This window comes from Camellia sinensis, chromosome 6 (assembly GCF_055761805.1).
Source record: "Camellia sinensis isolate YWXY chromosome 6, ASM5576180v1, whole genome shotgun sequence".
NCBI lineage: Eukaryota > Viridiplantae > Streptophyta > Magnoliopsida > Ericales > Theaceae > Camellia > Camellia sinensis.
This window is the reverse complement of record NC_138966.1, coordinates 167,062,376-167,132,705: the sequence shown is the minus strand read 5'-3', so window position 1 is coordinate 167,132,705 and position 70,330 is coordinate 167,062,376. Positions and strand designations below refer to the sequence as shown.

Genomic DNA, 70,330 nt, shown 5'->3' with positions numbered 1-70,330 from the left:
TTATCATTAGATTTCTTTTTGTTTTTTTTAAGTCTTTTGTTATTAGCTGAAGTAATAATAAAATTTTAGCTCGATTTTTTTAAACTTGTGTAAAACGATTGACCAGTCCCTTGGTGATGTTTCTGATTGAGACATGACAAATAACTTAGACTTATTATATAGTAGAGTTAAATTATACTTGCATATAATAAAGTTGAACTAAGTTGGCGATGTTTCTGATTGAAACATAACGAATAACTTAGACTTATTATATGACAGAGTTGAATTATACTTGCATATAATAGAGTTGAACTAAGTTGGCGATGTTTTTGATTGAAACATCACGAATAACTTAGACTCATCATATGACAGAGTTGAATTATACTTGCATATAATAGAGTTGAACTAAGTTGAATTAACCTGGACTTGCCATATCAACAGAGTCAAACACAGATTGAAACTAAGTACATTTGGGTAAGATTAACAGAGAAACCAAGGCTGAAAACCTTGGCTAGTCTCTGTTTAATATAAACTTTGGCGACGAGGTCATAGCCACATGCTTAATGCGAACCCAAGTGGAACTTAAGTTCACATTAGGGGGCAGAGAGCTAGAGAATAATGCTTGGGAGTTGGAATTTACAAGCTAAAGTTGGGTTAACACTTGTTAAAAATTTAAGAAAAATTTACAAGTTGAAGTTAAGCTGATGTTATGTTGAAAAAAGGTTGGTTTAACACTTGTTGAAATGTTTTAAGGAAAATTTACAAGTTGAAGTTAAGTCAAGGTTATGTTGAAAGAAGTATTTATGTACTTGCCGAGATTACCATGTTCCCAAGACTTGGAAGATAATGGAAGACAGAAGTCTTGATAAGTAAAAGTAAAGTGACAAGTTTTTAATAACACTTGTGAAAATATTTTTTACAATGTTTTCAAGTGTTAAGCCAAGGCCGAGATGAACAAGATTAGATGTTGTGTCCGAGGTATATTAATTTGAGGAGACTACACGGCTAAAGGCATCAACTGAAGACATGCAAAATATTCTAAATATGAAAGCAGTAGAGCTTACAAACATACAAAACACTTGAAAGAAGGAATTATGGAATGCATTCAGATAAGGAAGTTCAAGTATAAAAAGGCACTTCGGCCTGATATTGAAGATTACTTGTTCAGAATACAAAAAGGCACATCGGCCAAATAAAAGCTAAACATTGTTCAAAAGAAAATAAAGCACAAGGTACAAGAAATAAGGAAAAGCTTCAAAACTAGACTATTTGGCGGCTGGATGGGTTAGGGGCTCAGAAGATATCTGGGAACTCTTCTCGGCAGCCTTCTCAGTCGCGAGCTCAGTATCGATCTCTTCAAGAGTCTGGTCGAGGCTCTTTTCAGCGATAGGTGCCTCGGATGGTGTTTTCGGGGGGAGGCATCTTTTGAGACCTCGTCCCCCTCATCCCGAGTCAAGTCCAAGACTTGTTCATTCAGAGTTGGGGACTTGGCCCCAGCAGCTTTGGCCTTCTCAGACTTGTCAGCCTTGGAATCTTCCTTAGACTCAGCCTCGTCCTCGGATTGGCTTGGAGTGGGGGGGAATGGCAGGACGAGGAGGTTGTTATCTCGGAGAGTTGAGTCCTCGGAGATAGCCAACTCCTTTAAGGCAGCCATCCAGCCAAGGGTGTAACCCTTGTTGCATGCCTTTTTCACTTGTTTCTTGTAGTCCTCGCGGACGTCGACTGCTCCCTCGGCATATGCCTTCTCGTCTGCCGCTTTGATCTCGGCGTCCTTTGTGGCCAAGGCAGCGAGGAGCTCGGCTTGGGCTTCGTTAGTTTTTGTTTCGGCCTCTTTCTTCTCGGCCTTGAGGACCTCAGCAATAGCCTCTACAGCCTCTACAGCCTCGACCTTTTCTTCGGCCTCGTCTTGAGCTTGCTTGGCTGCCTTAGCCTGGTTTATTAGCCCTCTCATCTTGGCCTCGGCGTTGTTCAGCGATTTGAGCGAGCTAGCAGCTTTCTTGGTCTTACGGGCCAACTTCTTCTTAATGTCGAAGGCTTGCATTGCGAAGAAGTGGGCGTGCTGGATCGCCTAGAAGAAATGAAAAAAAACAAAAGAAATGAAAAAAACTTCATCAGATTTCAGGGACCCCGAGGTTGTAGTAGACTCTAACCTCGGCTTTTTTGACCGGGTGGATTCAGAGGGAGCAGCCTCTATGGGTCTCTTTTCGGCGGCGGAGGCACTTTTTTTCTGCCCCAGCTATTTTTGAGATCGGCAAGGTGTCCTCAGAGTCAATCTGAGTCACCGTTGCCTTGGCTTGGGTTTTTTTCAGTCTCTTTGGCTTCGGTTTAGGTTGAGATTGGAAAGGTGAGGATTGAACCGTGACAACGTTGGGGATGTTGACCAAGAGGTCTTCGGCAACAGCCTTCTTGCATCCCATCTCATCGGAAGTCACGGCAACTGTGACTCTTGTGTCGAAGTGAATTGTTGGTAGGGCAATGAGAGGATTGGCTGGATCGTAAGAGGACGCCTCGGCGCTTCGGCGTCTTCGCTATGAGTCCTTCCTGCTGGTGCGAGCAGTGGAGCTTGTCATCGGCGTTGGCATTGAGAAGGTGGAATCAGTTGTGGAGCAGAGGTTGATGGCTGTTCTGCTAGGTCAGAGGTTGATCCTTGGTCTGGCCTTGATGATGACTCGGCTTGAGGAGTTGTTGCTGAGGGTGGAGACTTGCTCTTTTTCGGGATATCGGGTAAAGTGGATTTGTATGTAGGAATGTAATTAAGTAGCAGAGGGGCTTTCTGTTTGTCAACTGGCAAACCCAACAATTTCTTGAAATCCTTGCTGGGGTAGAATGTCTTGTGAAAGTCCTTGGGTGGTTGAGGAAGGGCTGCAAAGTAAACAACAACCATTAGAACATATAAGAGGAATAACAGTAATAAAGATTTGAAAGCGAGAAAAGTGACACTTGGCTCTTATCATCTCCCCCTCTGAACACTGTTCGGCTTAAAGGGTAGAGGTGAAGGTCATCTTCTGGAGGGAACTCCCAGTTGCCCGAGACGATGAAATAATCGTCTCCAGCACCCTTGTTGGAGTTTGGGAGGTCGGTGACGAGTTTGTATTCTGTGGATCTCAGCTTAAGGTAATATTTATGTAGCCCTTTTCTGACTTCAGACCACACATGGTATATCAGTATTGGATGTCGGCTAAAGTTACCCTAGCGTTTTCTCGGCTAGCTAGGGCAATTATACTGTTGATAACTCGGCAAGAGTTAATGGTAAGCTGCATTGGGTTCAACTTGTAATAGTGAAGGACTTCACGGAAGAGGATGTCAATGGGGAACCTAAGCCCATACTCAATAAAGGCTACTATTGGGAAATGCATGGAGTCCCCATCAGGCATGATGGAGTCTTCCTCCCCTACCAACCTAAGGTGGACATCGGCAGGAATGACAAACTCTTGCCTGAAGTATTCTAGCTTAGTTGGGGTGTCTACCCTCCACCTGAACATACCTATAACGTCGGCTAAGTGGGGAAGGTGTTGAATTTCAGAAGGAAGTGGTTTGTTAAGGTTTAAAGGACCTCGGCTTAAACTCAAATCAGAAGCTGAGGCAAGGGTTTTCAGGATCTAGGAGGAGTATGTTTCAATTTTTCCTAAGGAAAAGAGTTCTAGAACAAAATCCAAGCCTAATCTATATAGAAGTAGAGAATAAAAGGCAAAAATTTGGAAAACACAACAAGAAAACAGGGAAAAAAGCATGATTCAGACTCAAGAAGGTAGCAGAAAATCAAGAACAATGATAAGCTATCAAGAACATCAAGTGTATGAACAATATGTGTGTGTGCGTGTATACCCAGAAACAGATTATACAAAAGCGGAATCATGAAACGGATGATGAATGATGGAATTCAACACCCAAGTAACTATTCAAGAGCATGAATAGGTTTGTAATGGCAGTATGCAAGCATAGCAAAGTTTGAAGTAAAACAAAAAATTGAAACGAAGGGAAACAACGGCTTACCAGGAAGAGTGATGTCGGTGTAATAAATGCCAAAGTTAAACGATGGTAGAACGAGTAGCAGGACGATGAATGCCTCGCTGTAGGGGGAGAATGAAAGCAGTTGTAAAAAGCTTCAAGAGAATGAAAATGGAGAATTTGGGAGATGAGTGTTAGAGAGAGAACGTTTGGAGAAAACGAAGATATAAAAGTGAAACGGCAAAGAGAGAGGGAAGTGTTTTTGATCAAAACACGAAAAAGTGGCAAAATCGTAATTAGTGTGCCTAGGATGATGTGTCTGTCAGGCGGCGCACGCAAATGCGACACGACCTGATGGCGTGTGTCAGGTACGGTTCAATAGGGGAGAGACGCGTGGCAGAAACGGTTGAGTTACTGTACGTGACAGCTCATACGCATATAGAAACTCTTGGAGTTCTTGATTTAATGAAGCAAAGATCTCGGCTATGGGTATGATCTCGGCTAAAGAACTTGAAAAAACTTGGTTTTTGGTTCTAAGGTATTGACAAAACAGACTACAGGTCTTAGTCATATGGAGCTGACGGATGATGAGCTCGGTAATGAAGGATAGAGTAAGCTTCGCCGATGTGCTATATAGTTGAATGATATAGGTTCCATCACCTCAGTATACCGAGGTAATAGAACCTAGGGGACAGTTGTGGGGGCATATTTTTTTAATAACAACATGTGGCCAAAGTGGCACTGAAGTGCCAGTCGAAGTGTCATGTGTCTTGGTCTTGACGCCGAGATGATCTCGGCTAAGCCGAGGTTATCTGCGAAGATACCGGAATTCGGAATAGACGGATAAGCTATAAGAGTCCTAGAATGGAGGAGGACCTTAGCCTGGATAAGAATAAAACTCTTAAGGAGTTTATCTTTATCTATTGGAGAGTCCAGGGTGAGCATTGGGCTAGAATCCAAGAGAAGCTAGGCTTCTACAGGGATCAGGATAGTGCTGACTGTAAAAGTAAGGCACCCTCGTGGGTTTAAGGTACGCTTTTTGTATTCTGACTTGTGAGTTAAGCACAATTGGTTATCTTTGAGAGATATTGATTACTGACTTGATCGTCGGAGTGTCCCCCAGGTGGACGAACCACCGCCGACGTCTCATCTTTCTGTGATAGGTCGTTCGGGCACAATCTATTTTGCCGATGTTCTCTAGCTGAGTACCTATTTGGCAATGTGGTCAGAAAACAACACACACACTAAGAATAGTAAAACCAGACATAGAGTGAAGGGAGTCGGATCCGTATTGCACCAATATCGAATATCGATACTCTTTGGATGCTCACAAAAATGTGTTTGACATCCGTCATGTATATTAGAGTATAATTGTTAAAATTAAAAAAAAAAAATCTTATTTTTTTTACCAAAAAATAAAATAGCGACATTAAAGCAGTACACTACTTTTTCAATTTTTATCAAATTAACGTAGTCACTAAAAAAAAGTGAACTGACTGTTGACTCTTAAACTAATATCGAATTCTTAAAGAATTGTTTCTTACTATTTTTTGAGCTTATGTATAATATAACATTAAAAATTTTATTTCAATCTGCATCTAATTTTCTTTTATAGATTTTGTTGTACATATTATCATATTGCATTTGTATCCCACATCGGTATCCAAGCTTTATGGCATACATTATACAAAAAACACAAAACATAAGAGAGAAAGATTGGGGGAGACCTTGATTCAGGTAAAGTTAGCCATTGCCAGTGCTGTGGACCATTTTTCCAAGCAATATTGAGCTCCCGGGCCGGTAGTGTGAAGCATTTCTTGCCAGTCTCCTTGTCAAGTGCAAAGCTCTCGAAAGGAATGAAGATTTTTATTAGCAAAAGAGGTACACTAGGGGTGAAAGAATAATCGGAAGGACCGACCAAACCGATCGAACCGAACGGTTTTCGGTCGGTGTTTTAAGTTTTCAATCATTCGGTTCGGTTTGGTTTTTTTTCTGTACATTCGGTTCGGTTTATGGTTTTTGGTTTTTTGAACCGAACCGCACCGGACCGAACCGACTTATATAATATGAATAGTCTTAAAAACCTAGCCAAAATGTGAGGCCCCAAACTTATGCAAGAATTACATGGCTTGAGGCCCAAATTTTATGTAAATGGATAAGAATATAGGCTCAAAATGTGAGGCCCCAAACATATGCAGGAATAACATGGCCTGAGGCCCAAATTTTATGCAAAATGAATAGAAATATAGGCCCAAAATGTGAGGCCCAACCAACAAAAAAAAAAAAAAAAAAGAGCCGAAAAACCGAAAAAACCGCACCGCACTGTAATAAACCGAACCGCATCGGTTTATGTCATTTTTCTGTGCAGTTCTGTTCACAAATATGCAAAACTGAAATTACCGGTTCAGTGCAAAACTAGTGAAAAAATCGACCGAACTGAACCGATTTTACTCCAAAAGTACACACACAGTACTAAATTAAAATAAAATAAAACAACAATTGTCTGTGATTAAAGTTCAGTTATAAAATTGATCTAAAAACTTCATGTCCTATATTTTTTAAAAATTCCAGTCTCAACCCAATTCAAATAGTGCAATTATAAAATTCATCTAATTAAAAGGATAAGGATCTAATTGATAAATAAAATTTTCTCAAATTATTGTATGCATGACCTTTCGTTATTGTGAGGCCAATACCAAAGTTATTAGCTTTCGAATTTGAGGTTCAAATCCCATTGATAATTGGCTCAAGATCCAAGTCTCAACACTTTCTATATTGATGGAAAGAAAAAAGCATATACATATTCTCCATAAATGATTCACAATTTGACTTACAATTAATAAAATCGATTCTGTTGCTATAGAAGCTTTTTTTTTTTATGTGGCTGATGATTTTAACAAATTTAATGATCGTGTCACGCAATTCCTATTGCTCCAATGTTAAAAACTGCTAATCATGAAGAGTTAAAAGTTTCCTTCCTCATCTTTTATGATAATTTTTTTTTTCAACTTATTTTGCACCAAATTATTTGACACATACTCCAAAATTAAAATTAAAATAAGTTATAATTAATTTTTTAAGCTATTGTTATTGATGCTGATTTTATATTCCGATTTAAAAACTTACTTCTTAATCATTATAATTATTTTTTAAAAAAAATTGTAAGAGGATGGCTAACACGTTGTCAAGCCTTAGATATGGTACAACAAGAATTTTTTAGACTGTGTTTGATTGCAAGATTTGACCGGAAAAATAGAAAATGAAAAGAAAAGAAAAAAGAATTAATAAGATTCGAATTTCAAATTATATTTGATTGAGTTTGGAAGTAAAAAAAGAAAAGTGCTAAAGGTGTATTTGATTTATGAATTTGAGAATAAATTTAGAAAAGAAAAAAAAATGTGTTAAATATATGTGAAATATAATTATGTTTTACACATATCACACATTTTTTTTTTCCTTTCCGTTTCCAAAACAATTTTCAAATCTATAAACTAAACAAAGTGAACTGAAAAGATAAAAAAAATTGCCTTTCTCTCTCACTCTCTCACTTTTTTTTTCATTTTTTCTTTTTCATTTATCTCATCAAATTCACCAATCCAACCGAACACAACCTCAAAGTCAATAGCCAAGGAAACATTTTAAGTGCAGAGAATTTGATTATAGTTAGATAATCCTCTAATATGCGAGAGCATTGGGTTGGGTCTGATTTTGTGATTAGATTAGAAAAATTGATAGTGTACGGGGAGGAAATAATTCTCCTCGTATAATCCTGTTGACCAAGTCCACGCTCCTCCGTACGACGTCGCTTTGTCACCTGAAAACACAAACGTGAGCTAGCCGGCGGGTGTGTGCCGGAAACCTCTCCGATGCCTAAGTCAGAAAACTTGACAAATAGACAAAGCTCTAAGTTCTCAGAAAGATTGTGTTCAATTACCTCCTCCAAGGCGATGCTTGTGAGCTTTTATAAGTTTCATATGGCACAATCCTAGTAGGACTTGTATTTCTCCATACAGAGTCCTCCTAGGATTCAATCTCCTAAGGATAATGCTTATCCTTTTACACCCTCCCCCACTGCTCAAACCAAGTGGGATGGTTTTCTTTACGGCCGAACTTCCTTTTGACCGAAGTAAACTTGGCTATACCGAGCCACAGAAGGCCGAACTATCCTTAGCTCGGTCTTCTCCTCCAACTCTTTACTTCGGCTGCCCTGTTCGACCTTGATACGCTTAGATCAAACTTCCAGGTAACAAGTTCGGACCGACCTAACCAATGTAAGTCACGACCGGACTAATTCCGACACCGGTCTTCTCAGAACATACTGCGACCGGACTAACTCTGAGACCGGCCTAACTGCGAATTGCCTCCAGACCGGAGTAATTTTACTCTTCCTTGGGCTGAAGTAACGATCTCTTCTTGAGCCGGAGTAATTTTGCCTCCTTAGGCCGAAGTAGCTTTGTCTTCCCAAGGCCGGAGTAACTTTGCCCTTCTGGGCCGGAGTATTCTGTACGGCCTTTTTACCTAGTCCACTGCGTTTTGGGCCTCAAAACCAAACTCGAAGTTCGGCCCAATTTTCGCAAAAATTACCCTCTCAATTGCCCCTTAATTCCATCTGTGCAACATGATTGGGATTACCAGCCTTCTGGCCGAGCTAGAGTCTGTCATGCTTTTTCAGCCGAGCTAAAAACCCTTTAGCCTTTCCAGCCGAGCTAAGTTTACCTCGGGTACAACTATGTCCGGTCAAAACGTCTCTTCAATCACAGCGACTGTATCGCTTCCCATTCCCGTGACACGTGGCAAACTCTGATAGGCTGTGGCCAACTGTCACGCCGTCCTTCAGAATTTTCGTACTGTTCCCGCCTCTTTTTGCCGCCTTTTTTCTCTCTCCCTTTTCACAAAACAGCCTTTCTCCTTCTTGAATCACTCACCTTCGATTCTTCACTTTCTCTTCTCCCCTGGTTCCTGAGTTTTTGAGTTCGCTGTGTTCGTGCCTCCATTGCTGCCATTGCCTCCATTTCTAGCTTCTCTCTTATACAGGTAAGCAAGCCTATCCTTCTTGCTTTCTTTGTTTTCGTACTTTGCTTTCCATGCTCTGTATGTTTTTTGCAAACAGTTTGTCCATTTCTGATTCGCTTTTGTACTTTTATGGAGAAACCATTAGAACTCTATGTATATGTCATATACCCTAGAGAAAAAATTTCGATTTTGATCCAGAATCACGTCCCGACCGAACTTGGATGCTGTTTGTGTCATGTATGTGAATAGATTCAGAACATAACCGGACTAGAACTTGTAGGAATATCAGTAGTTTCTTTTGACCCACTCTAGCCAAGATAGGATCACCGAACAAGCTTGCTCATACCGAACTAGGTACTTCGGTCTATAACCGAGCTAAGATTTTGGGGCCAAGCCGGCTTTCTTAGTTCTTAAACCGAACTTAGAAAGCCGCCCCTAAGAGCTCAGCCGAAGTAATTTTCCTCATACTGTAACCGTTTTAGGCCTTGGGACTAGACCAGTTTTCTTAGTTTTTTAGACCGAACTCAGAAAGCTGCCCCTAGACGTTAAACCGGTCTAATGTGCTCAAAACCGTGCTAACAAACATTCTGAAGGGCCGAGGTAGAACCAGCCCACTAAGCCGAAGTAGGATTTGTATATCTTGCTTATAATTTGTAGCGCAGTCCAATCGATCTGTGCTTAACCCCTTTGTTTTCTACCTTGCAGACTTAGGTTGCCCAGACACTCCTGCGTGTGCTCAACCGAGCTACTGAGCCAAATTTTTGTACCGAAATAATTTATTCGTAATTTATACAACAAATGGGTAAGTATAGATATTTAGTCGAAACCCCTGGTGGCATGGCCGAATTTAGGCAGGACTACCAGATTCCTGATGATGTCCAACTGGTATTGGCCAAGAAAGATGCTACTCCCTGGGACAATGAAGGCTTCGTCCCTTTTACCCTTCAATCCATAATAGAAACCGGACTACGGTTTCCTGTTCAACCGCTAATCTGCGAATTTCTTAGACAGACTAGGTTGTGCCCCACCCAACTGTCTACCAATACATATCGTATCATAATGGGAATAGCCGTATTAAATCATCAAACCGGACTAAATCTCGGCCTAGCCGAGATATTCCATCAGTATTCCATCGGTTCAAAGAATGCTGGGTGGGTATATTACCTTAGAATTCGCCGCCGCCGAGAGAAGATAATTAAGCACACTCCGGACAAAGATCTTAACGATGATGATTTCTTTTGGGTCTCTGGGAACTTTGAGGATTTTTAGGCTCAAATTCCTGGCCGACCTATAAATTGGAAAATGGGAGAGCCTGGTAATTTTACTTCGGTCTTCTGCTTTGTAAGTTATCTCGGTTGTTTAGTCTATTAGCCGAACTAACACTTCTCTCTTTTTTGCAGATTTTGCCCATCTCCATTCCCTGTATAGCTATCCTAACCTCGGAGTCTTGCGAGCCGCTTTTCGGGTTAAAGAAAGGGATTGGGCCAAGCTTCTAAATTTCGAACCGACCTACCGTTACAGCAGTCGACGGAAAGCAAAGGTGACTGACTTCCTTCTTGAAGAGGCACCGGAACCGGACCCAACTTTGCCCGAGATAAGACTTGTCCCTTTAACCGCAGAAGAAGAGATGGCGAAAAGGAGCAGGGTCAGGGCCCTTCTAACCGAAACAGCTAGGCCCGAAGTGGCGCCTCCCAGCCAACCGCAACCTGCTGTTGTCGCCCTTCCTTCCCAACAGCCATCCTCTTCCCGCCGAACCAAACGTGCCCGAACTTCCGAACCCGAACGAGTTCTGATTGATGAAGAAACTCCTATTCAGCCGAGCTTACCACCGAGCCCCCAACCGGAGTCTTCTGACCGAACTATCGGCTGCTGGGCACCGAAACTAACTTTCAACGACCGAGTCATTCTAGACACAGACTCGGTCGTTGCTGAGAAAGACCACCTGTTGGCCATCAACCTGGCCAAGAGCGTGTGTCTGCCCAAAGACATGGAACACCACCAGAAACAGTTAACCACCGAGCTGAAGTCCATCCGGTCAACCACTAAATCAATGATTCTGGTAAGTAACTTCGGTCGCATTTCTGTTTTTCTACTCAACTTTTTCTTCGGCTAAATTGAGGTTGTTGCTTTGTCAGGCCATCCAGAAAAACCAAATCACCCACAGGAAAGTACTGGAGCTGAGGAAAGTGACTAGGCAAGCAGCGGCCGAGGCAGAGGCGAAATCGGCCGAACTAGAAGAAGCTCGCAAGGAACTGGCCGAACTCCGGGGTGAGGTCGGCCGACTGACCGGAATGGTTAGTTCGGCCGAAGCTGAAAAACAAAAGACTGCCATAATTCTGAAGGACAAGTACTTGCGCGAGTTGCTAAAACTTGAACGAAAGAAGGATGCCGAAATAAAGGAGAAGGTAAAAGAGGCTGACAAGCAGGGTTTCAAGAGGGCAGAGGATGCTTACGCCCTACAATGCAATGCTTCCAAGGATCTCTTCTTTAAGTGCGGCTGGAGGGGAGCCGTTGAGAAGCTCGGTCATGATCCTCAGACCGAGGTTTTCAACCCTCCAGCCTACTTCATACCGAACTCCCTGATGGAATATGCCACGGCCATGCAACAGCAGTTCCTTGAGGGCTCAGATGATGAAGATTCTGATGAAGACTCTGCCCATGGAGATACTTCGATTGTGAATGTGGATCAGATAGATCGGCCCGAGTCCAGAGTGGAAGATCTGACTATTGAACAGCCAAGTGAAACTGCGGCTCCGGTCGATACTACTGTTGTGACTGAAGGGGTCCTGCCGCCAGAGACCGGTCTTCCAGCTGACACTGATGCGGTTCTCGACGCTGAAATTGATGAACTTTTCTCTTGATTTTTTACTTTTTCTCCTTTGTAACCGAATTAAGCTTCCTTGTAATGACTTCTCTTTGAATGAAAAATTTTACTTCTTTTATTCCGGTTATTGTGTGTATGCTTGCATTTTGTAATGTCTTCTATTACTCCAAGTGTTATTTCGGTTTTTGGTTGGTTAAACTATACTTACCAGCCAACCACTCCTTAGCCGACATAATTACTTCGGCTGAGGAGTATTAAGTGTTGGTTTAATCCAGCCAACCACTCTTCAGCCTTACACTTACTTCGGCTGAAGAGAAACAAGAGTTGGTTTATTCCAGCCAACCACTCTTCAGCCTTACACTTACTTCGGCTGAAGAGTAACAAGTGTTGGTTTATTCCAGCCAACCACTCTTCAGCACTTACTTCGGCTGAAGAGTAACAAGAGTTGGTTTATTCTAGTCAACCACCCTTCAGCCTTACACTTACTTCGGCTGAAGAGTAACAAGTGTTGGTTTATTCCAGCCAACCACTCTTCAGCCATACACTTACTTCGGCTGAAGAGTAACAAGTGTTGGTTTATTCCAGCCAACCACTCTTCAGCCATACACTTACTTCGGCTGAAGAGTAACAAGTGTTGGTTTATTCCAGCCAACCACTCTTCAGCCATACACTTACTTCGGCTGAAGAGTAACAAGAGTTGGTTTATTCCAGCCAACCACCCTTCAGCCTTACACTTACTTCGGCTGAAGAGTAACAAGTGTTGGTTTATTCCAGCCAACCACTCTTCAGCCATACACTTACTTCGGCTGAAGAGTAACAAGTGTTGGTTTATTCCAGCCAACCACTCTTCAGCCATACACTTACTTCGGCTGAAGAGTAACAAGAGTTGGTTTATTCCAGCCAACCACTCTTCAGCCTCACACTTACTTCGGCTGAAGAGTAACAAGTGTTGGTTTATTCCAGCCAACCATTGAAGTTAGTTTTTCCAGCTAACTTGGAATAGAATGCTTGCAATAAACTTAGTTTCTAAAACTAACTTTTACAAAGAATATTTTGTGCTAAAAAGAATTGCTCATTTTATTGAAGGAAAGAAAAAATTACATATGTTCAAAAAGAGAAAAGCTAAAAGTAAAATAACTTGAGATTGGCCGTATTCCATGGCCTAGGGATTGCCTTGCCATCCTTGTCTTCTAGGTGGTATGCCCCTTTGCCTGCTAACCCAACCACCTTGTAAGGACCTTCCCAATTTGGGCCTAACTTGCCGTCTCCTGGGATTAAGGTGTTCCCCATTACTTTGCGCAGTACCCAATCGCCAATTTTGAATTGTCTTGGATGAACCTTTTTGCTGTATTTTTTGATTAACTCTTGTTGGTATGAGGCGATGTGGACCAACGCTCTTTCTCTTCTTTCTTCTGCAAGGTTGAGTTCTAAGGCTATGGCTTCTCCATTTAAGTCTGGATCAAAATTTTCGCTTCGAATTGTAGGGAGGCCAACTTCTAGTGGGATCACTGCTTCCATGCCATAGGCTAAGGAAAATGGTGTTTCTCCAGTTGATCGCCGAGGTGTGGTGCGGTAAGCCCATAAAACATGAGGAAGTTCATCCGCCCACTTGCCTTTTGCTTTCTCTAGCCTTTTCTTTAGTCCATCCAAGACGACTTTATTTGATGCTTCTGCTTGCCCATTTGCTTGGGGATATGCCGGTGTGGAATTGTAGAACTCTATCTTGTACTCTTCACAAAAGCTTCTAAAGATCCTGCCGTCGAACTGAGTTCCATTGTCTGAGATCAGTGCTTTTGGTATGCCAAACCGAGTGATAATATTCTGCCAAACAAACTTCTTCACATCCTTCTCTTTGATTGACGCCAATGCTTCTGCTTCCACCCACTTTGTGAAGTAGTCTGTTGCTGCGAGAAAGAATTTTCTGCCTCCGGGTGCTGTTGGAAGTGGTCCTACTATGTCTAAGCCCCACATTGCGAAAGGCCATGGGCTAGTTAAAGGTAGGAGTTCTCTTGCTGGTTGATGTATTTGGTGCGCGAATTTCTGGCATTTTTCACACTTCTTCACATATTTCTCTGAGTCTGCTTGCATATATGGCCACCAATATCCTTGTGAAATAGCCCTGTAAGCGAGCGACCTTCCCCCTTGATGACTTCCACATACCCCTTCATGTATTTCGAATAGGAAGGCTTCTACTTTGCTGGGATGAACGCACTTGAGGTAAGGCCCAGAGAATGACTTCTTGTATAATGCCAAAGATGGAGATAGCCAAAATCGCTGCGACTTTGCCCTTATTTTGTTGGCTTCTTTTTTCTCTGCTGGTAGGATGCCGTCTTTTAGGAACAGGATGATGGGATCCATCCATGAAGGGCCTAATTCAGTGCAATATACTTCTTCTGCTTCGGGGTCTTCTATACTTGGTCTTGGTAAGAAGTCGATGAGTAATGGATGTGGGATCGATGTATCTGCCATTGAGGCCAGGCCTGCTAGCTCGTCCGCTCGGCTGTTTTCCTCCCTGCCAATTTGTTCTATCCTTACCACATCAAACTTCTTGATCTCTGTTCTGACTAACTCTTGGTACTTGGCCATTCTGTCGTCCTTTGCTTCGTATTCGCCCGAAATTTGGTTTACCACCAGCAGAGAGTCACTGTATACCATTAGTTCGGCTGCTTTCATGAAGTGTGCTGACTTGAGTCCTGCGATAAGTGCCTCATACTCTGCTTCATTGTTGGATGCTGGGAAGCCAAGGTTGATTGCTTGCTCTATAACCAGGCCGTCTGGAGAGATGAGGACTATGCCAAGCCCTGCACCATGTCGGTTGGATGCTCCATCCACAAAGAGCTTCCACATCTCTCCAACAAATAGTTTCCAGCATGTGGAAGGGTCAGACGATGCCGTGGGGTCAAGGATGGTGTTTTCTTCAAAGTCCATATTGGCTGTCTGCCCTTCGTCCTCTGTTTGAACTGCTGGTGAGCCTTTGTTTGGCTCCTCCTTGTCGTCCTTAATGTGGTCTGCCTTTGTGCTTGATGGACTACTTTCCACTAGGGGTTGCGCTATTCCGGCGTCAACTTCCGTCTCTAGTTCGGTCGATGGACTACCTTTCACTAGGGGTTGCGCTATTCCGGCGTCAACTTCCGTCCCTAGTTCGGTTGAGTCAGTCAGGTCGACTGGACAGATATGATGACTTCCAGGAGTAAACTCTGCGACGAAGTCTGCCAAAGATTGAGCTTTTATTGCGGTCTTTGGTTGGAACTTGATATCGAATTGTCCCAACTCTACTGCCCATTTCAAAATTCGCCCACTGAAGTTCGCCCTCTCAAACAGAGCTTTTAATGGAAAGGCCGTAAGGACGACTATGGTGTGGGCATGAAAGTAGTGCGCCAATTTCCTGGATGCCATCATTAATGCTAATGCTAGTTTCTCCAATGGTAAGTACCTTGTTTCGGCTCCCAACAATGTCTTGCTGACATAAAAGATGGGCAAGTGTTGTATTCCTTCTGCACGAACCAACACTGCGCTGACTGCGTGTTGAGAGACTGCTAGGTACAAAAAGAGTTCTTCACCAGGTACTGGAGTAACAAGTAGTGGTGGGGAAGACATGTATTCCTTCAAGCTTTCCAGAGCTCGGTCGCATTCTTCATCCCACTCAAACTTGGCCTTTAAAGCTTGGAAGAACGGTCGTAGCCTGTCCGACGATCTGCTTATGAACCGGTTGAGTGCAGCCGCCATACCAGTAAGATGCTGCACTTCTTTAACTGAGTTTGGTCTCTCCAACTCCTGGATTGCTTTGATCTGAGAAGGGTCGGCTTCTATACCTCGGTTGGTCACCAGGAAGCCCAAGAATTTGCCAGATCCAACTCCGAATGCGCATTTGGACGCATTGAGGCGTAGCTTGTGTTTCTTCAGGATCTGGAACATCTCGCCTAAGTCTTTCAGATGGTCATTCTCATCCTTGCTTTTGACCACCATGTCGTCGATGTACGCCTCCATTGTTCTGCCTAACAATGGTTTAAACATCTTGGTGACCATCCTTTGGAATGTCGCCCCTGCGTTCTTTAGGCCAAAGGGCATGACCTTGTAGCAATATAACCCTCTTGGTGTTGTGAAGGAAGTGACCTCTTGGTCTGGTTCGTGCATGGCGATCTGGTGGTAGCCTCTGTATGCATCCAAAAAGCTAAGTCGGTTATGTCCTGCCGTTAAGTCCACCAGTTGATCTATCCTTGGTAGAGGGAAGCTATCTTTTGGGCACGCTTTGTTGACTGTTTTGTAGTCGACGCAGACACGCCATTTACCATTCTTTTTTGGTACTACGACGGTGTTGGAGATCCATTTTGGGTAGTGCACCTCTCTTATTGCTCCTGCCTCCAGCAGGTTGCCCACCTCTTCTGCCACTATTTCGGCGTGGTGGAGTGCCGATCTGCGTGTACGTTGAATGACTGGTCTGGCGGATGGGTGGACATTGAGTTGGTGACTGATGAAGTTTGGATCAATGCCTGGCATGTCGTACGGTGTCCAGGCAAACACTTCGATATTAGAGGTCAAGAATTCCATGACCTCTAATCTCTCAGCACTGGACAATGATGAGCCAAGCAAGAAGAACTTATCCGGGTTCTTCTCATCTATTTTTACCTCCACCAAGTCTTCCACCGCTTTCTGATCAGCTTCTTTGCCGACGTCAGCGAATAGTTCATTACTCTCTGGTTCTTCCACCGAATGAACGTATCCTTTGGCAGCTCGGCTTCCATTTGCTGTGGCGAAGCACTGTTTTGACATGATCTGATCGCCATAGACTTCTTCAATTATACCGGCGTCACTGGGGTACCGCATTACCTGATGGTAAGACGACGCCACCGAACGCATGGCATGCAGCCATGTTCTGCCCAGGATGATGTTGTAGGTGGAGGGGACCTTCAATACCCAGAACTCCACCTGTTTTGATACACTTCCAGCTCTGACTGGAAGGATTATTTTGCCGACAGGCCACTCTGGCATGGAGTTGAATCCAATCAGGGGAGAAACTGCAGGTGCCAAGTCTTTGTCTTGCAGCTTTAGTTGTTTGAATGTGTCGTAATACATGATCTCACATGAACTACCCTGGTCAATCAGAATCCGCTTGACGTCAAAATCCTTGACTCGGAGAGTGACAACCAGGGCATCATTATGGGGGCAGTAAATTCGTTCCAAGTCCTTATCCGAAAAGGACATGACGTTTGTTGCCTCTGTCCTCCCCTTCTTGATGGCGGGTTGGGAACTTAATACTTCCCTAAAGTGTTCAGCCTTCTTGATTGAACCTCTAAGCTCGCATACGCGCTCAGGTTCAAAAACTCCATGGATTACATTGATAATGCCTTGCGGTGGTGCGTCGTTTGGCATTCTGTTGGGTTGGTCATGATCTTGGGGGGCCGGTTGCGCTCCTCCTTCAATGTATTCGTCCAAGTGGCCTGCTGCCACCAATTCTTCTAAATGCTGTCTTAGGGGCGTGCAATTCTCAGTTCGGTGCCCCTTTTCTTTGTGGAAGGTGCACCGTGATCTGTCGTCGTAATTCTTCTGAGCTTCCCCAAGCTTGGCTGGCCACTTGACAAAAGGCTCATCCTTGATTTCGCTCAGAATCCGATATATTGGTTTTTTGAACACCGTGGTTATGGCAGTGCGAATTCTTAGCCATCTTTTGTCTGGGTCTTCTCCGTTATCTCGTCTGCCACGTCCATTTTTGTTACTTCGGTCCACCGTATTAACCTTTGCTGAGGTTTTCTTTTCTGGTACCGTGGCCGCACTTGTTTTGGCTTTGGAACGTGCGCCATCTTCTTCTACCCTGATGTGCTGATGCACTCTCTCCATCAGGGCTTCCATTGTGAGGGGTGGCGTCATGGTAATTGAATCCGTAGTCGGTTCCCTACTGGTAGGCCTCTTTTATATTGCGCAATGGCTAGATTGGTGGGGCAGTCTCCAATCTGGTTGAATGTCTCCCAGTAGCGATTGTTGTAAGATCTGAGGGTTTCTTTCTCACCCATGTCGATGGAGAGTAGCTGGTCTATCTCCACCGGTGTTTTAGTATTTGTCCGAAACCTTGTTACGAACGCTTCTGCCAATTGGGCCCAGGAGGCTATGCTGCCCTCTGGGAGTTTTTCGAACCAAGTCAAGCCTAAGTCGCCCAGACTTGATGGGAAGAGTATGCACATTAGGGCCTCGTTTCGCCTGTACACAGCCATGACTTGGCGAAAGTGGCTCAGGTGAGAATACGGATCCGTCTTCCCTTCATATGTATTGAACTTCGGCTGAAGGAAGCCTGATGGTAGGGGTGCGTTTTCGATCGCTGGGACAAACGGCGAAGTCTGTAGTCTTGCCAATGCTTTGTCCGCTGGTTCGTAGGCCGGTCGCGGTATTGGCATTCCAACCTCGACGCTTCCATGCGTTCGAGGAGCCAACCGTTGTAGGGCCGAAATTCGGTGTGGATCCTTTGCCCTGGCATCCTCCTTGCATCGTGCTTTTTCTTCTAGCACGGTTCGTAAGTCGGATGACCTGGGTAGCTCGGTTTGTCTGGATCTGGTTTGGTGTGAATGTGAAGGCCAATACGTGCTTCCTTCAGTGTATGATCTTTCGGATTTCGTCCTTTCAGACCTGGAGTGACGAGTTCTTGAAGATAAGGAGTGAGTGTCGCCTGTCCTGAGGCTTCTGCTCTCTCTTTGGGAAGGTGTAGTATTCCTACTACGACTCTCTGAGTGGCGAGGGGGCGTCTTGTGCCTGCGCCCCTCTCCTGTCGCCACATCTTTGGTCTTCATCTGGCGTTTCAAGGCCTCCATGTCCGCCGCCATCCTCCGAATCAGTTCATCCTGTTCCTTTACGCGATCTTCCAGGACTTGAGGATCAATCCTCCTCCTTTGCCTGTCGGGACTTTGAGAGTGACGAGGGCTGCCATTCCGCCTTCCCCTGCCGCTCCTCCTGGAATTATGTTGTTGGGGCTCCAAGTCCGTCATGGGAGGGACAGCAGGTAATCCCTCACGCCTTGCGCCCCCTTCTGGAGTTAGTCCGTCGACGGCGGACTGCGGCAAGTCTTCAATGTGTGCCATTGAATGAGAAAAGGAGAAGCTTAGTCAAGAGGTTTTTGTTCTTGTCTGTTCTTCCCACAGACGGCGCCAATTGTACGGGGAGGAAATAATTCTCCTCGTATAATCCTGTTGACCAAGTCCACGCTCCTCCGTACGACGTCGCTTTGTCACCTGAAAACACAAACGTGAGCTAGCCGGCGGGTGTGTGCCGGAAACCTCTCCGATGCCTAAGTCAGAAAACTTGACAAATAGACAAAGCTCTAAGTTCTCAGAAAGATTGTGTTCAATTACCTCCTCCAAGGCGATGCTTGTGAGCTTTTATAAGTTTCATATGGCACAATCCTAGTAGGACTTGTATTTCTCCATACAGAGTCCTCCTAGGATTCAATCTCCTAAGGATAATGCTTATCCTTTTACACCCTCCCCCACTGCTCAAACCAAGTGGGATGGTTTTCTTTACGGCCGAACTTCCTTTTGACCGAAGTAAACTTGGCTATACCGAGCCACAGAAGGCCGAACTATCCTTAGCTCGGTCTTCTCCTCCAACTCTTTACTTCGGCTGCCCTGTTCGACCTTGATACGCTTAGATCAAACTTCCAGGTAACAAGTTCGGACCGACCTAACCAATGTAAGTCACGACCGGACTAATTCCGACACCGGTCTTCTTAGAACATACTGCGACCGGACTAACTCTGAGACCGGCCTAACTGCGAATTGCCTCCAGACCGGAGTAATTTTACTCTTCCTTGGGCTGAAGTAACGATCTCTTCTTGAGCCGGAGTAATTTTGCCTCCTTAGGCCGAAGTAGCTTTGTCTTCCCAAGGCCGGAGTAACTTTGCCCTTCTGGGCCGGAGTATTCTGTACGGCCTTTTTACCTAGTCCACTGCGTTTTGGGCCTCAAAACCAAACTCGAAGTTCGGCCCAATTTTCCCAAAAATTACCCTCTCAGATAGAAAAGCAAAAGATAGTTGATCATTGCCTTATGTACACCAAACGCATACACATGTATACAATATGTCTATATAAACACAGAAAATCGTATAGTTATTGGGGCATTTGGGAAGAGTTTTTTTTTTTATTAATTTTTTTTTGTTAAAGGACAAAATAGGTTAAAAAATCAAAAATAAATAAATCTAGACAAAATATCATATTAAATTCATAATTATTTCATTTTTTCTCTTACAAACATCACGTCCAACTATAAAAAAATTCAACTATCTTTTCAAACACAAAAAAATTTTTCTCCAAAAATAATCAAAAACTAAAAAATCTTACTAAAATAACAAATTTTCAAACACCACAATATCAGTTTTGATTATTAACACAAAATAGAGGTTCAAATCAAAGAAAGAATGAACAGTGATTGGGTTACCAATTTGGCACCATCGATGAGGATTGGAGTATGGCAGAGAGTGAAATGGAGCTGTTTCTTGGTGGAGAAGTCAGGGAGAGATACCGATCTGATTTGCCGAAAATCAGACGGTGGAAATCTCTCCCAGACAGTATCGAAATCGGCGGCGAACTTTAATCGCCTCGAGATGGCCGATGATCAGCACGTATCTCGAGGAGTCATCAACATCAGAGTCTCTGATTTGCAATCTTCCAGCAATGACGACAAATAATCCATCCCCGACTCTGCTGTGAATTTATCATATAGGAAAATGCATTGGACCCCTAATGGGGGTGCTGGGAGTCCTTGCTGATTGGTGCAAAACAGTTTTTTTTTTTTTGGATTTCAGCCAATCACAAGCTGCCACGTCACTGGGAGTGCCACTGGGGGGTCACCCTCACTGGGGGTCGGAAGCAACAAGTAAAAAATTTGTAAAAAAATATTTAAAAAAATTAATAAATACATAAAATATAAAAAATGTACTAAATTCTTGTATTTTTGTTGTATTTTTGGTATTTAGTGAATTTTTAAAAGTTCTTTTTATAATTTTTTTTTTTACTTTTTAGGTTTATTTATGTTAGGTATGTCTAAAAAGTAAAAAAATTGCTTAAAATATTAAAAAAATTAAGTAAAAACAAAAAAACACGAAAAATAAGAAAGTATAATTTTTTAAAAAGTATTTTTTGAAAAGTGAAAACAAAGTAATTATGATTATTTAATAAATTTCATATCTCTCTCTATATATATATATATAGATATATTATGTTTTTTTTGATATAATGCATGCGTTGATTGGCAATTAAAACTAGGTGGTTTTGATCTTATTGCGTGTTGTTTGTAGGGCATTATATATCTATATCTATATGTATGAGAATCGTTTAATTGTGGAGTGTTTTAAAAAATTGGTAAAAGGTTAATTTTTTGATTTTTTTTAATTTATTTTGTCTTTTTATTAGTAAAAAATATGAAAGATGATGTAACTTAAAAAGAGTAAAAAGCTAAAAGCTGCCGTTTTTAACTCTTCCCAAAAGAGCCCTGTGTGAGATTTGTCTTTTTTATTTTTATTTTAACCTTTCATTTTGCATAATTTATTAATTATGACTCATCTATTGAGTGATTTTTTTTTTGTTGTAATTACGTAAATATTCATAGTTAATTATATAATAGTTTTTTTTTTGTAATTACGCAAATATTCTCCGTCAGTTATGGAACATGTTTTTTCGTAATTACATTCTCGGTCAATTATAAAATATAAATCTTTTATTTTTTAACAAATTACAAATACACCCATAAAATTTGTTATGTATTATCTTAGTATTTTTTTTAAGATGGGATAATTATCTTAGTATTTGTTATGTATTTTCTTCTACTTCTTTATTAGTTCAGTAAATTATCTTAGTATTTTTTTTAGATGGGATAATTATCTTAGTATGTGTTTTATATTTATCTGTAGAGAAAAATTACACATTATAATTTTTTTTAATAAATTCAAAAGGAATACATCATCAAGTGTATAACTAATTAAAAAATAATACATATCATACCACATAATTCTATCATATATCTAATAATTTATTCTATTCAATTTTATAAAATAATATTCAGTATCTTTGGTTTGAGTTTTCTAGATTAAATTTTTTGAAAATTGACTTTTTTGATTTTCATGTTTTTTTGTTTTGTTTTTAGTGAATATTTTTTAAATTTTAAATATATTTTTTTACTTTTTTAGATGTATCTTACTTAGATGTATCTAAAAAGTAAAAAATTTATGAAAAAATATTTAAAAAAATTGATAAATACATAAAAATATAAAAAAATGTACTGAATTCTTGTATTTTTTTTTATATTTTTGGTATTTTGTAAATTTTTAAAAGATTTTTTTTAATAATTTTTTTACTTTTTAGGTGTATTTATGTTAGGTGTGTCTAAAAAGTAAAAAAATTGCTTAAAATATGTAAAAAATTCAGTAAAAATAAAAAAATACAAAAAATAAGAAAGTAGAATTTTTTAAAAAGTGTTTTTTTTTTGAAAAATAGAAACAAACAATTTTTAAAAAATAATCAAAATAGAAAACTTAACATACTGTAATAGCAACTTATACCTCATAATTTAAATTATACAAACTTTATCTATTTTATATGAATTCTATTTGACAAATATTTCTTTTCCATATATTTTTCATAGTAAATTGAGATATTCCACAAATGGCACCTAATCATTAGCCTGTCATTTTAGATTACAAACAGAACCACGGTCTTTCCCTTCAATTATTTAAAGTTTATAATCAAAAAAAGAAGAATCAAATAGATAAAAAAAAAAACAAACAAAACAAAACAAAACAGAGAGACTGACCATACCGCGTGATAATGCACAGTTTATGGGCCTCGTTTTTCACAGGGTTTAAAAAAAATAATAAATAAAATAAAAAAGTCATAAAAAAACTTTATAAAATGAAAATATGGTTCGCCTTGCCTATCTCACACTAACCTATGGACAAGCCAAACCAAATTAGTGAAGCCACACAAGAGAGGATGGGGGATGATGATGAGTGGGAAGAACTGCTCAAAACTCTCCCCAAAGTGAAACTTCCAAATGGGATAGACATTTTTTTGTATAAAGGGTATTGGTATCCATATATGTTCATCCATGGCATTCTCGCTTTTCAACAACATTTCAAAGCACAAAACTCTGATTTAATACTAGCCAGTCTCCCAAAAGCAGGTACAACATGGTTAAAAGCTCTTACATTTGCTATAGCCAACCGCAACAACTACTCTCCCAGAGAAAACCCATTGCTCACCACCAACCCTCACGGTCTCGTCCCTTTCCTTGACAACTCTGTCTACGGAAAAAATCCATTCTTCAAGCTTGACGACTTTCCTAGTCCTAGAATTTTAGCAACCCATGTTCCATACTCTGCACTTCCTAACTCCATTAGAGACTCTACTTGTCGTGTCGTGTACGTTTGTCGAAACCCTTTAGACCGGTTCATCTCCTATTGCCACTATGTTGCTAAGCTTTTAAAGAATCCTCTCAATCCAAGTTTGATAGAGGAAAGTTTCGATTTGATGTGCCGAGGCGTGAGTTCGTATGGACCGTTTTGGGATCATGCGTTGGGGTACTGGAAAGCGAGTCAAGAGAGACCTGACAAGGTGTTGTTTTTGAAATATGAAGATATGAAAGAAGATCCCATTTCTCATTTCAAAGTGTTGGCTAAGTTCATGGGGTTTCCTTTCTCTGTGGAAGAAGATAGACAAGGAGTGATTGAGGAAATATCGAAGCTGTGTAGTTTTGACAACTTGAAAGATTTGGAGGTGAACAAGACTCACAAAAATGATGTTGGGCATCCAAATAGTGCCTATTTTAGGAAAGGTGAGGTGGGAGATTGGGCTAATTATCTTACTCCTTCCATGGTTGAACGCATGAATAAGCTCATGAAAGAAAAATTTTCTAACACTGATTTGAATTTCAAGTTTTGTTAAAGTCTTTTCAGTTTTTTTTTTTTTTTGTTTATTGTTATCTATATGTGCTTTGATGTTATGTTTGTGTGCTGGGAGTTGTTTACCTTCTTCGCTGAAATGTGGCTTTGATATCTGTTGTACTTCAATTTATTAGTTCTTATTGATGTACTATGAAGCATGTACCCTTCTTTTTTAAATCAATAAAATTTTTCCATTGATAATATTCATCTCACTTTTAATCATTTCAAGGACTATGGTTTAAATTATTGTTTTGTTTTTAATTCTACACTTTTTTTTTATTATAAATATTTATATAGAATTAAATTTATCTGGAGTTCAGATTTACGAAGCCCATTATCAATTTTATTTTAATAATTTAAATAATTTATTTTGTAAGTTTTTCTTTTATATTTTATATTATACTTAAAAAAAATAGATTAATATAATAATTTTAATTTTCTCATTATATCGTATTCATTTATATAAAAAAAAGTATTTTTACAAATATACTTATCATGCATTTAAGAATTTTTTTTTTTTTTTTTTAACATTCCACCCAATAAATATTTGAAAAAAATTTTGTTAAATTTTTTGAGTTTCTAACCTCACTTATTATTTTATTCATTATTTTATAGGTCAAGACCATGTGGTAACGTGACTATATAGTACAAGCAAATGAAAAAAAAAAGGAATAAATTTGCATAAGTATGAGTATCATCGAAAGATTAAAAAAAAAAGTTATATAATCATGACGTATATAATATCATATCAAGACATAATCATATGAAGATAAAAACATAAAATACCAATGTAAAATTAAATTTCTAGATTCAAAATCATTAAAGATTAAAATCAAAAGAACTATTCTAGATTTTTTTCAAGCCTGACCTTCCTATGGTTCGTAGAGAATTTTATCTAATTTTTAAGATATTTTTCGAAAACAAAATGATTTTTTTAAATTTTTAGTTATTTAAAAAATAGTGTTCAGAATCATTGACCTTTACGAAAATCAAATTTTCCTACACCTTTAAAGCTATATGCCCATTTAATGTGATCATGCCATTTCTCAAACAGCTTAATTTGACAGTAGAAAACATTTAAAAACAAGAATTGAATGATGTAAGAAAAAATCAAATCAATACAAATCAAATTGTGCGATTTGATCTAGACTGGACATGTTTGTAATTTTCTTTTAATATTTTTGCTCAAACAGATTTAGGCCGAAGCCCAATACCCGTGACAAGGAGTCCAGACTTCCAGTCGAGGTCCTTAACCTCCTGCAGTCGCATCTCCACTTCAACATCATCATTTCCTTCATCGTTGAAAAATTCCCCCAAATTCTATCTCCATCTATTCATCTTTTCTCTTTTGAGGAACTCGACCGTTGTGATCTTCAGGCACGGGTCTATCTGCTTGAAATCTCAAATACACTGAAAGTTTTATGTATAAAGAAAGCGAAAGAATTGTGTATTAAAATGTTGTATCGAATGTTATAAACTTGAAATTAACAATGTTCAGATGACTCTCTTATATAGAGGAGAGAGTGTTACAAAGGAGCCAAAAGTGGCCGAAAGAAGAAACAGGAAAGCATGCACTAAGGAGACAACATTATTAAAGCTAGTTGGTAATTTACAGCTAATATAGATATGCACTAACATATAATACATATAATATACTAACAGCCCCCCTCAAACTCAAGAAGGATAGATACTAACCAACTTGAGTTTGAAGAGAGTAACAAAACGTAAAAATAAACTGACAAATAAAAGTGGATAGGAGACACTGTATGGTCGTGTCAGACCGTTGGTGAAGACACTGTATGGTCGTGTCGAACCGTTGTAGAAGCTAACCGGAATCAATGTCGGGACAATTTACGGGGTCATGCCGGACCGTTGTAGAAGCTGACCGGAATCAATGTCGGGACAGTTTACGGGGTCATGCCGGACCGATGTAGAAGGACAGTTTACGGGGTCATGTCGGACCGATGTAGAAGACAGTTTATGGGGTCATGTCGGACCGATGTAGAAGACAGTTTATGGGGTCATGTCGGACCGTTGTAGCAGACACTGTGTGGTCGTGTCAGACCGATGTAGAAGACAGTTTATGGGGTCATGTCGGACCGATGTAGAAGACAGTTTATGGGGTCATGTCGGACCGTTGTAGCAGAGGTTGTGGTGGTGCACCAAGGGGGCGACTTAGGGAGTGCGCCATGAGCGACTTATACATGATACTATGTATAACCCCCCCTCAAACTCAAATAGGTGTGAAGATAGAAACCTATTTGAGGGTGAAACAAAGGGATTGATAAAGCTGCCCAAAAGAGATACATGGATATATACATCAAACTCTCAAAAGTCGTGCCTCAAAAAGGTGTGCCCGCACCCTCAAAAGGCGTGTCATCAAAAGGCGTGCCCGAATGCATCAAAAGGCGTGCCATGAAAAGGCGTGCCAGTTTGTCGGCGAGAAGAGGCGCGCGATGCGCGTGGCTGCCTCGGCTATTTAACCAAGACAGAGCTGAGGCAGAGGCGAAGACAAACAATTGGCGAAAATCCTCTGAAAAACTCTTCGTTTTGCTGAGAAGGTTTTGCTGAGAAGATACTCTGTAACACTCTCTATAACACTCTGTTGCCCAGAAAAAATGGCTTCGTCTTCCCGCGGGCTGCTTACCCTCTTTCCCGATCTCAACGAGTCCACAGGAGAGAGAACTGGTGCGGTGGCCAGTGAATCGCAACCAAACACCTCTGTGTTTGCTCCGTTGAACTTTCCGATGCGGTCGGTGGAGCAAAGAATGGCGGTGCAGTCGGATGTGGAGGCCAATCAGTATACGTTGAAGACATGTGTGGAGTCCATGACGGCGGTTACAAATCTGTCGCACCGGCTGCAGAGTAGGACAAATGAGGTGCAGCAGTTAAACTCCCAGCTGGCTCTGCTCCAACGCATGTATAAGGATGCGCGAGCAGAGATAAGCGTGCTAAGGGCAGAAAACAAGGAGCTGAAGCGGAAGGCCACCGTGATGTTCCGATTTGGAGGGCCGCCATATGCTGCAGTGGAGGAGCAGGGAGTAGTGATCATGCCCAGTGGAGTGGGAAACACGGAGGCAACACCGGCAAGGGTCGCCCAGGACGGAGGCAAAAAGAAGAGACCCGTAGCAGAGTAGAGAAGAAAAATCCCACTGTGGTGGGTGTGGTTGATTTGCTTGTTTTTTTTTTTTTTTTTTTTTTTTTTTTTTTTTTTGATGTAAAATGGTGAACGGGGTGAGCCCCGACATGAATAAAAGGAGGTTGGTGTGCAAGTCGTCTTCGGCTGTTTGTTTTTTTTTTTTGTTTTTTTTTTTTGTTTTTTTTTATTCAAAAAAAATAAATAAATAAATAAAGAAAGAAATAAAGAAAATAAAAGAAAGAAAGTGGAGTGCAAAAGGTGGATACTGCCAGTGAAAAAAAAAAAATGAGACCACATGCGTTGTGTGAGTGGGTGGTCTGTGGCAATGGGATGCTGGGTGTTGAAAAACTGTGTAGTATTTTTTTTTTTTTTGTTTTTTTAATAATAAAAAAAAGGAGACGACTGTAGTGTTTTGTTTAATAATAACAATAATAGTAATATAGTAAGGGAAAGCATGTGTGGGTTTTTGTTAATAATAAAAAAAAGGAGACCACTGTAGTGTTTTGTTTAATAATAACAATAATAGTAATATAGTAAGGGAAAGCATGTGTGGGTTCTGAATGCGGTCCGAAAAAGAATAATAAGAAAAAAAAAAAAAAGGAAAAGAATAGTGAGTGGGGAACAGGAGTGGGTTATGGGTTGGAGAATCGCAGCTGGGATGGGGATGATGGGTTCTCTGCCACTCCTCATGTAAGCATGAACTGATTCGGGTTGTAAGCATGAACTGATCCGCAGCATCATTTTGTTTACTCTCTCCCTCTTTATCCACATCCTCCAAGCCATCCTCAATCGGCTCCTCCGTAAACCCCCATCATCAACAAGCTTCAAGACACCTTCGCTCCCATCAGCGGTGGCAACGAGCTTCCGAAGATTGAGTGGCCTCAGGTGGCGGTGCTGATCTGCTGCGTGGTGGTACTGGTGTGGCGGCGATCGGCCGGCCAGAAGTCTTCCAAGGTGGCCGAGCCTTTGAAACCTCTGACGGTGACGACGGATCCGGAGCCGGAACCGGAGGTCGATGACGGAAAGACGAAGGCTGTCATCTTCTTTGGCACACAGACTGGTACCGCAGAAGGATTCGCCAAGGCACTTGCTGAGGAAGGTAAAGCGAGATACGAAAAGGCAATATGAGCATTTCAACAAGATAGCAAAAATCGTGGATGAGGTCCTTGATGTAGCAGGTTGTGCTGTCTGTGTTTTGTGCACTCAGTAGGTTGAAGAAAGGAAATTTCAAGGTATGTGTAGAAAATTTTAGCAGATTAGGTTGAGGTCCGGCGGGCGGCCAAGGCGAGGTTGCCGCCCGCCGGTGAAGCGAAAAATACTAAGTTCTTAACTTAACTTAGCTCTGATACCATGAAAGTTTTATGTATAAAGAAAGCGAAAGAATTGTGTATTAAAATGTTGTATCGAATGTTATAAACTTGAAATTAACAATGTTCAGATGACTCTCTTATATAGAGGAGAGAGTGTTACAAAGGAGCCAAAAGTGACCGAAAGAAGAAACAGGAAAGCATGCACTAAGGAGACAACATTATTAAAGCTAGTTGGTAATTTACAGCTAATATAGATATGCACTAACATATAATACATATAATATACTAACATACACAGTGCTACCGTAATCTTCTTCTCCATTGCCAACTTCCATTTCACCAACAAATCTAACAGATACCTTCACAGGGATCGATTCAAGTCCAGAAAATTGCTCCATGATTTCGAATATAAGGTATGCTGCATAAGTGGTCTTTGGGGATAGCATTCCAGTCTACATGTTGCCACAAATTTCAAGCCAACAAACACCAAATTTCCAGGGAGTCGGATCCGTATTGCACCAATATTGAATGTCTATACTCTTTGAATACTCGCAAGAATGTGTTTGACATCTATCATGTATATTAGAGTATAATTGTTAGAATAAAAAAAAAAATCAATATTTTCTTAATTTTTTTAACCAAAAAACAAAATAGTGACATCAAAGCAGTGCACTATTTTTTCAATTTTAATCAAATTAACGCAGTCACTAAAACAGAGTGAACTCACTGTTGACACTTAAATTAATATCGAATTCTTAAGGAATTATTTCTTACTATTTTCTGAGCTCATATATAATGTAACATTAAAAATTTTATTTCAATTTGTATCTAATTTTGTTTTATAGATTTTGTTGTACATATTATCATATTGCATTTGTATCCCACATCGGTATCCAAGCTTTATGGCATACATTATACAAAAAGCACAAAACACAAGAGAGAAAGATTGGGGGAGACCTTGATTCAGGTAAAGTAATCCATTGCCAGTGTTGTTGACCATTTTTCCAAGGAATATTTGTTAGAAATTTGGTTTTTATAGGTTTATTTTAGGCTAATTTTGAGCTCAAAATTGAGTGAGTCCCACACGTTTTTTAGGGTGGGTCCGAAGAGGTGACGTGTTCCTTGTCGCATGGCAAGTCACACAGTGAAAATGGTTCATCAAAATTATTTATGAGTGAATGAGAACTTGATGTCGTTTTCGAGTTCGTGGAATAGACAATTAAAGAATAAAATGCGGATTTCCTTGTAAGGTTTGTCACACATTAAAACTTTAAGAGAGCTTGTGTATGTATATAAGCTCTAAACAGCAACACTTGGGTTGGGCCCCAAGGGGGACCCCAAGTTTGTAGAAGGGAGGAATTATGGACAAATGCAACCTTGGCTCAAACCACCACATGCGCGCCACTGTTGCCATTTGAGCCGAGTACGGTTGTGGGTCGAGTCGGTTCTAACATTAATTTTTTAGATAAAATTTATTTGAATTTTTTCAAATTCTTGTACGAAATTATTTGAATTCAAATTTTTTGTCCAAAAATTATGCCTCCGAATTTCACTAAATTCCCAACTATTAAACAGGTTTTTTAACTGCCAGAAACTGCCCAGACATATTGAAACTTCCGTGCAGTTATTTGTTTGAATCTGCCACCAGATCTGTTTGAATTCAAACTGTATCTGTTCATTCAAATCTGCAGCTGTTTGGGCAGATCTGTTGGTCACCATTTTGCCTATAAATACCAGCATATTCCAGCAGTTTGTACATCCCAAAATTCATTACTATCCTTCTAGTTTTGCTCACTTGCATATTTTATTCATCATGTTATTTTAGGGAAAAATTTGAGAGTATAGAACACAGGTTTTGATTCGCTGTACAAATTGTTTAGAGTACTACTACAATTTGTGAAGATCATTGTATCTTAGGAGATAGATGCCTTTTATCCGTAAGCACCGCAGAACGGCGAATCTGTCTTAAGGATAGAGTGTCACACAATCGACTTGATCTTTTAAATCTTTATTCGGTTTGGTATAATAAATTCGGTAAGTAATTTATTTTATTTGTTTGATTTGTTTCATTATTTAATTTACATAGAAGATTGTCCCAACAATATTGAGCTCCCGGGCCGGTAGTGTGAAGCATTTCTTGCCGATCTCCTTGTCAAGTGCAAAGCTCTGAAAATGAATGAAGATTTGTATTAGCAAAAGAGGTACACACACAGTACTAGATAACCAAAAAAAAAAAAAAAAAAAGTTGTTTGTGATTAAAGTTCAGTTATTAAATTGATCTAAAAATTTCATGTCCTATATTTTTAAAAATTTCCTGTCCCAACCCAATTCGAATAGTTCAATTATAAAATTCATCTAATTAAAAGGATAAGGATCTAATTGATAAATGAAATTTTCTCAAATTATTGTAGGCATAACCCCCTTCGTTATTGTGAGGCCAATAGCAAAATTATTAGCTTTCGAATTTGAGGTTCAAATCTCATTCATAATTGGCTTAAGATCCAAGTCTCAACACTTTCTATATTGATGGAAAGAAAAAATCATATACATATTCTCCATAAATGATTCACAATTTGATTTACAATTAATACAACCGATTCTGTTGCTATAGAAGCTTTTTTTTTTTTTTTTTTTTTTTTTACGTGCTTGATGATTTTAACAAATTTAATGATCGAGTCACCCAATTCCCAATACTCCTATATTGGCACTGTCTGGTGCAAATTATTGCGAGTTAAAAATTGCTAATGATTAAGAGTTAAAAGTTCCCTTCCCCACCTTTATGATAATTAAGTTTTTTTAACTTATTTAAACTATTTCTGCTTAATTAGTTGTAAGTAAATTTTGCACCAAATTGTTTGACACATACTCCAAAATTAAAATAAGTTATAATTAATTTTTTTAAACTATTGTTATTGATGCTGATTTTATATTCTGATATTGCGATTTAAAAACATACTTCCTATTCATTATAATTATTTTTAAAAAAATTGTAAGAGGATGGCTGACACGTTGTCAAACCTTAGACATGGTTCAACAAGAATTTTTTGGACTGTGTTTGGTTGCAAGATTTGACGAGGAAAACAAAAAGTAAAAAGAAAAGAAAAAGAAAAGGACAAAAAATTGATAAGATTTGAATTTCAAATTATATTTAGTTCAGCTTGGAACTAGAAAAAGAAAAGAACAGAAGAGTGTATTTGATTCATAGATTTGAGAACCAATTTAGAAAGGGAAAAAAAAGATGTGTTAAATATATGTGAAATATAATTATATTTTACACATATTACACATTCTTTTTTTCCTTTCCCTTTCCGTTTCCAAAACATTTCTCAAATCCATAAACTAAACACAGTGTAAGTAAACTGAAAAAATAAAAAATAAATTACCTTTCTCTCTTACTTTCTATTCCCATGTAAACAACAAGTGTGATTGTATTTTATTTTTCCTTCTCATTTCTCTCATTAAATTCATCAATCCAACCAAACACAACTTCAAAGTCAATAGCCAAGGAAACATTTTAAGTGCAGGGAATTCGATTATAGTCAGATAATCCTCTAATATGGAGAGCATTGGGTTGGGTCTGATTTTGTGATTAGATTAGAAAAACTGATAGAAATGCAAAATATTGTTGATCATTGCCTTATGTACACCAAATGCGTACACATATGCACAATAAGTCTATATAAACACAGAAAGCACTACAGGAAAAAGTACATTTGGCGACTAAATTTCCCGACTAAAAAAAATTTGGTGGCTGAAAGTATAGCTTTTGGCGACTAAAAAAGCATTAGTAGCCAAAAGTAAAGAGTTTTGGCGACTAAAAAAATATAGCAGCTAAAAGTATAGTAATTGACGACTAAAAATTTGTTTGGTCGCCGATATATGGATTTTGCCTACTAAAAAAATTTTAGCAGTCAAAAGTTAGACCCTTTGGCGACTAAAAAAAATTAGTAGCCAAAAGTGAGGCATTCGGCGACTAAATTGATGTTTGGTAGCCAAAAGTGAGGCTTTTACCGACTAAAAAAATTTTGGTAGCCAAAAGTTAGGCCCTTTGGCAACTAAAAAAAATTTAGTAGCCAAAAGTGAGGCCTTTATCGATTAAAAAATTTTTAGTAGCCAAAAGTGAGGGTTTTTGGCGACTAAAAATAATTTAGTAGCCAAAAGTGAGACATTCGGCGACTAAAAAGAAGTTTAGTCGCCAAAAGTAGTAATTTTAGCGCGGAAATTTTATTTTTAACGACTAAAAAATTATTAGTAGCCAAAAGTATAGAATTGGTGACTAAAATTATGTTTAGTCGCCAAAAGTGGTCTCTCTTTTTTTTTTCTAACAAATAATTTATTTTTACATAAATTATGTTCAATAAAAAATAATTACCTTAATATATATACTTTTATATTAATACGGGTCTATGTACTATATAAATAATATATGTTGCATATATAATTATATGGTGTTATGAAGGCGTAGTGGAAAGAGGGTGTCGTATATGGTATGGGAGGTTGATGTTTTGAATCTCCACAAGAGCAGAGTGTAATTTTTTTTTTTCACGAAATCACTTTTGGCGACTAAAAGTTTGGTCGCCGATTCCTTGAGTATTGGCGACTAAAACATTGGTCGGTAAATGTATAATTTCAAAAAAATATAATTGACTATTGGCTACCAATAATTTAGTAGCCAAACATTGGCCTTTTGCCGACCAACTAAAATTTAGTAGCTAAAAGGTATGTTTTGCCGACTAAATATAATAGTAGCCAAATGTTTCACTTTCAGCGACCAAACACACGTTTAGTCACTAAAACATTCGCCGACAGGGTTTAGGCGACTAAGTTGGCGACAAAAAAATTTAGTCGCTAATTGGTTTTGGCGACTAAAAAAGTGACCTTTGGCGACTAATATTTTGGTCGACGAAACTGTTATTTCTTGTAGTGAAATAATATAGTATCAGTTTTGATTATTGACACAAACAAAAATGCTTCATACCACTAATTTAACACCACTAAACAAATCACTAATGACGTGGCTAGATGTGGATCCCACACTGATGTGAAAATTTGGCCTTTTTTTTTTCTTATACTGCCACGTCATTAGTGCTGCTTTTAGTGATGGTGTATTAATGGTCCGAATCGGAACTCTTGGAGAGCGGCAGAGAGTAAAATAAAGTTGTTTCTTGGTGGAGAAGTTAGGAGAGATACCGATCTTGATATGATTTGCCAATAATCTGATGGTAGAAATCTCTCCCAGACAGTGTCAGAATCGACGACGGACTTTAATCGCCACGAGATGGCCGATGATTAGCATGCATCTCGATGAGTCGTCAACGTTAGAATCTCTAATTTGCAATCTTCCGACAATGCCGACAAGTAATCCATCCCCAACTCTGTTGTGCATATATCATGTACCCACCTCTTCTTAGCTCTCCTTTTGGATTTTTAACTTAGGCTTCGTTTGTCAAGTGATGATTTTAGTTAAAAGCTTAAAAAGTCACAAAAAAATTAAAAAATTAATAATTTTTACCAAAAATTAAAGATTCTCTTTTTTTCTATTTTTTACACATCTTTTCGTAAAAAATTAAAAAGTCGTCTAAAAAATACTAATTTTTTTTACCTCATATTTTTAATCAAAAAATTACTTAAATAACCTGTTCCCAAATGAGACCTTAGTTTGAGTGGTATCATTTTTTTATACGTTTTTTAAAAAAACGTAAAAAAAAGATTTAAAAATTAATTTTTAATCTGTTTTTCAAAACAATCCTTACTCCATCCATTTGTCTATTTATATATACTTTGGATTTGATAATCTTATTTTTATTTCATTTTATGATGTTTGTTTAAAAAAATTTATTTTTTTTAAAAAAATAAACATAATAAAATAAAAATATTATGATTATCTAATAAATTTAAGGAAGCTTTTTTAATAATTTTTTTTTCTAAGAGTTTTATTCCATCCAACCCATATTCTTTTTGACTATTCCAGTAGAATCTATTTGGGATAAGAAGACCAAAACACCCTCAATCTCTCTTGTCCTCTATTAATATTGATTGTCATTATGTTTTGATAATTTTCATACATCAGGATGTTGACTGTCATTATATTCATATTAATTTGAAATGAATTTTTATCATTGTGTTGTCAATTACATGATGTGAATATTCACATCATGTAATTGAAATGAATATTCATATTAATTTGAAATGAATTTTTGTCATTGTGTTGTCAATTACATGATGTGAATATTCATATTAAAACATACGAATGTGAACGGTCACATCACTATATTAGATGAGAGAGAATGTTCACATGTTGTGAATATTCACATCACTACATGTTGTGAATAAGAATGTGTTGTCAATTAAAAATATAATGAACGCTATTTTTAATGTGTTATAAATTAAAAATAAGAAGGTTCACATGTTGTGAAGGTTCACATCACTACATTAGAAGAGAGATAATTTTTTAGAAAGGTGTTGTGAACGTTCACATCAGATAAGAGAGAATGTTCACATTATTTTTAATGTGTTATCAATTAAAAATATATTCACATCAGGTGAGAGAGAATGCTCACATTATTTTTAATTTGTTATCAATTAAAAATATATTCATGTTATATAATAATATAACTAATGACATCAATGTTATTTAATTTGTGTATGAAATTTTCCATACCTTGGTCATTTTTCTTCTCTCTCTTCTCCCAACATTAAATATCAATATTAAATAAAAGGATATAAGCGCCTAAGAAAATAGAATAAATCAAGAAAAAAGACTTTATGGAATAAAAGTATAAATGCATGGGATTAAGTGGGTTAAAAAATTCCTTCATAAATTTCTTAGGTTAGAACACTTCTAAATGGGATTTATCAATAAAAATCTCTAAATAAAATATATATATATATATATATATATATATAATTTTCTTTGATATAATGCATGCGTTGATAGTTTTGATCTTATGGCATGTTATTTATAGGGGTATTATAAGTATCTATATTTATATGTATAAGAACTACATAACTGTTTGAGATTTCTCTTTTTTTATTTGATTTTGTCCTTTCATTGTGCATAATTTACTAATGGTGACATATATATTGAGTGAAAGTTTTTTTTGTAATTACGCAAATATTCTTGGTCAATTATACAATAGGTTTTTTCATAATTACTCAAATATTCTTAGTCAATCCTGAAACAGATTTTTTCATAATTACGCAAACATTCTTGGTCAATTATAAAACGTAAATCTTTTATTTTTTAACAAATTACAAATACACACATAAGTTTGTTTAAATATGAATCGGTCCTATAATATTATAAATTACAACTATCATTTGTTATCAAATTTAATTTAACACAACACTCGAGGGGAAAAAAAAAATTCTCTTATACAATAATAAATTATCAAAATTATTTATTGAAAAATATTTCTCATATCATTAAAAACTGTTAATTGACTTAATGATTCATTTATTAACAAAATGGTTAACTAAAAAATATTTTTTATATCATTAAAAATGATTAATTTACTTAATAATTTACCTATTAATAAAATTGATCATTTGTTATTTATTTTCTTCCATAGTTCAGCAAATTATCTTAGTATTTTTTTTAGATGGGATAATTATTTTACTATTTGTTTTATATTTATCTATTAAGAAAAATTACACATTTTATAAATTCTGAATGAATACATCATTAGGTGTATAACTAATCAAAAAATGAGACATATCATACCACATAATTCTATCATATATCTAATAATTTATTCTATTCAATTTTATAGAAGAATATTCAAATTTTTAAAAAATTATCAAAATATAAAACTTAAACATATTGTAATAATAGCTCGTGTCTTGCATGAGCCTTTTTAAACTAGTATACATATAATTAATTTTAGTTTTTATATTTATTTTGTTATATAAATAATTAATTTTAGTTTTTATACAAACTAATTATTTTAAATATAATTAGTTTCTATAATAGATTATAATATTTATATTGATAATTTGTTTAATATATATATATAATTTATATTTCGGTGACGGTATTCACTGCATTAATTTTCAAATAATAATTACAAAATTTATAATTTCAATGCACATTTAACATATTTTCATTATATATTTCTTATTTTAAATACATTTTCATACATCTTTTATATAATTTTCAATCTTAACCATAGCCTATTGGGTTGTCTTTGATTTTTTGTTCGAGTCTGTCCTTGGAAATGTTTGCTCTAGCTACTTCGAATGAAGTTGTTCCCCCCCTAAATTGGACGATGCCGAGTCTACTCACTTTTCTTTTGATATTAGTAACTTTTTTGTCGTGGACTTGTGTAATTTTTTAGGGTATTGATTTAAACTCCCTTAAAACACCTACTCCCACAACCTCCTCACACACATGGAGGTTGGGGATTGGGTGAGAAGAAAAAAAAAAAAAAGAAAAAGAAAAGTTGACCATTCAAAACTAAAGGGGTCAAGGGGTGACTCCTAAAGGGGTCTCAACCTTTATTTAATTTTTTATTTTATTATATAATCTATTTTAACAGGTCCCAAAAAAATATCTTAACCCTATTTTAAAACATTAAAAATTGTGTAAAATGTAATACTTGAAAAAAAAAAAAACATATTTTTAAATAATTACTACAAAAGTTTAAGTAGCATTTGGTTTACTTTTTACATCATGATGTTGTTTTAAAATCATGATTTGGATGAAATATGTTAACAAAACATATTTTTAAAATATAAATCAAAATTATTTTCAAAACTCTTACCTTCTGTTTTTTTTTTAATTATTGTTATTAATCAATCGATAAATTATTTTTTCTCTTTCATCTCTCCTCTCACACTTTCTCACATTTTATACATCAATCAATAAAAAAAAATAAAAAAATTATAAATCATCCCAATACTATTTTCAAAACTCATAATCAACTAAATTTTCTTTCTTCAAATCATGATTCAAAAAATCAAAACTCAAAATATAACTCCACAGTCAAATCATTATTCTAAAACTAAACCAAACGAACTCTTACTTTTTCATAAAAAATAAATTTACTTGTCATACAAAATAATAATAATTATATGAATAAAAAATAGTCCTTGAAATTTCTCTTAGTTTAGTTAGTTTTTAATATTTTAATTGTGCCAATATAGGCTTGTTTTGGCAAGTGGGTAAAAAGTTACATTTTGACTTTTAACTTATTTTGAATTACATCATCTCTCTATTTTTTTACATATTTTTTTTAAAAAATCAAAAAAATTTAAAAAATCAACTTTTAACCTACTTTCCAAAACAATTTATAATTCTCAATTTGTTTATTATTATAGACAATTTAATGAAAATACTCTTACTTTTACTTGGAAAATTATTTAATAATTCCGAAATATCATGTGGCCATATTCTAAACCAATTACTAATTACTTAGCCTTTATATTATTCCTCCATCCTTAACATAAATAATAGACTCCTATTCTTTTCTACCAATCAAAATTTTATAAAATACCACACATTCATGCTCCTCGGTAGATATTGAATAATCAACCCCTCTTAATCTTACTATGGCTCCGTTTGGGAAGAAAAAAGTCAGGCTTTTTTGGCTAAAATAGCCACAAAAAATAAAATAGGCTATTTTAGCCACAAAAAACAAAACATCAAATCCAACCAATAATCATTACAATCCTCTCTCACAAAAAAGTTAAAAAAGCCAAAAAGTCAAAAAATCCTTCCTAAACCAGGCTAAAATAGCCCAGGCTAAAATAGTCAAATAGTCAAAAAACTAAAAAGTCAACCCACTTCCCAAACGGAGGCTATGAATTGTAAACTATTAGTTTTGCTATTAAAGTGGATGAGACACCAATTGGATCCAACCAATTGCTATTAAAATAGGTTATTTTAGTCACAAAAAATAAAACATCAAATCCAACCAATAATCATTACAATCCTCTCTCACAAAAAAGTTAAAAAAGTCAAAAAGTTAAAAAATCCTTCCTAAACCAGGCTAAAATAGTCAAATAATCAAAAAATTAAAAAGCCAACCCACTTCCCAAACGGTGGCTATAAATTGTAGACTATTAGTTTTGCTATTAAAGTGGATGAGACACCAATTGGATCCAAGCCACGTGTCTTCTTGCTTGAACTGTTCGAATTCCAACAATATTCAAATCTATTTAAATATTTAATATATAGATATGAATATATAAATATATGTAGGAATCATATAATCATACCATATCATATCATCATATGATATATATTATTAGAAGTAATATTTTTTCTATGCTTAAATGACATATTTTAAGAGTTTTTTTTTGGATACATCGGAAAAAGAAATGCATTGAAAATGTTAAAAAAAAAAAAAAAAGTCAAGTATAAACAGTGGGCAGGACCCCATTATCATATCATTAATGATACTATTAGCACACCACTTTAGTATTCTCAACTATTTTTTTAAAACAAAATAGTAAAACGTTATCCATTACGGTAATGATACATCCCATTAAAAGTGGTGCTCTAAAGCACCATTAATGAGTTGACAAGCACTTTAAATAAATAAATAAATAAAAAACAAGACACAAGCAGTGGGTCCCGTTCACTGCCACATCACTAGTAATGCTTTTAGAGTATCACTTTTAGTGATCTCAAGTATTATTGTATCCATTAAGAGAGAGAGAGAGAGAGAGAAGCGATAAGTAGAGTGGTCTTATCATTATCTTCTCTTTCCATGTCCGCCACCATTCAAACTTGCTAAAGTCTTCCAACCTTCATTATCTTCTCTTTCCATGTCCGCCACCATTCAAACTGGCTAAAGTCTTCCAACCTTCATCACCACACGCACACATGGCACCTAATCATTAGCCTGTCATTTTAGATTACAAACAGAACCATAGTCCTTCCCTTCAATTATTTAAAGTTTATAATTAAAAAAAAAAGAATCAAACGGATCACAAAAAACAAACAAAACAAAACAAAACAGGGAGACAGACCTACCAAGTGATAATGCGTAGTTTATGGGCCTCGTTTTTCACAGGGTTTAAAAAAAATAATAAATAAAATAAAAAAATAATAAAAATACTTTATAAAATAAAAATATGGTTCGCCTTGTCTATCTCACGCTAACCTATGGACCAGCCAAACCAAATTAGTGAAGCCACACAAGAGAGGATGGGGGATGATGATGAGTGGGAAGAACTGCTCAAAACTCTCCCCAAAGTAAAACATCCAAATGGGATAGACATTTTTTTGTATAAAGGGTATTGGTATCCATATATGTTCATCCATGGCATTCTCTCTTTTCAACAACATTTCAAAGCACAAAACTCTGATTTAATACTAGCCAGTCTCCCAAAAGCAGGTACAACATGGTTAAAAGCTCTTACATTTGCTATAGCCAACCGCAACAACTACTCTCCCACAGAAAACCCATTTGCTCACCACCAACCCTCACGGTCTCGTCCCTTTCCTTGACAACTCTGTCTACGGAAAAAATCCATTCTGCAAGCTTGATGACTTTCCTAGTCCTAGAATTTTAGCAACCCATGTTCCATACTCTGCACTTCCTGGCTCTATTAGAGACTCTACTTGTCGTGTCGTCTACATTTGTCGAAACCCTTTAGACCAGTTCATCTCCTTTTGCCACTATAGTGCTAAGGTTTTCCATAGTCCTCTCAATCCAAGTTTGATAGAGGAAAGTTTCGATTTGATGTGTCAAGGCGTGAGTCCGTATGGACCGTTTTGGGATCATGTGTTGGGGTACTGGAAAGCGAGTCAAGAGAGACCTGACAAGGTGTTGTTTTTGAAATATGAAGATATGAAAGAAGATCCCATTTCTCATTTCAAAGTGTTGGCTGAGTTCATGGGGTTTCCTTTCTCTGTGGAAGAAGATAGACAAGGAGTGATTGAGGAAATATCGAAGCTGTGTAGTTTTGACAACTTAAAAGATTTGGAGGTGAACAAGACTCGCAAAAATAATTTTGGGCATCCAAATAGTGCCTATTTTAGGAAAGGTGAGGTGGGAGATTGGGCTAATTATCTTACTTCTTCCATGGCTGAACGCATGAATAAGCTTATGAAAGAAAAATTTTCTAACACTGATTTGAATTTCAAGTTTTGCTAAAGTCTTTTCAGTTTTTTTGTTTATTGTTATCTAATTGTGCTTTCATGTTATGTTTGTGTGCTGGGAGTTGTTTACCTTCTTCACTGAAATGTGGCTTTGATATCTGTTGTACTTCAATTTGGTTCTTATTGATGTACTATGAAGAATGTACCCTTCTTTTTAAATCAATAAAATTTTTCTATTGATAATATTCATCGCACTTTTAATCATTTCAAGGACTACGGTTTAAATTATTGTTTTGTTTTTGATTCTTCACTCTCCTTTTTTTTTTTTTTAAAAAAAAATATATATTTATATAGAATTAAATTTATCTGGAGTTCAAATTTACGAACTCATTACCAATTTTATTTTAATGATTTAAATAATTTATTTTGTAAGTTTTTCTTTTATATTTTATATTATACATAAAAAAAAATTAGATTAATATAATAATCTTAATTTTCTCATTATATCCTATTCATTTATAATTTTTTTTTTAAAAAAAAAATATATACTTATCATGCATTGAAGAATTTTTTTTTTTTTTAACAGTCCACCCAATAAATATTTGATAAAAATGTTGTTAAATTTTTTGAGTTTCTAACATCACTTATTATTTTATTCATTATTTTATAGGTCAAGACTATGTGATAACGTGACTAGCACAAGCAAATGAAAAAAGAGAAGAATGCATAAGTATGAGTATCACCGCAATGACTAAAATAAAAATTATATAATCATGACATATATACTATCATATCAAGACATGGTCATATGAAGATAGGAGCATAAAATATTAATATAAAATTAAATTTTTAAATTTAGAACCATTAAAGATTAAAATTAAAAAAACTATTCTAGATTTTTTTTGAGCCTGGCATTCTTTTGGTTCGTTGAAAATTTTATCTAATTTTCAAAATATTTTTTAAAAATAAAATAAAATATTTAAAATTTTAATTATTTAAAAAACACTCCAACATCGTTCAAATTCGCCGACGGTCACGGAAATCAAGTTTTCCTACACCTTTAAATCTATATGCCCATTTAATGTGACCATGCCATTTCTCAAACAGCTTAATTTGAAAGTTTCAAAACAAAACATTTAAAAACAAGAATTGAATGATGGATGAGAAAATCAAATCAATACAAATCAAATCGTGCGATTTGATCCGGACTGTACATGTTTGTAATTCTTTTTTAATATTTTTGCTCAAACTGCTTTAGGCCGAAGCTCAATACCCTTGACTCGAATCTGGATCCTCGGTGCCCCTTTCTTATCGCACAACCTACAACCTGTAACCCCTAAAATAACGTCGTTTTGAGATTTTTTGTTTTTCTTTTCTTTTTCTTCTTTCTCTCTTTCTCTCTCTTCTGGGGAAGAAGAGGGGAGAAGAAGGGGGAGCTCAGAGGAAATGAGCTGGACCACCGATGAAATCAGAGACCTTGCGTGACCGATCTCCGGGAAGCCATTAATGGTGCTGAAGTTGCAGGAAACGTAGACGGGGACGAAGAAGAAGTCAGCTTCCCATGGGTCGAGCGTCCGTACATCGCTGTTCACTAGAGCTGTGTATGGCCACCTCAGAGGCAAAGAGGCTGTTGTATTTCGATGGTAAATCGTACACATACACCTTCATATCCTTGAACAAACCTGCCCAAAACCCAAAAACAAAAAAAGATTAAGAAAAATAAGAAAGAGAAGAGGGTTAACAGAGGATGTGATTGAAGAGGGTAGAGAAATGAATGGACCTTGGTGGGTTTTGGGTTGTTGAAGAGCAGTGTTGTTGAGGGAGAGGTGCCTACTCTTATTACTTCGTTTCTGCTTTGCAATCAAAAGATTCGAAAACTCTTAAACCCTAGTACCAAAAATGAATAACACGAACTGGGTTTGTTGTAAAGTTGTGATTTTGGTAAAGTTAAGATCCTGCAAATGGAAAAAAAAATAAAAAATAAAAAATTCAGGCTTTAGTGGTTTACAGAGGAGAGAGAGAGAGAGAGAGCAAGCCAAACTGGGTTTGTCCTAAAGTTGTGATTTTTGTGACGTTAGGATCCTAAAAAATACAAAAAAATATGAAGAAAAAAAAAGAAAGGCTCCAGTGGTTTATAGAAGAAAGGCTCCAGTGGTTTATAGAAGAGAGAGAGAGAGAGAGAGAGTCGATGAAGAGAGGAAAATGTAAAGAGGTTTGTTTGCATTTGGGATTCAAAAAGAAAAAATAAAGGGTTGAAAAAGAAAAATAAAAAAGCCAGAAAATTGATTGAGCTATGAGGTGGAAATTGGAATGGTGATCTCCCTATGTGAATGGACCTCCTTTTCCCCCTTCTATGGAGGTTGTTGAGATGAGGCTTTCGTTTTTGGTCTGAAAGAAGAAGTAGAAATCAAGAAACAGATATTGAAGATGATGAGATGAGGTTGTTGAGATGATGGTGAGATGATATTGAAGATTGGGCTTTCGTTTTTGGTCTATTGACCTCCGCCATTTCTGTCACTCTCTCTCTCTGCTTTCTCTCTCTAAATTTGGCAAGAAGAAGAAAAGAAAAAAAAAAAAACAAAAAACCCTACAGGGTTGTGCGGTAGGAAAGAGGCACCGAGGATCCGACAAGGAGTCGAGACTTCCAGTCGAGGTCCTTAACCTCCTGCGGTCGCATCTCTACTTCAACATCATCATTCCTTCATCGTTGAAAAATTCCCCCAGTTCAATCTCCATCCATTCATCTTTTCTCTTTTGAGGAACTCGACCGTTGTGATCTTCAGGCACGGGTTTATCTGCTTGAAATCTCAAATGCACAGTGTGTGGGTGAAAATCTGACCACACTGCCCGTTTAGTGATCAGCTGGAGAGCACAGGCAGAATAGATGACTTAGGCAACCTGAAACAGAAAGAAAAAGCTCCGGCGGTGGTTCTTCCACCCGGGGGCACTCCGACGATCAAGTCAGTATATCTTTCAAAGATAATCAAATACTAAACTGAATACTCAAAACATAAATTACATACCTTAGACCCACGGGGTGCCTCTTTTTTATAATATACTCAATCCAAGTCCCACTAGAAGTATGACTTCTATGAACTCTAATTTACTGTTTACTCTGGACTCTTTAAGAGATAAAGATAAACTCCCTAAGAGCTTTATCTTATCTTGGTTAAGTCCCCTTTTTGCCTTAGGACTCTTGCCCCTTATCTCGGATTCCGATATCTTCGGAGATGACCTCGGCTTCTCCGAGATTACCTCGGCTTAACTACCAGGGCACGTGGCACCTCGGCTGACACGTCGGCGTCACCATGCCACGTGTTGGTATTCAGAAAATATATCCCCACAACTGCCCCCTAGGTTCTATTACTTTGGCATTCTGAGGTGATGGAACCTATTCCGAAATTTTGTCACTTCTTTTCTGAGTAATGGCAGAAAAACTGTTTAGCCAAGATTATCTACTTTCAGCCGACGTGTTCTCTTCGGGGAACAAGGCTTCGGTCGTACTCTCCCACGCGCATGAGCTGTCATGCATATCAAACTGTTCTTTTCACGTGTTTTGTATTCATTGGAGCGTGTCAGTGACGCGCCTGAAAGCTGTCTGTTCGTTCGTCTGCGCCGTCTGACGCGTGCGTTGCTCTAGACGTAATAATTGCCCTAATTTTGCCGCCGTTTCACATTTTTGACAAAACTTTTCCTTTGCCTCTATCTTTCCTTCACTTTTTCATTCTGCCTTCTTGCTTTTTCTCTCTCTGAAAGTTCTTTCTTCTTCGAGTCTGCCATCGCTTCAATCTCTCTTCTGGAACTGCTCTTAACCCCTCATTCTTGCGAAGCCTTCTTTGCTGTTGCAACCAATTTATGAGCTCGGCGAACATTGCCCCGGCTCCATTCGTTCCGGTAAGATTCATTCTCTTTAATGTTGATTTCTCTTTATGTGCTTTTGTCTGCCTGTTGCCATTACTGATCTTTTTCGAAGCCTTGGATTTATTTGTATCTTGAATTTATGGCTATACCTTGAACTTCTATACTTTTTCACCATTCTCTTTGCCACTGTTCTTGATTCTTTTTTCTTCCCTGTATCTCTATTGTTTCTGAGTGCTATACCTCTGTTCTTGAATCTGAAACTTCGTCTTTGTTTTCTCTTTTTTGTGTCTGCCCCAGATCTGTGCCTTCAATCTTGATCTTCATAGTTCTTAGGTTTGGGATTTGTGCGTAGAACCTTCCAATTTAGAGAAAACTGAAATAAGCCTTATCAGCCATTTCTTTGATCTTTACCGAGGTTCTTGTAACCCTTCTTAAAAACGCCCATCTTCTGAAACATATTTTAAATTGACATAATGGGTATGTGGAGGCACAGGGTAAATACCCCAACAAAACTTGAATACTTTAGGCAGGAATTCTCTATCCCAGCCGATGTTCATCTTAAACTGGCTGGGGACAGTGATACCATCATGCCCACAGACCATACGATGCCCTTCCCTATAGTAGCTTTCACCGAATGTGGACTCCGGCTTCCACTTCATCCCCTTTTCCGTCATGTTCTTTATTTCTATAAGCTGAACCCCATGCAACTTACTATTAACTCCTATAGGGTGATCAATGGTATTATAGCCTTAGCTAGGCAAGAGAACCTTAGAATTACCCTGGCCGACCTTCAATACTGCTATACCATGTGCCCTCTTGACCTGAAGGATAGGGGTTTCGTTTATTACCTTAAACCGAGATCTACTCAGTACAAAATCGTAGCCGACCTCCCAGACTCCAACAAGGGGGCTGGAGATGATTTTCTCATTGCTTCTGGAAATTGGGAATTTGGCCCAGATGAAGATGTCCACCTCTACCCTCTTCCTCGAACAATTACAGAGGGCAAGAGTAAGAGCCCTGAGTCAACACTTAGTTGTTTTTATTTAAGTCCTTAATACTTTTTTGTTTCTGACGTCTGTTTCTTTGTCCTGCAGATCTTCATCAGCCACCGAAAAATTTTCGTCAATCCTTCTTCCCAGGAACAGATCTAAAAACACTCCTCAACCTTCTAATCCATAAACGAAAGGCCCCACTGTTACTAAACTTCATCCCTACATACAAATCCACTTTACCCGACGTCCCAAGAAAAAGAAAGAAGAGTCTTTCTCCACCCACAGCTACAACCTTAACTGCTTCTACATCCCGAACGGATCAAGAGTCCACATCGGACCCAGCCGATCTTCCATCAACCTCGGCCCCCTACTTAAAGACTGCCGAAATGGTTCGTCCAAGGCCTGTCGTTCAAGACCTTCTCGCCGATCTTCCAACTGATGCCGAAGCCGCACCAACGCAATCAATGCTCCCACCCAAACCAAACAGAGTTAAAAAGGCTCAGCCTAAGGCTAAGGCTACAGATGCCGAGGCTGAGGATGCTTTGCCGATTTCTAAACTAGCAGAAAGCAAAAAATCAGCCTCTACTTCAACCAAGAGGTCTGCTGAGGGCCAACCCTTGGGGTCTACACAAACAAAGAGGCCAAGGTCATCGTCTGCGACGACCTCGGCGTCAAAGAAGCCCGATGTTCCATGGGCTCCTGAACTAACCCTGGAGGACAGGCCTATCATGGCCAGTGAAAGTGCCGACGATATTAACGTTGGTGTTGCCCTTAGCACAGCTCTTCTCCTTCCAAATGATTTGGAGCGAAATGCTAAGCTTAGTGAGTATGAGAATTATGCTCTCATGCTCCAACATTCTGTTCATGTAAGTATTTCTGTTTGTATTTGTGTTTTTTCCTTCTGTTTCTTTCTGAGAAAATTTTCTGACACTTCTGCTTTCATTCAGGCTATCCAACACGCCCATTCATTTTCAATGCAATCCTTTGAAAATCGTCAAAGATTGGTTGATATGAAGAGGGAAGCATCTTCAATGAAGAGAGAGATAAAGGCCCTTGAAGCAAAAATGAAAAAACTGGAGGATCAGGCCGAGGTTGCAACGAAAGTCCAAACTTTAGCTCTTGAGAAGGCCGAGGCTGCTGAAGCCGTTAAAAAAGTAGCTGAAGCCGAGAAAAGAGAGGCTGAGGCTAGGAAGGCTCAAGCGGAGAAATAACTCCAGCAGGCTCTGGCCACCAAAGAGGCCGAAGTCAAAGAGGCCGATGAAAAGGCCTATGCTCAAGGCATGGCCGACGTCGCAGAAGACTACAAGCTTCAAGTCAGGCAGGCATGCAACAGGGGATTTTCCCTTGGTTGGATGTCCTTGATAAAGAAGCTTGATCTTCCTGCTGACTCGCCATTGCGTCAGGCCGACGCTATTCCTTTACCATTTCCTCAACCTCCTCCTGAAGGCGAATCAGAGTCTGAGGCCGATGCCGTGGATGAAGATGAAGAAAAAGATGATGGTGAGGCCTTGGTGAGAAAACCCAGGGATGCTGCCGAAGCCAAGTCTCCTCCTCCTGCTGAGCAGGTTATGGACTTAACTTTGGATGAGGAGGGTGATGAGGTTGAGGGGGTACCCAAGGAGACTACCACTGGGCAGTTATCGTCTAATCTTCTCTTGGTAGAAAGAAGTGTTGAGTCAACAATCGCAGAGATTGATGCCGAGATACAAGCGGAAAAAGTGGCCGATGAGGTACCACCGGAGTCGTCCGAGGTCCCAGTCCCTGCAGTGGCTAACACTGAAGATTCTTGAAAAAATTGCCCTTTGTACTTTTTTCCTTCTTTTTTTGTTTTTTGTGCTTTGTACTTTTTTACTTTCTGGATAATGCAAAACTCTTTTTTTTGGCCGACGTGGTTTCTTCAATATGTAACTGCAACAGTTCTTCCTCTGGATGTTTTAATCTTGTGATATTCTGTTGACTGCTTCTGCATAGTCTTGTACTTAAATTTTTTTTTTGCATGTTTCTTCATGTTGCTTCCTTTGTGCAATCTTCTCGGGATTACATATCTCGGGTATAACCGTAAGACTTTTACTTCGGCAGGATACTAACCTGCAAACTTTTCATAAATTTCAACAAGTATAGAACATATATTTCGGAATGTAAACTTTGCAAGCTTCTTCTCAACTCTTAACAAGTACTGAATGGTAATCTTAGTCTAACCTACTTGTAAATTGCTACAAATTTCAACAAGTAATGAACAATATACTTAGCCTTTATTTTAACCTGTAACTTTCTGTATACCTCAGCGGGTGGTCATATGTCGGCTTAACATAAACTTGTAAATTGCTACAAATTTCAAAAAGTGTTAAGCATCTTCCCTAGGGTTTAAACAACCCACATATTGCTATGAGAACTTTAAGTAATAACCTCGGCCTATCTTCGACTTGTAAATTGCTACAAATTTCAACAAGTGAAGATAAGGAATCAGCTTAATTCCAACTTGTAAATTGCTACAAATTTCAACAAGTGAATTAAGGAATAATCTCGGCTTAACTTCAACTTGTAAATTGCTACAAATTTCAACAAGTGAAGATAAGGAATCAGCTTAATTCCAACTTGTAAATTGCTACAAATTTCAACAAGTGAATTAAGGAAAATCATCGGCTTAACTTCAACTTGTAAATTGCTACAAATTTCAACAAGTGAAGGTAAGGAATCAGCTTAATTCCAACTTGTAAATTGCTACAAATTTCAACAAGTGAATTAAGGAAAATCATCGGCTTAACTTCAACTTGTAAATTGCTACAAATTTCAACAAGTGAAGATAAGGAATCAGCTTAATTCCAACTTGTAAATTGCTACAAATTTCAACAAGTGAATTAAGGAATAACATCGGCTTAACTTCAACTTGTAAATTGCTACAAATTTCAACAAGTGAAGATAAGGAATCAGCTTAATTCCAACTTGTAAATTGCTACAAATTTCAACAAGTGAATTAAGGAAAATCATCGGCTTAACTTCAACTTGTAAATTGCTACAAATTTCAACAAGTGAAGATAAGGAATCAGCTTAATTCCAACTTGTAAATTGCTACAAATTTCAACAAGTGAATTAAGGAATAACATCGGCCTAGCTTTGTCTGAGTTTGATATGTCTTCAATAAACATCCATGCATAACTTTATCAATCATACATGTTGAAAGGATTCTGAAAAGACTTTATTGATGATATCGGCCAAACAATGATGTTCATCTAATGATAGAAAAATTTCAAATTACAAGTATTCCAAGGTCTGGGCAATGTTTTGCCCTCATTGTCCTCAAGCCGATATGCTCCATTGCCTAACACTGAAGTAATTCTGTAGGGTCCTTCCCAGTTTGGGCCAAGCTTGCCCTCCCTGGGATCCTTCTTGTTCCCGACGACTTTTCTTAGGACTAGGTCGCCAACTTGAAAATCTCTTGGATTAACCTTCTTGTTGTAAGCTCTGGCAAGCTGTTGCTGGTATGCTGCGAGCTGAATTGCAGCTTTCTCTCTTCGTTCTTCTAATAAATCCAGGTCTCGGGCTAAGAGTATGTCATTGGTGCCATTCTCTACTCCCTGGGTTCTGATCCCTGGGATGCCGATCTCCAATGGGATGACTGCATCTGTGCCATAGGCCATGGCAAAGGGGGATTCTCCTGTTGATCTTCTCGGCGTAGTCCGGTATGCCAAAAGTACGTTGGGCAACTCGTCCACCCACTTTCCTTTTGCTGCCTGGAGCCTCTTCTTTATTCCGTCTAGGATTACTTTGTTGGATGCCTCTGCTTGCCCATTGCTTTGAGGAAAACTCGGTGTTGAGAAGTAATTCTTGATCTTGAATTTTGCACAGAAGTTTTTGATAAGTTTGCTGTCGAACTGTGTTCCGTTGTCGGCAACTATTGCTCTTGGAATCCCAAATCTTGTGATAATGTTTCTCCATATAAAATTCTTGACGTCCACATCTCGGATTTTGGCAAGAGGTTCTGCCTCTATCCATTTTGTAAAGTAGTCTGTTGCTACCAGCAAGTATTTGGCCAAGGGCTGGATACTGGGTTTAGGTCGGCAGCTGGCTGATGTATCAAAGGTGCAAACCTTTGACATTGTTCACACTTTTTTACATAGGCTTCGGCATCCTTTTGCATGTAGGGCCACCAATACCCCTGGGTAATGGCCCTGTGGGCTAACGATCTGCCCCCAGCATGGCTTCCACAAATTCCTTCATGAATCTCGTAAAGAAAATCTTCAACCTGCAAAGGGTGTACGCACCTTAAAAGTGGTCCAGTGAACGACCTCCTGTAGAGATGGCCTTCCGCTGTTAGACTGAATCTGGCCGATTTCAGCCTAATTTTATGTGCTTCTTTATGGTCTTCTGGCAGCTTCCCCTCTTTTAGGAATGCAATGATTGCATCCATCCAGCTTGGTCCAAAGCCCACGCACATTGCTTCCTGTTCGGTGCTCTGTTTATCTATGCTCGGGGCCGACATGTAGTCAATCATAATTGTCCTCGTTTTTCCAGTTTGAATTGAGCTGGCCAGGTTGGCTAACGCGTCGGCGTGGGTGTTGTCATCTCGGCTAACTTGGAGTAATCTGCAGTTCTGGAATAGGGCTGCCAGTCGGATGACTTCCTTTGCATATGCCAACATTCTTTCGTCTCTGGCTGCAAATTCTCCTGTTGACTGGTTAACAATCAGTTGTGAATCACAAAAAACAATTACCTCGTCTGCCTCTGCTGCTGCTGCTAGTTTTAGCCCTGCAATTAATGCTTCATATTCTGCTTCATTATTGGAGGCTTTGAACCCCAGACGGATGGATTGTTCTACAATTTCTCCATCTGGAGATATCAGCAGTACTCCTGCTCCTGCTCCTGCTCCTTGGCGGTTTGAACTTCCATCCACGAATAGTCTGAATGAATCGCCGATGTAGATGCTGCATGGTCTGAGCTTTTCTTTCTCTTGCTTTTTTGTCTTTGACTGGGATTCTTTTTGCTTGTTGGGGCGATGCTCATCCTGGCTCGACGGAGCCCGAGGTGTGATGGCTTCAGGTGTGAGTTCTGCGACGAAGTCGGCCAAAACTTGGCCCTTTATTGCTGTTCTTGGCCTAAATTCTAGGTCAAATTGGCCCAGTGTTACTGCCCATTTTGCTATCCTTCCTGTTAAGTCTCCTTGATGTAATAAGGACTTCAGTGGGTGCTCTGTTAGGACCACAATCTTGTGTGCCTGAAAGTAATGGCTCAATTTCTTTGAAGCCATTACCAAGGCTAGCATTAATTTTTCCAGTGGTAGGTATCTTGTTTCTGCATCAGCCAAAGTCTTACTTACATAATAGACAGCCTTCTGCTCCCCTTTTTCCTCTCGGATTAGCACTGCACTGACTGCGTGTTCAGAGACTGCTAAGTACAAAAACAATTCTTCCCCTGGAATTGGGTTAGAAAGGACCGGGGTTGTGGTCAAGTACTTTTTTAGGTCGGCTAGGGCAGCTTCACATTCTTCTGTCCATAGGAAGTCTGTGGCTTTTTTCACCAGGTTAAAGAAGGGTCTGCACTTGTGTGAGCTTCTGCTGATGAATCGGTTTAGGGCTGCGGCCCTTCCAGTGAGTATTTGAACTTGCTTTGCCGATGTCGGACTCTGTAGTTCCAGGATGGCCTTGATTTGGTCTGGGCTGGCCTCAATGCCCTTTCTTGTTACCAGATATCCTAGAAATTTACCTGACCCAACTCCAAAGGCACACTTTGAGTCGTTGAGTCGGAGCCGATATCTTTTGAGTATGTCAAAGACCTCTTTTAGGTCGGCAAGATGATCTTTTGATTCCTTGGTCTTTACGACCATGTCATCGATGTAAACTTCTACTGTTTTGCCAATCAGGTGTTTAAACATCTTTGTCACTAACCTCTGATAGGTTGCTCCTGCGTTTTTCAGCCCAAAAGGCATTACCTTGTAACAGTACAGGCCTTTCGGGGTGATGAACGCGGTCTTCTCCTCATCTGGAGGGTACATAGCAATCTGGTGGTACCCTCTGTATGCGTCTAAAAAACTCATCCTTTCATGTCCCGAAGTGGCGTCTACTAGTTGGTCGATTTTGGGCAGAGGGAAGCTGTCTTTGGGGCAAGCTTTGTTGAGGCTGGTAAAGTCTACACAAACCCTCCACTTGCCATTCTTCTTTTTTACTACTACTGTGTTGGACAGCTACGTTGGGTACTGAACTTCTCGGATGGCCCTGGCTTCAAGGAGTCTGTCTACCTCTTCCTCTACTGCTTCGACGTGCATTAACGTCGGCCTTCTGGCTCGTTGAATCACTGGCTTTGCCGATCTGTCGACATTCAGACTGTGGCAAGTGACCTCGGGGTCAATGCCAGGCATTTCATAGGGTGTCCAGGCGAACGCCTCTATGTTTGCCCTTAAAAAATCTTCTAGTTCTTTTTCCTCTTCTCTAGCTAAGCCTGAGCCGAGAAGAAAAAATCGTTCTTCGTCGCCCTCCTGGACGAGGATTTTCTTTAGCGCCTCTTCGCTCTTCTCGGCTGGTTCTTTCCCGACGTCTTCTAGGACTTCCATGTTTTCATCTTCAACTTCTGCTTTCTTTGGCTCCCGTATACTACAGGTGGACTTTATTGCTGCCATGGAGCAATTTTTGGCTTGTAGTTGATCCCCTCTGATTTCTTCAATCCCATGCTCTGTTGGGAACCGGAGTAGTTGATGCAACGTCGAGGGAACTGCCCCCATTGCATGCAACCACGGTCTTCCCAAGATGATGTTGTATGGTGAAGGCGTGTCAATTACCAGGAATTCCATCCTGATCTTTTTAGTGCCGGCTTGTACTTCTAAGCTTGTCGCACCCAGTGGCCATGTCGGTGTTCCATTAAAGCCGACCATCGGGCTGTTTGATTGTTCTAGGTCATCGGGGTGCAGGCCTAGCTCTTTGTAACATCTGACATACATGATGTCACAGGAGCTGCCTTGATCTATTAGGATGCGTTTTACTTGGCACTCCCCAACCTGGAGGGATACTACCAAGGCATCATTATGCGGATGTTGGACCAGTTCTAAGTCGGCTTCAGTAAAGGCTATCATTGGCCCTTGGCATTCTTCTGGCCAATGTCTCTTTTCCCCGACTTGGTAGATATGCTGTAAATGTCTTACCCTCTGGGTTTCTCCTCTGACTTCATTTTCGTTGACCCTTGAGTGGATCACATTAACCACCCTCGGTTCTCCTGCTTGTGGTAGCTGTGCTGGGGGAGGGGGTGCTGCTGGTGCTTGAGGCAACCTTGCCTGCTCTTCCCTTGTTCTGGCTTCATCGACCAGGTCCCTCAGAAGGCCTTGTCTTACTAGGTCCTCCAAGTGTGCTTTTAAGGCTCTGCAACCTTGAGTTGGATGCCCTTCTTCATTGTGGTAGGCACAACGTCTACCAACGTTCCTTCCCATGAATTCCCCCGGTGCTCTTGCCGGTGCCCTGAAATATGGTTGATTTCGAATCCGATCTAAGATTTTATGGATTGGGATTCGGAATACCGTTGTTACCGCCTGTTTATTTCTTAATTCTATTTCTTGTTTGGTCGGCCCAGTGTTGACTCGGCCTCCCTTTGGCGAGCCGTTTCCCTTTTCTTGTTTCACCTCTTTGTTTCCCGATGTATCTTCCTCGGTCCTGGCGTATTTCTCAATTCTTGCCATGAGTTCTTCCATGCTTTTTGGCAATGTTTTTGCCAAAGACTTCCGTAGTGGGCAGTCATCTTTCAGGCCGTTCTTGAAAGACACGACTGCTACTTCCTGGTTGCATTCGGGTATTCGGTTGAACACCTCGTAGTACCTCTTCGCATAGGCCCTAAGGCCTTCTTCCTTGGTGATTCTTAGAGCCATCAAAGCATCAACCCTCAGGGGTTGCAGCTTGTTGGTCACGAACCTGGCCACAAACATCTCGGCCAAGCCTTCCCATGTCTTTATGCTTCCTTTTGGTAACTTATGGAACCAATCAGATGCAATTTCCCCAAAGGATGAGGGGAATACTTTGCAGAGCAACGGCTCGTTCCCGCTATATAATGCCATTGAATTTAGGTATAGCCCAACATGAAAGTTTGGATCTAACTTACCATCATAGATTTGAAACCTTGGCATACTGAATCTCTTGGGCGGTTCGAATTTGTCCAGTTCCACCGAGAAGGCTGTCTTCGGTTTTACTGGGGAGTTTACCTCGGCTTCTGCATTCTGCTGCCTCCTCTTGAGGTAGTCCTTTAAGTCTTCTTTGCTCCTCCCTGGAGCTCGGCTGTCTTTAGATTTTAGTCTTTTTGGTACACTGCTTTCGGCCTCGTGGTGGGTCCGTTTGGATCTTTCTTCATGGGTTGTGTCAAAATGGAGTACTTGCCCCTGAACATGTCGATGTTCTTTGGGGTCTGGATTCTTCATGTGGTGTGTCCTTCGGGACTCTTCTTGCCTCGGTTTTTCCTGTCCGACTTCCCTGGAAGGCCGATGAGAATGCCTTCCGCTCCTGGTATGCTGAGGGACCTCGGGGATTGTTTTTCTTCCACCCTTCTGGGTGTTGGTTGCTGGCATCGGCGTATCTTGCAGCGGGTATGGTGGCTGCATAACATTATTCTGCATCATGAAGTTGACGACTGACTGAAGGTCTGACAACTTGTTCGCCAGTTCTTTTACTTCCTCATCCCTCCGTAGGCACCTGTTCCTCCATACCTGGAGGTTATCTTCATTGTAGTACTTTCCTTGGTTTGCTCTTTTTGACGTGTCGCCTTCTGGGATGACGTCGCTCTCTCTGTGACCCTGGTCACGGGTTTCTGCATTGTGGTTATCTCCTTCGATGTCAAGGTCAATTGGTCTGCCACTCCCAGTGGGAGCGTCATCCCCAATATTTTCCTGCTGTCCGTTACTGGCCATCTATTCTTCCTTCGTTCCCACAGACGGCGCCAAATTGTGTGGGTGAAAATCTGACCACACTGCCCGTTTAGTGATCAGCTGGAGAGCACAGGCAGAATAGATGGCTTAGGCAACCTGAAACAGAAAGAAAAAGCTCCGGCGGTGGTTCTTCCACCCGGGGGCACTCCGACGATCAAGTCAGTATATCTCTCAAAGATAATCAAATACTAAACTGAATACTCAAAACATAAATTGCATACCTTAGACCCACGGGGGTGCCTCTCTTTTATAATATACTCAATCCAAGTCCCACTAGAAGTATGACTTCTATGAACTCTAATTTACTGTTTACTCTGGACTCTTTAAGAGATAAAGATAAACTCCCTAAGAGCTTTATCCTTATCTTGGTTAAGTCCCCTTTTTGCCTTAGGACTCTTGCCCCTTATCTTGGATTCCGATATCTTCGGAGATGACCTCGGCTTCTCCGAGATGACCTCGGCTTCTCCGAGATTACCTCGGCTTAACTACCAGGGCACGTGGCACCTCGGCTGACACGTCGGCGTCACCATGCCACGTGTTGGTATTCAGAAAATATATCCCCACACACAGTGCTACCGTAATCTTCTTCTCCATTGCCTACTTACATTTCACCAACAAATCTAACAGATACCTTCACAGGGATCGATTCAAGTCCAGAACATTTCTCTATGATTTCGAATATAAGGTATGTTGCATAAGTGGTCTTTAGGGATAGCATTCCAGTCTTCATGTTGCCCCAAATTTCAAGCCAAGAAACACCCTGGAGTCGTGCCACCTTCCAAAATCTGCACATTTTTATGCACAGATTAATGCTAAGAATAATAAAACCAGACATAGAGTGGAGGGAGTCGGATCCGTATTGCACTAATATCGAATATCGATACTCTTCGGATACTCGTAAAAATGTGTTTGACATCCTTCATGTATATTAGAGTATAATTGTTAGAATAAAAAAAGGGGATACTTACGTGTCGGTTCTAATAAGTGAATTTATTGTCTAATAGGTCCTATGAAAAAAATTTATCGTAAAAAAAGTCACTAATTGTAAGTTTTAGCGATAATTTATAAAAATTATGACAAAAAAAAGTCACTAATTGTCAATTTTTAACGATATATAAAAAATTATCACAAAAAAATTATTTTTTGGAACAATTTTATCAAGACTTATTTTCAAAAGGACTTGATGGGAATTAAGCTCAACTATTAGGACCTATTAGTAGTTTAGCTAAAAGAAAATAAAAAATCAATATTTTCTTAGTTTTTTTTACCAAAAAACAAAATAGTGACATTAAAGCAGTGCACTACTTTTTCGATTTTTATCAAATTAATGCAGTCACTAAAAAAGAGTGAACTAACTGTTGACACTTAAACTAATATCGAATTCTTAAGGAATTATTTGTCCCTATTTTCTGAACACATGTATAATGTAACATTAAAAATTTTATTTCAATCTATATCTAATTTTCTTTTATAGATTTTGTTGTACATATTATCATATCGCATTTGTATCCCACATCGGTATCCAAGCTTTATGGCATACATTATACAGAAAACACAAAAGACAAGAGAGTGAGATAGGGGGAGACCCTGATTCAGGTAAAGTTATCCATTGCCAATGCTGTGGACCATTTTTCCAAGCAATATTGAGCTACCGGGCCGGTAGTGTGAAACATTTCTTACCGGTCTCCTTGTCAAGTGCAAAGCTCTGAAAAGGAATGAAGATTTGCGTTAGCAAAAGAGGTACACACACAGTACTAGATAACAAACACACACACACAAAAAAAAAAAAAAAACAGTTGTCTGTGATTAAAGTTCAGTTATAAAATTGATCTAAAAATTTCATGTCCTATATTTTTTAAAAATTCCAGTCCCAACCCAATTCGAATAGTTCAATTATAAAATTCATCTAATTAAAAGGATAAGGATCTAATTGGTAAATGAAATTTTCTCAAATTATTGTATGCATAACCCCTTTCGTTATTGTGAGGCCAATACCAAAGTTGTTAGCTTTCGAATTTGAGGTTCAAATCTCATTCATAATTGGATTAAGATCCAAGTCTCAACACTTTCTATATTGATGGAAAGAAAAAATCATATGTATATTCTCCATAAATGATTCACAATTTGATTTACAATTAATACAACCGATCCTGTTGCTATAGAAGCTTTTTTTTATTTTTTTTTATTTTATGTGGCTGATGATTTTAACAAATTTAATGATCGAGTCACTCAATTCCCAATACTCCTATATTGGCACTGTTTGGTGCAAATTATCACGAGTTAAAAACTGCTAATCATGAAGAGTTAAAAGTTCTCTTCCCCACCTTTATGATAATTAATTTTTTTTCTACTTATTTAAACTACTTCTGTTTAACAAGCTGCAAGTAAATTTTGCACCAAATTGTTTGACACATACTCCAAAATTAAAATAAGTCATAATTAATTTTTTAAAACTATTGTTATTGATGCTGATTTTATATTTTGATATTGAGATTTGAAAACTTACTTCCTATTCATTATAATTATTTTAAAAAAAAATTGTAAGAGGATGGCTAACACGTTGTCAAACCTTAGACATGGTTCAACAAGAATTTTTTGGACTGTGTTTGGTTGTAAAATTTGACGAGAAAAACAGAAAGTGAAAAGAAAAGAAAAAGAAAAGGACAAAGAATTGATAAGATTTGAATTTCAAATTATATTTAGTTGAGCTTGGAAATCGAAAAAGAAAAGAACATAAGACTGTATTTGATTCATAGATTTGAGAACCAATTTGGAAAGGAAAAAAAAAGAAGATGTGTTAAATATATGTGAAATATAATTATATTTTACATACATTACACCTTCATTTTTTCCTTTCCATTTCCAAAACACTTCTCAAATCCATAAATTAAACACAACGTAAGTGAACTGAAAAAATAAAAAATAAATTGCCTTTCTCTCTCACTTTCTATTCCTATGCAAACAACAAGTGTGATTGTATTTTATTTTCCCTTTTCATTTCTCTCATCAAATTCATCAATCCAACCAAACACAACCTCAAAGTCAATAGCCAATGAAACATTTTAAGTGCAGAGAATTCGATTATAGTCAGATAATCATCTAATATGTGAGAGCATTGGGTTGGGTCTGATTTTGTGATTAGATTTGAAAAATTGATAGAAAAGCAAAAGATAGTTGATCATTGCCTTATGTACACCAAACGCATACACATATACACAATAAGTCCATATAAACACATAAAATAATATACTATCAGTTTTGATTATTAACACTTTTTTTTTTGTTACAGAAAAATCCTTCTTACTCTCCCGTAGGTCCAAGGTAGTGCCTCTTGCAGAGATCACCAGGGTGTCCTGTTCGCTGTTTCGAGCGAGGAGACTATAAATCAGACCCAACCCAATGCTCTCACATATTAGATGATTATCTGACTATAATCGATTTGAAAAACTGATAGAAAAGCAAAAGATAGTTGATCATTGCCTTATGTACACCAAACGCATACACATATACACAATAAGTCTATATAAACACAGAAAATAATATACTATCAGTTTTGATTATTAACACTTTTTTTTTTGTTACAGGAAAATCCTCCTTACTCTCCCGTAGGTCTAAGGTAGTGCCCCTTGCAGAGATCACTAGGGTGTCCTGTTAGCTGTTTCGAGCGAGGAGACTATAACCTTGGAACTTGCCCCGATCTCCCAAGACATGCTCCGTTGAAGTCAGGACTCACACAGCGGGGAGCATTGAACCCATACCAAATGCTGATTAGACAACTTGAGATCCAATCTTCTAACCAACTATGCTTCGCCGAAGAGATTGGCCCAAGAGAAGAGAATTGAACCTGTGACCTGGGGGCTTAATCCCCAGGCCTTAATCACAATGCCACCCACCTTGGGTTACAAAATAGAGGTTTGAATCAAAGAAAGAATAAAGAGTGTTTGGGTTACCAATTTGGCACCATTGATGAGGATTGGAGAGTGGCAGAGAGTGAAATAGAGCTGTTTCTTGGTGGAGAAGTCGGGGGGATAGATATCGATCTCGATAGGATTTGCCGATAATTGGACGGTAGAAATCTCACCCAAGACAGTGTTGGAATCTGCGGCGAACTTTAACCACCTCGAGATGGCCGATGATCAGCACACATCTCGACGAGTCGTCAAAGTCAAAATCTGTGATTTGCAATATTCTGGCAACGACGACAAATAATCCATCCCCGACTCTGCTGTGCATATATCATATACCTACCTCTTCTTAGCTCTCTTTTTGGACTTTCAAGGTAGGTCTCATTTGGGAAGTGATGATTTTAGTTAAAAAGTCATAAAAAAAAAATTAAAAACCAACAATTTATACTAAAAAATTAAAGATTTGTTTTTCTTTTTACTTTTTGCACATCTTTTTGTAAAAAATCAAAAATTCATCCCAAATATATTATTTTTTTTTACTTCATATTTTTAACCAAAAAGTTAAAAAGTTACCCAAATAGTCTATTCCCAAACGAGACCTTAGTTTGAGTGGTATCATTTTTTTATACCTTTTTTAAAAAAACGTAAAAAAAAAGATTTAAAAATTAATTTTTAATCTGTTTTTCAAAACAATCATTACTCCACCTGTTTGTCTATTTATATATACTTTGGATTTGATAATCTTATTTTTATTTCATTTTATGATGTTTGTTTAAAAAAAATTATTTATTTTTAAAAAATAAACATAATAAAATAAAAATATTATGATTATTTAATAAATTTAATATAAATACATTATTTTCTTTGATCTAATGCATGCGTTGATTGGCAATTAAAACTAGGTAGTTTTGATCCTATTGCGTGTTTTATAGGGTCATTATATATATCTACTAGCGTATGTCCGTGCCTGAAGACACGACGTAAATAATGTTCGGTGTAAATAATGTTGAGATTAAAATGTAGTTATAATGTTCGGTGTAAATAATGTTAGGATTAAAATGTAGTTATAATGTTCGGTGTAAATAATGTCAATTAATTTAATGCATCCTAAACATTTAATTAATCATGGGGAACATGAATATATTAGAAACAGTGTATGCTGTGACCACACATAAGCCAGTTTTGTTTGAATAATTGTAGGTATCATTAAAATTTAGGAAAAATTAACCAAAAAAAAAAAAAACTTAAAATTTAATATATTCATGTGGGGTCTGTCTTTAGGAAGAAAAAAATTGTGTTGAAAGACAATTTGTCGGTAGGAAGAAGTAGCCATCAGTCCTTTACGGGGTCTGTCTTTCACATATTTTTTTTTGCATTCCTATTAAAAAAATAATAATATATCAACACATTTTGCATTCCTATTAAAATAAAATAAAATAATATATCAACACAATTTGAATAGCACATAAAATAAATAAAGATGTGATAGTGGCCAAGCATTTGAATGCGCAACAAAATTAAGAAAACCGACCACTATTTCTTTTCTTACTCTGTTTCTTTTCAATTTCTTCACCATGTCTTCAGCAGGGACGAAGAAATAGTCCATGAATTATGAATGAAAATTTAAATTGGGTTATAGAAATAAAATAAAATGAAAAAAAAATAATGACCCATGAAAGACATGCGGGTTGAAGAAAAAAATAAATAAATAAGAAAAATTGACTGCAGCATCAAATTTAAGGAACAAATAATTTATGAAGTAGTTATTATGGCAATGAGGCTACTGATATCAAATAGAAAACTAATTTAATCAAAGGTTCATTTGCAATTTTCCTAGCTAAGAATGTTAATGACATCTTCATCAAGTGCACTGAAAAGCCCAAATTTCCCTCTGTCAAGAAAACATGATCAGATTTAAAAAAGCTCACATTCTGGCTAAAACCAAGGGGGGTCAAAGAATTTATCACCCCCTGTAACTATCATTGTGCATGGTATGCAAATCATTGACCCACTGATAGTACTTGTGATACCCAACACCTAAAACCATCATTATCAGTACCTAATTACGTACCAATAGCATTACCGAGCTCCAGCTTGTATTCAATGGAATCATGACTCCGATATGAAGAGTTGAAAGAGTAACCAGATGGACCAGCTGGTACAACTCCAGCCCATATCTGATTTGCTGATATAACATGAGAGTTCTCCAATCGAACAGGAAATTCTCTGACATGGAAACCAAAGAAAAAATATTTTTTTTTATCAACTTTGAAAGTCATGACGCAACCAAGTGATATAACTAAAAGAATAATCCATGTAAAGCCAATGCAAATAAATTAAAAAAAAAAAAAACCGTTCTCCCGTATTCAAAAAATATAAAAATCTCAGCTATTCAAACAAAATGTAAAATTAAAAATAAAAAAAGAACCATTCTCCCTTATTCAAAAATAAATAAATAAAATCAGAGATGGGTATAGATGATTTACTGTCTTTGGGTCCATGAAAATCCACAGAGAACTTCTCCACCTTATAGTCACTCATCATCCTATTTCACAACAATCAAAACCCAACTATTAAAATAATAATAGAAGCCAGTTTTAGTGAATAATACAAAGTGAGCAAACCCAATATTTGTCCAAAGTAATATAGAGCATCCAATATTTGAATTTTGTTCAAATATTTGTCCAAAGTAATACAGAGCATCCAACCTAATAATAAATTAATGGAAGAAGAAGAAGAAGAAAAAAAACTGTTCTCCCTTATTCAAACTTTAGATGATTTACAGTAAATCATCTATACCCATCTTTGCATTAGATCTCAAGACAATTTGGTTTTTACAACTGTCAATACAAATTTTATTGCTGCTAACACATACATTTGTTCCAATAAAAATTCCCTCACGCCCACACATCCTAAGCATACATGCAAACTTCTTTCCCATAATAGTTTTGCATAAAAATATTCACTAAGATTAAAACAAAATATAGAAGTAAATACTAACTGAAAGCCTTGGGTTCGATATTATAACCCCCAGGTCCTGCAGCTTTGTAGATCCCATACATCAGTCTCAGATCAAAATCAAACAAAAAGAGCCTCATCCCTTTATAAACTTTTTTTACAACATCTCTCTTGGTTGCAGGTTGCCCAAGAACCTTGTAACTGTAACAATCATGTTTAGTCTTTGAGCTGTACATGAAAATCATCCCCATGCTCTCAACCCTTTTTGACACCTTTTTCTGGCTCGATGATCCAGGCTTATTTTCCAATTTAGCGGCCATTTTCTCAGAACCCCTTTGTGCCACCTGCTTATTTCTGCCCCGTTTTTTTGATCTTTTTTCTTTGTCCTTAGAATCTGCTCCTATTTTCTCTTCAGTCTTTGCTGGTTCAATAGCTTTTTCCTCATTTTCTTCTTCTTTTTCCTCCTCCTTCTCACCTTCTTCTTCGGTTGCATTTTCTTCTTCATAATCGTCTTCTTCTTCTAATGCATTCGGTTCATTCTTTTCGTCTTCTTCCATAGCATTTTCTTCATGTTTTTCTTCTTCCTCCATTGCAGTTTCTTCATTCTGCTCTTCTTCTATTGCAATTTCTCCATTCTTCATAACTACCATTGCATTTTCTTCATTCATTACTCCTTTGCCTGTATTTTCCTCCTTATCTTCACTCTCAGAAACAACCCCAGTTTCTTTAACATTCAACTTTATTGGGCTGGACACAGTTGTCTCACTTTGAGAATTATCGGCTGCATCATCATGTTTGGGACTTAAATTGGAGCTCAAAACAGTACCTTTTTCTTTGTCATTCACCATTGTTGTCCCCTACAATCACCCCCAAAATCTTTTTTTTTTTTTAAAAAAAAGATTAATAACCCGTTAAAAATCTACACTCATAGAAGTGTGACAGATTGAGTGCCCTAGTAACCTAACCCAACCATTTAACAAATTTCTGTCCAAATAAAGTGATATTAGCATAATTGAAAAGGGGAAAACCACTACATTCCAAAGTAATATGCATCATCCCAGCATTGGCGTTCTCTAATCACATGAACTTCATTAACTTATAAAGTTGACATAAAAGAAAAATTTACAAAAGGAACGTAAATTAAATTGGGACTTCGACAATAAAGATGAGAGATTTTTGAATTAGGGATTTTAAAATCAGAGAGGCCTTATATGATTTTCATTATATATATAGGCCTTATATGATTGCAAGATAGGAAACCGATTTAATACGCACCAGAGTCTACGACGACGGAACTCAACAACTCTAGGACAAAGAGAAGCAGCAAAACCAAACCATAACCAAGTACAAACACCCTTTTTTTGTGTTTTTGTCGAAAAAACCTTTTATCAGCTACAAAACATGCGCAAATCGCCAGAACCTAACCGATCTGTTCATGCGCAAATCGCTAGAACCATAACCAAATTGTCTTTTTACAATACTGAAATGCAAAGATAGGTATAGATCAGAGGTGAGTTTGAGACCTGAGATCTATAGATCGGAGGCGACGCGACGGTGGAGACGACGCGATGGTGGAAGCGGAGCGGCACTGGAGAGGAGGGAGAGGAAGAGAAAGATTTCTGAGGACAGAGAGTTTGAGACCTGAGAAGTTGGAGAGGAGATCGGAAGCGGCGCGACGGTGGAGAGAAGGGAGAGGAAGAGAGAGATCTCTGAGGACAGAGTTTGAGACCTGAGAAGTTGGAGAGAGAGAGAGAAGTCTGCAAATAATGTTTGGAGTGGATGGAACACAGGAGAGAGAGAGAGAGGGAATTGAAAATATTACAAAACATCTTAGCCCTCAATGGTTGAAAACAATTCATCTCAGCCCTTGATTCAAAATGTATCTCTCATACATTTTAAGACATTTTCAAAAAGCCTTTTGCCTTATTATATAGATATCTATATATATAATAACTACTTAACTGTTTGAGATTTTTCTTTTTTTTCTTTAATTTTGTCATTTCATTTTGCATAATTTATTAATGGTGACTTATACGTTGAGTAAAATTTTTTTCGTAACTACACAAATATTCTTTGACAATTATGCAATAAGTTTTTTCGTAATTACTCAAACATTATTAGTCAATCATGAAATAGGTTTTTTCGTAATTACACAAACATTCTTGGTCAATTACGAAACATAAATCTTTTATTTTTTTAACAAATTACAAATACACCAATAAGGTTTGTTTAAATATGAATCGGTCCTATAATATTAGAAATTACAGCTATCATTTGTTATCAAATTTAATTTAACACAATACTCAAGAAAAAAAAAAAATTCTCCTATGCAATAATAAATTATCAAAATTATTTATTGAAAAATATTTCTCATATCATTAAAAAATGTTAATTGACTTAATGATTTATTTGTTAACAAAATAGTTAACTAAAAAATAATTTTTATATCTTTAAAAATTATTAATTTACTTATTAATAAAATTGATCATTTGTTATTTATTTTCTTCCACTTCTTTATTAGTTCAATAAATTATCTTAATATTTTTTTACATGGGATAATTATCTTAGTATTTGTTTTATATTTATCTATCGAGAAAAATTACACATTTTATAAATTCAGAAGGAATACATTATTAGATGTATAACTAATCAAAAAATGAAACATATCATACCACATAATTTTATTATATATCTAATAGTTTAATCTATTCAATTTTATAGAAGAATATTTCAATTTTTAAAAAATTATCAAAATATAAAATTTAAATATACTATAATAATAGTTAGTGTCTTGTACGGCATTTTTAAACTTGTACATACATATATGTTAGTCAGAAAGCGGCGTGCTGCCAACGTGACTTATGCCCAATACAATTAATTTTTATTTTTATATTTATTTTGTTTTATAAATAAGAATAATATATACAAATAAAATATTTCAAATGGAATTTCTTGTTTAAATGTAATTAGTTTCTATAATAGATTATAATATTTATATTGATGATTTGTTTAAAAAATATATATATATATATATATATATATAATTTATATTTGGGTGACTGTATTCACTGCATTAATTTTCAAATAATAATTAGAAAATTTATAATTGCAATGCACATTTAACATATTTTCAGTATATATTTCTTATTTTAAATACATTTTCATACATCCTTTATATAATTTTCAATCTTCACCATAGCCTATTGAGTTGTCTTTGAAATTTGCCTTTATCTTTTTAGAGAACTATAAGTATAAGCAATGTTAAAATCATCTAATTTTGTCATGTATTTTAATTTAAATTTAAAGCTCCTTTAATGTCACATTTAGAGATTGCTTCACTTGTGCTGATCTAAATGTGTTTGCTTTGCAGGGTGGTGCAGTGTTTGAGACTTTTATCTGATTTTTTATTCGAGTCTGTCCTTAGAAATGTTTGCTCTAGCTACTACTTTGAATGAAGTTGTTGCCTTTGTTTTTTTCCCCCCACTATGCTGAGTCTACTCACTTTCCTTTTGATATTAACTTTTTTGTCGTGGATTAAAAATTGTGTAAAACGTAATACTTGAAAAAAAATAAAAAAAAATTTAAATAATTACTACAAAAGTTTAGGTGACATATGATTTACTTTTTAAATCATGATTTTGTTTTAAAATCATGTTTTGGATTAAATAAGTTAACAAAACATAGTTCTAAAATATAAGGTAAAATCACTTTCAAAACTCCTATCTTATATTTTTTTTTTTATTATTTATCAATCAATCAATCATTTTTTCTCTCCCATCTCTTCTCTCACAATCTCTCACATTTTATACATCAATCAATCAAAAAAATAAATTTTTTTTATAAATCATTTCAAATTATTTTCAAAACTCATAACCAAATAAATTTTCTTTTTTCAAATCATGATTCAAAAACTCAAAACTTAAAACACAACTCCACACTCAAATCATTATTTTAAAACTAAACCAAACGAATTCTTACTTTTTCATAAAAAATAAATTTACTTGTCATACGAAATAATAATAATTATATGAATAAAAAATAGTCCCTGAAATATACGATTTTTTTAGTTTAATAGTTTTTAATATTTTAATTGTGCCAATATAGACTTGTTTTGGCGAGTGGGTAAGAAGTCACTTTTTGACTTTTAACTTATTTTGGATCAGATTATCTCTTTATTTTTTTTTACATATTTAAAAAAAAAAATCAAAAAAACTAAAAAACTAACTTTTAATCTACTTTCCAAAACAATTCATAATTCTCAACTTGTTTATTATTATAGACAATTTAATGAAAATTCACTTGCTCTTACTCCGGAAATTATTTAATCATCTTGGAATATCACGTGACTATACTTTAAGCTAATCACTAATTACTTGGCCCCCATGTTATTTCTCCATCCCCAACATAAATCGTGAACCTTTATCTCTCTACCAATTAAAACCTTATAAAACACCACATATTCATACTTCGAAAATACTGAATAATCACCTCCCTACCCTTATCAATTGTAGACTATTAATTTTGCTATTAAAGTGGATGAGACACCTATTGGATCCAAGCCACGTGTCTTCTGGCTTGAACTGTTTGCATTCCAACAATATTCAAATCTAATTAAATATTTAATATATAGATATGAATATATAAAATATATATAAGGATCATATATTCATATCATATCGTCATATATATGGACTTTTTTCATGTGTGCCTTGCATATGGTATGCAAGGCACTTACACCCTTCTATTTTGCATTTACACATTTATATGTATTGGATTATATCAAAATATTTGGAAACTTACACATTGGTGACCTGCTAAGCAGGTCACTTTCCAGGTAAATTAATAAAATAATATATTATATGACTAAAGGTGAATATGGTCACAAGAAAAGTATAAGTTTTCAAGAAAGGCGTAAGGAATTTCAGAAAAAGGCGTAACTGATTACTGAAAAGTATAAATCATTTACACCTTTTATGAACACTTACTCCTTTTGTGTAAGAATTTTTGGCATAAGATTTATACCTTTTGCTTCGAACATACACCTTTTGTGGAAGCCCAACTTAAAGCTTTTCGGAAGTCACTTATACCTTTTGTGAAAAAATAAATTCATCAAATTTACACCTTTTGCTTCAGCTTATACCTTTTCGTGGAACTGCTTATATTTTTTTTGAAAAGTTACTCCTTTTGTGAAATAATTTTTCTCATAAAATTTATACTTTCTTTTTCTTCAAACTTACTCCTGTTGTGAAAGAGTATATAACCACAAAAGTATAAATGTTATGCCAAAAATTCTTACACAAAAAGAGTAACTTTTAAAAAAATATATAAGCACTTCCACGAAAAGGTATAAGCTTAAGAAAAATGTGTAAATTTGATGAATTTTTTTTTTCACAAAAGGTATAAGTGACTTCCGAAATAGGTTTAAGTTGGCCTTTCACAAAAGGTGTAAGTTCGAAGAAAAAGTATAAATCTCATGCCAACATTTCTTACACAAAAGCAGTAACTTTTCAAAAATGGTGTAAACATTTTCACGAAAAGTATGAAGGAGTAACATTTCAAAGCGTTGATAACCAGAAAAAGAGTAACAAAGGGTTCATTTCAAAATGTTCGTAAACATAGAAGGAGTAACATATGTTCATCTGAAAGTAGTAAACACAGAAGGAGTAACATTTCGAAGTGTTCATAAACCCAATTGAGACAACCACTGAACAAATCAAAGGGTCGTGACCCCCGCTGACCACCCAAGCGTTGGTGGGCTCCGGTGCTCACAGCCATCTGAGATCGGCACCTCCACTGGCACCGCCGCCGCAAATCAAAGGTTTTTTGAAAGATTGGCTATCGATCTTGGTCTCTCTGTGTCGATGTCGGTCTCTCTCTGTCGATCCCTGTTTATCTCGGTCTGTCTCCAGCGATCTTGGTCTGTCGGTGTCCATGTGGGTCTCTTCTCGGTCGATCTCTGTCGATTTCGGTCCCTCTGTCGATTAGTGTCCATCCAGGTCTCTATGTCTGTTGAGCTCAGTCTATCTCTCTCTCTCTCTCTCTCACTCTCTATCTCTCTGTCCGTTGCTCTATATTAAAAACGGTCTCTATGTCTGTCGATCTCAGTCTGTCGATCAGTTATACCTTTTGTGGAAAAATAAATTCATCAAATTTACACCGTTTCCCTAAGCTTATACCTTTTTGTGGAAGTGCTTATATTTTTTTTGAAAAGTTACTCCTTTTGTGTAAGAATTTTTGGCATAAGATTATACCATTTCTTCGAACTTACACCGTTTGTGGAAGGCCAACTTAAAGCTTTTCGCAAGTCACTTATACCTTTTGTGAAAAGATAAATTTATCAAATTTACACCTTTTGCATAAGCTTATACCTTTTCATGGAAGTGCTTAAATTTTTTTTGAAAAGTTACTCCTTTTGTGTAAGAATTTTTGGCATAAGGTTTATACCTTTTCTTCGAACTTACACCGTTTGTGGAAGGCCAACTTAAACCTTTTTCGGAAGTCACTTATACCTTTTGTGAACAGATAAATTCATCAAATTTACACCTTTTGCTTAAGCTTATACCTTTCGTGGAAGTGCTTATATTTTTTTCGAAAAGTTACACATTTTGTGTACGAATTTTTGGCATAACATTTATACATTTTCTTCGAACTTACACCTTTTGTGGATGCCCAACTTAAAGCTTTTTCGCAAGTCAGTTATACCTTTTGTGAAAAAATAAATTCATCAAATTTACACCTTTTGCTTCGGCTTATACCTTTTCGTCAAACTGCTTATATTTTTCTTGAAAAGTTACTCCTTTTGTGAAATAATTTTTCTCATAAGCACTACAAGAAAATCAAGTTTTAGCAGTGGTTTTTATTGTAGCGGCCTGAAAAATGCTGCTATAGATGGGCTATTGTAGCGGTTATTGACCACAACTAAAAATTTAATTTTTAGTAACATTTTTTTCCTAAAACGCTGCCATATTTCTTTTTATAGTGACAGTTTGTACTCAACCGTTACAAAAAGCCAGGCAAAATAAAGGCCCGCCAAATTCAACTCTGATTTCGCGCAGAATCATAATTTTTTTTTTTTTTGGCTGTGTGGCTGAATAACATATCAGTATTTCCGTCCAAAAAAAAAACCGTTCAACTCAAATTTGTGCCCTAGTCCACAACACTTCTTTGGGGCAAGTATCCGCGGCGACGCATCAACATTCATCCTCCCCCGCGGCGTTCATCATCCTCCCACTGTGATTTCAAGGTCAGTTTGCTCTCTCTGTTTCTCTTTCTCTATCCCTTTCTTTCTTCTTGTCTCTCGGTTTATCTCTCTGTCATTCTCCCTTTCTTCTACTGTCTTTGTTTCTGTTTTTCCCTTACTGTCTTTGGTCAAGTTTGGGTCAATGAAATTCATTGTTAAGCTACTACTTGCCACTCCATTCAATGCTTCTAATATCTCCAAAACTTCTCTACTTTGAAGGGATTTCATGAACATCTTGAATGATTTTGATTTGGGAAAATAATTTAGAAAATAGAAAAAAAAAAATTGTTGGTATTCTGATTTTTGATCATCTATGATATTCATATTTTAACCAATATAATTAGTGAAGTGAATAGATTGTTGTTGATGCTACACAATAAAATCTCATGCTTGAGGATTCATTATGTATGCTAGGTGTTTGATAAAATGCCACAATGGAATAATAGTGCCTACATTTTTGTTTATTGGTTTGTTCTGTTTTTCTGTCTCTCTTTTTTTTTTCTTTTTTTTTTTGTTTGTGTTGAGAAAATTGTTGTCTATGAATTTAATGCACAATTTGTAATGTTTTGTTGGCTTAATAATGTGATTAGAGAAAATTGTTGCCTCTTTTCAGAGTCTCATGTTGTTATTTATGTTGGGGGGTTATTTTACTCCATCAAAACTGCCACCTGAACTTCTTGAAATATGGGCATATAAGGTTAGACTGGGTTACTGATGGATATTTGATGTTTATATTTCAGTACAGATGAGGCACCTAATTTATTTTAGACACGCATTCTTAAGATTGGTCATACTTCCCTGTTTTTCAGTGGAACATTGTAGCTATTATTTTTACTTATAAATAGTAATATTTCATCTTTCCTTTCAGGGTTCCCCATTTTGCAAAGTTGTACGTGAAGTACTTGTAGAGTTAGAACTGCCACACTTACTTCATAGGTAAAGTCCATTATGGCCATCTTGATTAATGATTTATGCATGGACAAATGTTATTTCAACAGCACTCTTTACTTCCATGATGCCATCATGTAATCCTTTAAATGAAGAGCTAGTATAGGATTGACATCTATTTATGTAGTCTAACATAAATTTAATACACTTTCATTGATATTTTAGAATTTGAGTTAGTGGCCATATGTATGTAATAATCAAAAATGAAAAAAAAAAAGGAAAAAGGAAAAGAGAACATGTGTATATGTTATTAATCTATCCTTTTAAACCTTTGATCATTATCTTCTAATATTTGATGATTCTTGTTGACTCCTGTTCTTAACCTTATTGATATGATACTTTAAACCTTGTTACCAAAAGAATCCCCACACCTTGGGATTCCTTTGACCATTGCTGGTTACTAATTTTTGTTGTTGTCTTTGTTATTGTTGTTGCCATATATGTAAACCTTGTTTAGTTGGAAATTTGTAATATTTTATTTTTCTGAAATTATAATTAATCATTGGTATCATGACCAGATTATAAGTATTTCATGATACTCATGTACATATATCTCCTTAGATTATTATTTGAGAAAGTGAACCCACTAGATGTTTCCATTAACATATAAATATAAAGTTCAGCTTTTGTCTTCTTAGGTTGGGGATGTTTTGTGGGTGTGTAGACACCCCATTTTGACCGGCCCTAAGACTTGGGCGCTTTCTTTTGATTACTCAATGATGAAAACAGGAATATGCTATCTCACAAAGTTCTCAGTAAAAAGATGGAATGTAAACTTTAATCCTAGTCTTACACCTGTTTTTGCCAAATTATTTTAGACTCCTCCATTTTCTTTCCCTTTATTATGTATTTTATATATATATATATATATATATATATATATATATATATTATGTTATATTATTATATAATATTTTATTAAATTTATTCAGTACCCTGGTTTCACCCACGCACCATACTTTTGTATATATATAATATTATATTATATAAGGGTATTATTCCTCATTTGAAAAAAAAAATAAATAAATTCACTACACTCCCATCGTGCGTCTTTTTGTTTTCTGTGCCTTTAGACCCGCTTTGGTCAAATTATGTTGCATATTTGGCCTACTAAAATATATTTTATTAGTCCACGTATTTTAATTTTACGTATTTGTGTGTTTTTATATATTTTTCTGGGTATTTGTACATGTATTTATGCTAATAATCTCTTTTATATATTATTATATTATAAAGTGCATAGTAATTTTACTGTGCATCTTTTGAAAACAACTCCTACCACCGTTTCTTCTTTTGTCCTTTTCTTACAATTATTTTTTATAAAAGGGGGAAGATCAGAGAAGGAATGGGAGGATTTTGG

General features: G+C 37.2%; 1 long non-coding RNA gene and 3 pseudogenes across 14 annotated transcripts in view; 3 read left to right on the top strand and 1 right to left on the bottom strand.

Annotated features, from left to right (window-relative positions):
* Positions 1-22,647: 22,647 nt before the first annotated feature.
* LOC145793016 (cytosolic sulfotransferase 15 pseudogene) lies at positions 22,648-23,879 on the top strand (annotated as a pseudogene). The gene has a single exon (XR_014333455.1). The product of XR_014333455.1 is annotated as a cytosolic sulfotransferase 15 pseudogene (transcript).
* A 959-nt stretch (positions 23,880-24,838) lies between these two features.
* Positions 24,839-34,797, bottom strand: LOC145793786 (putative F-box protein PP2-B12; annotated as a pseudogene).
* A 4,425-nt stretch (positions 34,798-39,222) lies between these two features.
* LOC145793015 (flavonol sulfotransferase-like pseudogene) lies at positions 39,223-40,419 on the top strand (annotated as a pseudogene).
* Positions 40,420-67,572: 27,153 nt separating this feature from the next.
* Positions 67,573-70,330, top strand: part of LOC114280528 (uncharacterized) — a 9,585-nt gene continuing 6,827 nt past the window's right edge. For 8 of the 13 annotated variants that reach the window (XR_014333446.1, XR_014333444.1, XR_014333447.1 and 5 more), the window contains exons 1-2: positions 67,651-68,025; positions 68,891-68,958. This is a non-coding gene — a long non-coding RNA (uncharacterized LOC114280528). Of the gene's footprint in view, positions 68,026-68,890; positions 68,959-70,330 lie in introns of all 13 variants that reach the window. The other 5 variants (XR_014333442.1, XR_014333441.1, XR_014333452.1 and 2 more) reach the window with 5 other exon arrangements.